General features: G+C 44.1%; 3 protein-coding genes across 4 annotated transcripts; all 3 read right to left on the reverse strand.

Moving 5' to 3' along the window:
* Positions 1 to 28794: 28794 nt before the first annotated feature.
* On the reverse strand, positions 28795 to 31868 carry LOC112903092 (carotenoid cleavage dioxygenase 8 homolog A, chloroplastic-like). The gene is made up of 5 exons (XM_025972307.1): positions 31611 to 31868; positions 30530 to 31279; positions 30204 to 30403; positions 29760 to 30052; positions 28795 to 29638 (listed from the first exon to the last, which is right to left on the reverse strand). Exons 1-5 carry the CDS (start codon positions 31845 to 31847, stop codon positions 29490 to 29492), a joined length of 1629 nt encoding a protein of 542 aa, XP_025828092.1. The 5' UTR covers positions 31848 to 31868; the 3' UTR covers positions 28795 to 29489.
* A 13794-nt stretch (positions 31869 to 45662) lies between these two features.
* On the reverse strand, positions 45663 to 53809 carry LOC112902737 (ER membrane protein complex subunit 10). Of its 2 annotated transcripts, none has more exons than XM_025971900.1 (9): positions 53376 to 53809; positions 50187 to 50249; positions 49998 to 50093; positions 49647 to 49694; positions 49087 to 49158; positions 48051 to 48109; positions 47681 to 47771; positions 47409 to 47577; positions 45663 to 45806 (listed from the first exon to the last, which is right to left on the reverse strand). In XM_025971900.1, exons 1-8 carry the CDS (start codon positions 53706 to 53708, stop codon positions 47440 to 47442), a joined length of 900 nt encoding a protein of 299 aa, XP_025827685.1. In that variant the 5' UTR covers positions 53709 to 53809; the 3' UTR covers positions 45663 to 45806; positions 47409 to 47439. The 2 variants fall into 2 exon arrangements, with proteins under 2 accessions (XP_025827685.1, XP_025827684.1); XM_025971899.1 differs by lacking the exon at positions 45663 to 45806 and adding an exon at positions 46569 to 46953 and having other exon boundaries at positions 53376 to 53807.
* Positions 53810 to 57480: 3671 nt separating this feature from the next.
* On the reverse strand, positions 57481 to 62275 carry LOC112902001. Its single transcript, XM_025970893.1, has 9 exons — positions 61469 to 62275; positions 60309 to 60435; positions 59933 to 60066; positions 59449 to 59648; positions 59060 to 59341; positions 58893 to 58951; positions 58758 to 58794; positions 58279 to 58648; positions 57481 to 58193 (listed from the first exon to the last, which is right to left on the reverse strand). Exons 2-9 carry the CDS (start codon positions 60424 to 60426, stop codon positions 57756 to 57758), a joined length of 1638 nt encoding a protein of 545 aa, XP_025826678.1. The 5' UTR covers positions 60427 to 60435; positions 61469 to 62275; the 3' UTR covers positions 57481 to 57755.
* Positions 62276 to 71659: the final 9384 nt, after the last annotated feature.

The raw sequence follows: 71659 nt of genomic DNA on the forward strand, positions 1-71659 counted from the left end.
GAAGATACTAACATGCCCCTCTTTAACGTGCTAGTAGGAATGCCATGATGCTCAACAAAAGACTGGGTGATGAAAGAATGCGTAGCACCAGTATCAAAAAGCACTATAGCAGGATGGGTGTTGACCATGAACGTACCAATAACCACGTTAGGAGCCTCGGCCGCTGACTCGGCCGTCACGTGGTTCACCCTGCCCTGAGCTGGGGCCTTGGGCTGAGCTGCACGCCCCTGCTGTCCTGCCTGCGCCTTCCGGGGACAGACGTTGGCGTAGTGCCCCGGCTCGCCGCAATGGAAACACACTCGAGGAAGTGCAGCGGCCTGCTGCCCAGGAGGAGGAGTGGGCGCTCCCTGCCTCTGAGCTGGTGGAGTCGGAGGCGCTGGAAGCCTCTGACCCTGTCCCGCCTGTTGCTGCTGCTGAGGACGAGGCGGAAACTGCTGCCGCTGCTGGTACTGCTGGGGCGGCCTCTGCTGCTGCTGCTGCTGCGGTGGATGCTGATATCGGGGACGAGTGTTGCTGCTCGAAGAGGATGGAGCCATCTTCCTCTTCTTATCCTCAATCTTCCGGCGCTTACGCTCGGTGTTGAGGGCAGCATCAACCAGCTGGTTGAAGTTGTCGAAGCGGTGGTTCAGCAGCGCATACTGGATGTGATCATCCAGTCCCTCCTTGAAGTACTCCTGCTTGTCGCTATCACGGGCGACGTCAGCAGGGGCGTAGCGGGCAAGCTGAAGGAAACGGTCACGGTACTCCGTCACCGTCATCGGTCCCTGAAATGACAAACACAGATAACAAGGATAGAAATCGCTCAATATGTCAGGCTCACGAAAGAGATCAAGGATGGATCGAAGCTCAAAGAAATTGCAGAGAATTCCCTTCAAATTTACCTGCTTCAGGGCACGGAACTCCTTCTGCTTCATCTTCATGATGCCCTCAGGAATATGATGGTTCCGGAAGCGCTCACGGAACTGAACCCAGGTGAGAGCATCACGGTCCTGAGCCGGGTAGGACTCCCACCAGTCGAGAGCGGAGCCTCGCAGCTGCCCTGCTGCGTACAGAACCCTCTCCCGGTCGTCGAACTGCGCAACAACCAACTAGCGCTCCACCGAACGAAGCCAGTCGTCTGCCTGGAGTGGGTCCATGGCGTGAGAGAAGGTCGGAGGGTGACCTCTCAGGAAATCCGCACGCCGATCACGAGGCTGAGGTGGCGGTGGAGGTGGGGGCTGGGCGTGGATATGCTGCAGAGCCTGAACAGTATTGTTCAGGGTAGCCATCATCTGCATCTGGAGCTGGAAGAACTGCTCCGGGGTCAGTGGTGGCGGCATCGGCAGCGGCTGACCAGTACTCTGGTTGTTCTGCTCCTGCTGGTCAGAACCGGAACCGGTGCGCCTGGTGTTCACCATCTGATTGCAACAAACGAAATTTATGAGAAAGAAATATTGTGCAGCTGCGGAAATGAAACTTCGGTAGGATATAACAGAGAGAAAGGAATATAGGTTTTACCCCCAACATTCTAACACAATTTTTTTTTATTTAGTTCAAGTTGGGTTAGGGTCGTTTTGCATGAACAAGTTTAACTACTAGACTATGCAATCAACCAAAAAATCCAAATCAAACATTTGCACAATAACAAACATTCAATATTCACAACTTAGTCGAGTTTATCACACTACTCGACCAACACCCTCGTTCTAGCGTACTTTCATCGGGACAACCTAAACTTTTAGCTTATAAGATTAGGCGACTCAGGCCAACGTCTATGGAAAGCTCAAGCTATCTCTCAGAAAAGGCAGGGAAGATAGCAAATCAAGGACTTAAGACTCAATGAATAGAGACAGGAAATGATGTTTGAAGATTTGCGGAAGCAAGGCAAAGGAGGAGAAGTCCTAAACTCGACCAATTCTACCTAGGCTTCGTCCTACAGTCGATATGGCTCTGATACCAATTCTGTCACACCCGATTTATAAAGAACATAAATCGAGCAATCATATATGCGCCAGGATCAAGTCACGCATATATACAACAGAATCATCAAGATATCACAACACATATCACGAGTAACATTAATATAAATCGTAAATGAATCGTAAATGAATTATTTTATTACAACCGAATCAAGAATCGGTTTAAGAGTTGCGGAAGCGTAAAAGGAATACATGACGAGCTGGGTGCCACAGGGACGTCGACTGGGAGACAAACACTTAGAAGTCGTCGAAGCCGCTGACGTAATCCTCCACGTTGCCGGGCACTGAGCAGCAGTCGAAGATATCCGAAATAGAACAGAAGAGTAGAGAGGCAAGTGTGAGTACAAACTCGTACTCAACAAGTATAACACAAACTATGAGGCTCTAGGGTTGGCTGACTCAACTGCATTAGCTTTTAATCTTGGCAAAGTTTTATTAAAGCTAATTACTACAAGTGGATGAATTTCCATAAACCCAAATTGCATAAGAATTAATCAATATTAATTAAGAACTACTGAGAACCATCCAAACCAAACCCACCCGGGGAATCTCCCTAACCAAAGGTTGATAACCCCACTAATCAAAAGGAGGATCTGGGCCGCTCATGACTATGAGCACAGCTGATATATCAGTTTTACACTCTCGAGAGATTGCACAACTTTACCCACAAGTCGTGAGCTACGCTAGTTGTTCATCACACTTTCTTAGGTGAGATAGCTAGCAAGCACACTACGAGACCGTTACAAAGGATCACGTTGGTAAGGTGTAACCGCTAAGAATTCTGGATCAGCAACGATGGGGCCCACCTCCGGGGGTACAAGACACACAGCACAGACCAAGCCGGAGGAGCAGGGACCATTGAAGCTTACCACCCCTCTTGCCCACGCAGGTAACTTACTCCCGAACTAACACGACCTAATTAATAAGTCAAGACCGTCCCATTCCAGTCTTGTGGTTGCGCGATTGTCCCAGGTTGTCGCTCTATGAACCGGTCCTTATGGAGAGTGGCCAACCAAGCACTAAGCACCGTGCTGGCCCCCTAAACCATGTTTCTATCAAAAACATCTTTTAAGGACGCACAAACCACTCAAGCACACAGCACAGAGGGTCGGCTCCAGAATTAGGTTGCATAAGACCATTAATCAAATTAATTAAAAAGGACCAAGATATGTTATAGCGCAGCAACCTAGCACAACTAACCAAAATGCAACCCAAAGGATATATATAGGATATAAAGTGGCTAGGAAAGTCCTTATAGGCATACAGTATTAAAATGCAGTATGAAATTGTATTTAAAAGTGATAGGAGGTTCATGTTATACTTGCCTTCCTCATACTCTCCCAGCTGCTGCTCGAACTGCTCGGAAGATGGCGGCTCCTGGTACTGGTCCAAAGGCTCCGCGTCTACTCACGATCGTCAAACACATGCACAAACAATAGCAAATTATAAGAAAATAGTACACCAATACAATAGAACAGCACATGAAACCGGCCTAGAACTATTCTACGCGTTACAACGATCGCGTGGATATAAAGAACACCTAAAACGGAGCTAGGACGCGAAAACTACGCTTGAAACAAGATCCAGGGACCTATTTGCGAGAAAAACAGAACTTCCAGGAGGTTCTGGGCAAAAACCGAGGGTCTAAACGTAAATAAAGGGTAGACACAGGGGCTAGCACGTGGAACACGCGGCATGGACTGCGGGTATGAAACCTGGAAAGCTCAGGGGTCTAAAAGCATAAAATAGGACCTAACCGTAATTATTTTTGAACTACGGGTGGACCGCGGGTTGATTTCCCGAAAGGGCAGGGACTCTTTAGCAAAACGTCAAGGCCGAACCGGTACCTTCTATTCTCGACGCTCGGATCTGGATCGGGCGGCTCAGGGAAAAGGGGAAGGAGGGGGCGGCGCTGTGACGCCGGCGGCCAAAACCCGCGGCGGCGCGGCTCGGGACTTGCCGGAGCTCGGCGTTCCCGCCGCTCCGGGGGCCAAAACAACTCGAGCTTGAGTCGGGCGTGATCAGTGCGACATGCGTGATCCACCTGGGGCTAAAGCGGGGCTCATGGGGCGCTCTAGCTGCGGGTACGATGGCGGGGTGGGCCTGCACGGCGGCGCATCGCCGGCGTGCGGCGTTCTGGTCTCTGCTAAGGCCTAAATGCTACAGGATCTAGCGCAACACGACCAGGGGAATGATGTGGTGCTCACCGAGGGGTTGAACGGACCGGAGAAGTGGCGCAAGATGGCCGGCGACGGGGGCCGAGCGGCGGGGACGGGCGGCGCTCGCGGAGGAAGCTGCTGCAGGGGCTCTCCGGACTCCTAGGCTCCACGGGTCAACGCGTGGGGCTCCTGCGAAGGTGTTACGGGGGTCAGGGAGGTCCGAGGATCACCGGCGGCGAGGAATCGTGAGGGCGGAACGTCTCACCGGCGGCGGCTTCGGGTTCAATTCCGGCATGGGCAGGGCTCGGGGTCGAGGGAAGAAGCTTCGGGAAGCTTCCTGGCGGCGAGGCGGAGCTACTGCGGGTGATGTGGTGGTCCGGGGCGTAGCGGAACGGCCGGTCGACGGTGAGGCCGAGGCGTCTGTGCGGCGGAGGGAAGAAGGAGGCGGCGGCGCTGCGGGTCTCCAGAGGTGCTGCTGCTGCTAGGTTTAGGGTTCTAGGGCGCAGAGGTTCCCTTCTTGTAGGGCAGCGGCCCTCATTGGTGTGCGGGCCCGAAGCGAGGGAGCTCGCCGGCAGTTTCGGGGGCCGTTGCGCCGGAGGAGAAAGGGGAAGAGAGAAGGGGTGCTGACGCGCGGGGCCGGCCTGGCAGAGGGAGAAAGGAAGAGGAGAGAGCGAGTGGGGTGGCCGGGCTGAGGGGGAAAGTGGGCCGAGGCGTGGCCCATGCGGAAGGAAGAGGGGAGAGGGGGAGGGAAAGCTGGGCCGGGCCAAGGAGAAGGTTTGGGCTGCCTTCTTTTATTCCTTCTCCTTTCCTTTTCTTTTTCTATACTCTAACCATTCAAACAAATCTAGTTGAATTCAAATAAATTTGAATTCAAACTCTATACACTCCACCCAAATAAAACCAATGCTCCAGCATGAATGCACAAACAAGTTGATCCTATCATAAATTTTAATTACTTGCGTTATAAAATTACTTTAAATGCGAGACAAATTAGGGAAAACCCTGGAAATTTTATTTAAGCCCAAATAAATTCCTCAAAATTTGGGAAAATACATTAGGGTGTTACACATGGTCTGCAACCAACATCTTAGAGCAAGTACAGCTTCATATTAGCAGTTTCGTAATTTTTGTTTCGTATGGTTCCACGTAGAATTTTTGATAATATGGAGAAGAGAGGGGGAAGAGAGAGAATAAAGCGGTTGCTTCGCGAATAACCGTCCCATAGGTTAAATTTGAGGACTATGTGACTGCTTGCTCACCATTGTATGAATTGTTGTTGTTGTTGTCATACTACTTATAATATTCTTTTTTTTAATTTCACCAATTAAGGGATATGTTACTATGAGACAATAAAATGGACAATCTATTATAGATGTTGCCTGTTAAGTCGTCCCAAAATAATATGTCATTACCATTCTTACGAGTTGAGTGGCATAAAATATGCCACTGTATGATATGGATGAATGTGAGAGGGTTTAATTAAACCCCCTCAAATAGTGATAAGAAATTAAATATCCATAGGGCTTTAATGTACTTATCCTAAGGTGCAAAAGCAACTCCCTTTCTTCCTCTAAATATTAGTTACATTTTCTCGCAACTTCATGCTAATTTAATACCAAATATTCTTTTCAGTGGATTACAATTTATTCACATATGCCTTGGTGTACCTGTCCAATGAAGGATCAACTTTAATTCTATTGTACATAAACATACATGCTTCTCAATCCACTATAATTAAGATAAAAGTTACTATGATGCTGTTGCGACTTCTATTCCTGGTAGGTTCGTGAATACTTAGCATATTTAAATTCTGATATGTACCAGATATATATGTCTCAAAATTTATATTAACTCCTGTTATTCTAATGACAACAGAGTTTCAACATGTGCACATATTTAGTTGATACTGCAAAGGTTTTCTATACCAATGCTCTCGTAATATGCTCTACGGCCATAGATAAAATATTTCTAAAGCACCTAACTTTCCAACTTAATTTTTAGTTTGTTCCGACTTCTATCATTGACAAGTGGGTCTGGGTCCATCCCATATGCGAATCAGAGAGTTCAGCTGATGTAGCATTAGCCCGATCTTCTGACACGTATGGTAATTTTGATTGGTGGAGACTCGACATTGGCAATCCGGGCTTCTAATCAAATATGATTCAAACCCATACAACCGTTATACCACTGTTCCGTTGGTTATCAACCAAGCACAACTCGATTGACCTTACCAAGAAGGCTTTCCCCTGCAAGCGAATCGAATCATCATCTTTCATCCTTGTTCCTTGCTTTCTGCCACAATTATTCTAATACATTTTTAGGCCAGCAACTAGGTCAAGTTCTTTGGACACTTATTTAGCATTGCTATCTGTTACTAACCTGTATACCACATACATATACTGCATTTGAGCCTTCACAAGCTCCACCTTCTCCCGAGCAGAACAGGTAACCTTTGCAATCACACCCACTCTCTTCATGTTGTCATACCGGTCACTGTTTGCCACCTGCAGTGCTGGTAAGATACTTGTAAGAGCAAGGTAAGACGCATCTTACTGCTTGTTTTCCATTTCCACTTCAGAGAGTGTAGTCGTAGGGTTCACAACCTTTTGCCTTCGTTTCTGTTTTATTCTACCCATGACAGGAAAGGCACCAATGGACGAGACCTCTCCTTCTACACCTTCGGACGATAATGAGTGTGTCCCATATGGAACTACAAGACATGATGCGGGCGATGACTAACGCTTTCAACAAGTACCAGACCACTACAGCAGCCACCTTTCAGAGGATTCATACAAGTGTTGATGGTCTTGCCGCATGGCTGGACGCGGTGGAGGCTCGTTTTCCCCACCATGCTCCACCCCCCATAGTCCCTGCTGTCGGCGGCCTTGCTCACAATGACATAGAGGAAGAGTTCGATGACGACGAGGTTGATGCACAACAGCGCCATCGCCTTCTACGTCATCATCAAGGTATGGGAGGTAATGGTAGACGTCGTCCTCATGCTCCCTAGTAAGATAATGATCCTTATGCTAAGATTAAGTTTTCCATTCCACCATTTTATGGATCTTATGATGCTGAGACTTACTTGGATTGGGAGATGATGGTAAAATAGAAATTTAGCTCCCATCTTGTTCCTAAGCATCATAGAGTTAGACAAGCCACTAGTGAGTTTAAAGATTTTGCTATCATTTGGTGGAATGAACTTGTCAATGCACGTAATGCCCCATAGACTTGGACTGCATTAAAAGAAGAGATGCGCGCTAGCTTTGTCCCTCCATCATATAGACGTGATCTTCGTAAGAAATTACAACGCTTTGATCATGGTGACATGTCTGTCCAAGAGTACTACCAAGAGTTGCAGAAAGGTATGCTTCGTTGTGGGGTAGTTGAGGATCAGGAAGACCAAATTGTTAGGTTTTGTGGGGCTTCGTTGTGGGGTAGTGAAGCGTCCCCTCATCAGAGGTGACTAAATATGATACAAATATCAGTTCCAGGAGGCTGATAACATATTTATTACATCAGATAGTTCATTACCGTACAAACCGTCGAGATAGCGGGCACTGAAGCACCACTATCATGAGGGACAACATAAGGACTAAAAGCCAAACTAAAGTGCCAATGAAATCTAAGATAACATCAGAGTCTTGCGCCATGGTAAGCTTACTGTGGAGACCCTGAACCACAGGCAAGGTTGGGTGCAGGACGGCGACCTGCTCGACGTCTTCAGGAACAAAGTTCGGATCCTCCTCTGTAAAAACTAAGCAAGAGTGAGTACATACGTACTCAACAAGTCCAACCACACCCACAGAGGGGATAATAAAGATCATGCACAGGATATATCAAGGATAAGGCTAGGGTTCGTTTGCGATAAAGCGAGGTTTTACATATGCAAGGGCTCATTTAATAAAAGAGTTTTCTCAAAATATTTCTGTAGTAATCGAATAATAAGTGGGGTTGATCCTACACAAAGAATCCAAGTTTTAATGCTATCGGACTCCACATCCACAGTAGCTCACGGCACAACTACCAGACACTTTCAAAATGACTCACGCCATAAGACCAACCGTCCCAAAATGTCTATTAAAGTGACCAAGCCGTAACTCGTCCAGTACCGTGGACATGGCTATTCGAATAGATTTTACACTCTGCAGAGGTTGTACACTTTACCCACAAGTAGGGTACCGCACTACGAACACCTTAGTGTCGTTGCGGATCCTAACAAAGCCATGACCCACCTTAGCTAAATCTAACTAGCCAACACGGAAGCAACCATGGGGTTAATGACCTATCAATAAAGTCATAACCGGGACATAACTCACACAGATCGTATTCCTTCTCCATGATCTCCCGTTGCTCACCAGCTCTCCTTTTAGCTAGCAGAACAACTAGTGGGGTTTATGCTAAGCCGTTGCCCACACAACGGTCGAGTGGTTCTACGATAAGTAGGTTAGGCAAGATGACACCTCAGTTCATCCTTACATTGACAAGATGGACATCTCCCAACCATGCTCAACCACAAAGATACAAGCTCACCAGTGGCATTTCACACAGGAAACACCGTCCATCTCATCAAGTTATATCTTTCTTTTATTTTCCCAAAATCCCGTTTTATCTTTTAAAACACTCACACCTTTATTTCCGATAAAGCGCGTTGTGGTCATGGTTAAAATATAATAAAGGGAATAAAAGGTCCTAAGCATCTCTAGCAGTAGTTAACATCCAACAGAGCAAATCCTATATAGATATTAACCTAGGTCATCATGGAATAGTCATAGCAATCAAGGGGTGGCTATCCAACCATGTCTTGCAATAAAACAATGCATTTTATAAAACAGGCCAATAGGTTGTGTTTATAAAACTGGGATAAATATGCATCAAAGGATGGGATTGGACTTGCCGTCTGCAAAGCCATCCGGAAGCTCCTCCTCGAGGTACGGGTCTTCAGGCTCCGGCTCGCGGTACTGCTCCTCCTCGGTCACACCCTCGGCTACAACACACAAACAATCACACAATAAAAACAGAGTACGCCGACGAGCTAAAAAAAGAGAGGGAAATAGGGAGCTTTGATTAAAAAAATAGAGAAGACTATTATATTTGTCGGATGTGGATCCTGACACTTGGAGAAAATATTTGAAGATGATGCGTGGTGGAGTTTGGAATCGATTCGGGACAAAATGTCGCATGAACTGATGAGTTAAAGGTCATTTAGGGAGTAGTTTAAAAGGACGAGCACCTATTTGTAATGAAATAAAGAGATAGAAGGAGCTCTAATTAAATATTTGAGAGAGGGAGGTGGAGGGTTGTGGACTGCATAAGACGAAAAAGTGGAGGGGTTATGCACAAGTCTGCCTTTCTTCTTCCTCGAGACAGAATAGGAGGGGGAGGGGAATGGTAGGATGGGGGGGGCAGGCCTTGGGCGCCGGCCTCCTGGTGCATGGCGATGCCCGGGGAGGAGGGGAAAACGGAGAGGAGGCCGAGGGGGTCTGATTCCGGCCCTCACCTCGTGCGGAGACGGCCTACGGAGGGCTGTCCACGGAGATGGGTGGTGGCCGGCAATGGTGAGCGGCGGCGGCGAGCTGCAGCGCGAGGTAGAGGAGGGGAGGTGCTGGGGCGGCGTGAGCGGAGTGAGGGCCGGCTCGCAGGCCGATTTATAGGCCGAGAGGGAGAGGGGAGATGGCCGGCATGGGAGGGTCACAGGCAGCACAGGAGCCTCGCCATTAATGGCGGCCGGGATGCTCGGGGACAAGGCGCAAGCTGCGAGGGCGAGGGGATGGGACGGAGACGGACCAGCGCAGTAGCAGGTCGCACGCCGGCTTGGCGTGCACGGGCAGCAAGCACACAGTGGCACAGCGAGCAGCAGTGGCCGTGGCGTGACGCGGGCGGCGCGATGCGAGTGCGCGTGCATGCGTGCTTATTTAAATAAATAAATAAATAAATTTACTTATTTATTTATTTATTTTAAGTTTTTGCTCAGTAGCTCAACAATTTAAATAAGCAAGCAGGAGAATTAGAAGAGAGAAATAAAATGGATTTGAACAAAATATGAGAAAAGAAAAGAGGGGACACGCGCGCGGCACCGACGATCGTTGCCACACAGGCGCACGCGGCCGACCGTGACATGATGGGGATGCAACGGGATGGCGGGGCCGGTGGAAAAGGAAAAGGGACGGGCGGCTCCGCGGAAAAAGAGGAAGAGACTGCGCGATGTCAGGACGGCGGAAAATCGGGAGGTGGGCTTTGGGAGCTCGAGCGGCGGAAAAAGTTTAAAAGATTTTTAATCCAGTGATTGGTAATGAAATTTAAATAAGATAAAAAATGCGGGCGTTACAAACGTACCCCACTTAAAATGAATCTCGTCCTCGAGATTCGGCTGGCTCCTAAATAGATGGGGGAACTCTTTCTTTAGAGCATCTTCACGTTCCCATGTAGCTTCTTCCACTCCATGTTTGCTCCACTGAACTCTGCCAATCCGTACTTCGGAGTTTCTTGTCCTTTTTGTGACAGTGTGCAAAATCTTGATAGGTACTTCCTGGTACCACAGATCTGTCTGTAAAGCTATTTCTTCTTCCGGCACATGCTCTTTCTCGGGTTCACTCAGACATCTTCTCAGTTGGGATACATGGAATACTGGGTGTATGTCAACCATTCCTTCTGGTAGCTCTAGACGGTATGCTACGGCTCCAATTTTCTTCTGTACTCAGTACGGTCCAATGTACCGAGGGGCTACTTTCCCATGTACCTGAAATCTTCGAGTCCCTCGAATAGGTGAAACCTTGAGATAGACGAAGTCTCCTGGATTGAAGCTTACTTCTCGTCTCTTCTTGTCTAAGTAACTCTTCTATCGAGATTGGGCAGCCTTCAGTTTTTCTCTAATTTTGGCCACTCTTTCTTCTGCTTCCTTTATGAGTGCGGGTCCAACTAGGGCACGCTCTCCAACTTCTGACCACATCAGGGGGGTTCTACACTTTCTCCCATAGAGAGCTTCAAATGGTGACATGCCCAAGCTTGCTTGATAACCGTTGTTGTACGAAAACTCAGCATAGGGTAAACTTTGTTCCCAATCCTTGCCATAAGTAAGGACACATGCTCTTAGCATATCTTCCATAATTTGGTTCACCCTTTCTGTTTAACCATCGGTCTGCGGGTGATAAGCCGAATTGAAATCCAACTTGGTGCCTATGGCCTTATGCAAAATTTTCCAAAACCTAGAGGTGAATTGGGTTCCTCTATCCGAAACAATTCTGCTAGGCACACCATGCAGCTTCACTATGTTGTCCACATAGAGCTAGGCTAGCTTTTCTCCACCATAATTGGTCCGTATGGGTAGGAAGTGAGCAACTTTTGTGAGCCGGTCCACTATGACCCATATGGAGTCATGTCCTTTCTGTGTCTTGGGTAAACCCACTATAAAATCCATCCCTACCTCATCCCATTTCCAAATCGGGATGGGTAAAGGTTGCAACAATCCTGCTGGCTTCTGATGTTCAGCCTTGATTCTTTGACAAGTATCACAATGGGCGACGAACCGTGCAATGTCCGCTTTCATTCCCCTCCACCAATACTTTTGTCTTATATCCACATACATCTTGGTGGATCCTGGGTGGATGGAATATGCCGAGTTGTGGGCCTTATCCATAATAGTCTGCCGGAAGTCTCCTTCCTTGGGTACGCAAATTCTATCTTTGTACCATAAGGTTCCTTTATCATCCACTCTAAAATCCAATGCCTTATTTTCTCCAGTATGCATGCGGATTTTCATCAAGTCCTTGTCTGAACCTTGGGCCTTTCTGATCTTATCCTCCAGAGTGGGTTGAACACTCAACTTGCGACTGGAACCATGGGGGGCGAGGTGCACATTTAATCGTGCCATTTCTTCTTGTAGGTGGGCATCCTTAGGTCCATAAGATTTCCAGCTTAAGGCATCTGCTACCACGTTTGCTTTACCAAGGTGGTAATGAATTTCCACATTATAATCCTTAACTAGTTCTAACCACCTTCTTTGCCTTAAGTTTAAATCTGGTTGGGTGAAGATGTATTTCAAGCTCTTATGGTCTGTGTAGATCTCACACTTATTCCCAATCAGATAGTGTCTCTAAATCTTGAGGGCATGCACTACGGCTGCAATAATCCTTCAATAAATCTCCGGTAATTTCCGGCTAAACCGAGAAAGCTCCTGATTTCACTAACATTAGTTGGTTGTTGCCAATTGGAAACTGCTTTGACTTTTTCTAGGTCCACTGCTACTCCTTCTGCGGTCAAGATATGACCAAGGAATGCTATTTTCTCAAGCCAAAATTCACACTTGCTGAACTTGGCATAGAGCTTGTGCGCTCTCAACTTTTCCAAAACCACTCGTAGGTGCTGCTCATGTTCTTCGACACTCTTAGAGTAAATAAGTATGTCGTCAATGCAAACTACGACAAACTTATCTAACTCTTCTATAAACACCTTATTCATGAGATTCATGAAATAGGCAGGTGCATTGGTGAGTCCAAAGGACATCACCGTAAACTCATATTGCCCATAGCGGGTGACGAAGGCCGTCTTTGGAATGTCACTTTCCTTAATCTTGAGCTGATGATATCCTGACCTTAAGTCTATCTTGGAGAAGTACTTGGCTCCCTTCAGCTGATCAAAGAGGTCATCAATTCTGGGAAGAGGGTATTTGTTCTTGATGGTGACTTCATTTAGTGCACGCTAATCCACGCACATCCTCATGCATCCGTCCTTCTTCTTGACGAACAAGACTGGAGCTCCCCATGGTGACGAGCTTGGTCTAATGAAATCACTTTGTTGTAACTCTTCCAGTTGTTTCTTTAGTTCTGCCAATTCAGAGGCTGCCATCCTATAGGGTCTCTTAGCTATAGGGGAGATTCTAGGGATAAGGTCAATGACAAACTCTATATCCCTATCTGGTGGCATTCCCGGGAGTTATTCAGGGAAAACATCTAGGTATTCATTTACTACCGGAACTTCTTCCAAGGATTTAGCTTCCATACTAAAAACCATTGGGCCGGTCCACTTCCCCGAGTATGGCAAGTTACTTATACTCTTTCTGGGTTGGTTAGGTGTACCACCTTATCAGCACAACTTATAAGACCATTGTGCAGGCTTAGCCAATCCATTCTGAGGATCACGTCTATACCTTTAGACTTAAGTACTACTAGGTCTACTAGGAACTCTACCCCACTTAAAATGATCCTTACCCGAGAACAACCCAGTTGACACTTAATGTCACCTCCAAGCGTTCGGGTTAATAGGGGTGTTTTTAGTAGTACTGTAGATATATTGTGCTTTTCCACAATACTTGAGGATACGAATGAATGTGATGCTCCAGAATCAAATAATATTGTTGCCAAAACTGAGCTGACTAGAAACTCACCGAGCACTACGCCCTGAGCATCCTGAGCCTCTTGCGCGTTGATGTGGTTGACGCGGGCTCACCCAAAGGACTGCTGGGGCGGCCCCATCTGCTGGTTGTTGTTGCTGCGGATGGGTACATGATTGGCTCCTGACAGAGCTGGCCTTGGTCCATTCACTGAGTTGGAGAAGGCTGATGCTGCCGGCTTGTTGTTGGCATATGGACAGTTGGCAATGAAGTGCCCTGTCTCATGACAGTTGAAACATACTCTAGCATTGTTGCTGGCAGTAACTTGGCTTACATTGCTCTGTGGGGCCTTCATGGTGTTCTGGCTCTTGAACTGTCTGAACTGGGTGTTAGGGGCCTGAGAGCCAGTAGCTTGTGACTGGGTCTTGTACTGCATAGGGGCTTGGGACCTAGGCTCTGGAGGGCCGAAGTGCCTCGGCTTCTGGAAACGGTCCTGCTGGCGAGCCTTGGTTTCCAGGAACTTACGCTTATTGTCTCTCCTTTCCTTTGCCATGGCTCTCTCGGTGATGATAGCCATGTTCATCAGTGTGTTGAAGTTTGGGTAGATGCATGGGGAAAGCAGCTTCTTAAGTTCTGCATTCAAACCCTTTCTAAACATATCCTGCTTCTTTTCGTCCTTGTCCACTTCCTCCGGTGCATAGCGAGCTAGTTCTATGAACTGATATGTGTACTCTCCAACGGACTTGTTGCCTTATTGCAGCTCACGAAACTCATGTGCCTTGCGCTTCATGGTGGCTGCTGGGATGTGATAGCGACGGAACTCATCCACAAATTCCTTCCAAGTGATAGTGAAGGCATCCTGAGCAGCTGCACAGTAGTTCTCCCACCAAGCCAAAGCAGTTCCGGTGAGCTGGTGAGCAGCCAAACAGACCTTGTCGTGGTCTCCATGCTCAAATGGCTCGAGTTTTCTCTTGATAACACGCAGCCAGTCATCTGCATCCAAGGGGTTGTTGGATCCTGCAAAGGTGGGTGGCTTGGTCCTCAGAAAAGCTGTCAGTTTGTCATTTGTACTCTACTCACGGGGCCTTGGGTTGGTAATGACATTGGTCAAAACTTCCAGTAGGAGGTTCTGGTTGTTCAACACTTGCACTAGGTCAATGGCCGGTGGGGGTGGGGCCTGACGTGCTCCCACTTGGCTTTCTCCTCCCTGCTGGCTTACTTCCTGATCTTCCTGATCTTCATGGCCGGGGGCTTGTCCTTGAACACCCTGCTGCCTCTCCGCACTTGGAGTGGTATGTGCCTGACTTTGGGAGGTCCTGGTGTTACACTTGGGGGCCATCTGTGGATTGGGTAAAACTTTTATGAAACTTAGATTTGAAATTAAGTGATGTTTAAGTTATTTATTTTCATATTTTCGAAAAGGCAGAATCCACCTCCTGCCGACAAGCACATAGACTAACAAGCATCAAGCACAAACAGTTTTATTTATTAAGCTGGGGGTACAACACTTGGGATGGTACAGCCAAAACACGCACTACACGGTCGGGTACAAAGGGTACAACAGATGGGGGGGGGCACAACCCTAAGCTTGGGGTTGGGACGGCTTCATTCCTGGGGGCATCTCGGAGGCATTCTACTCGCGGGGCGAGCCGTCTTCCGGGGCGGAGTGCACTTCCAGTGGGATGAGTAGCTCTTCCTCGTTGTCCTCGAGGATCCCATTTTCTCAGGGCTGTTCAACAGCTCCTTCTTCTGTGGCTGCAGCTGACCTTTCGGCACCTTTGGGTGGAGCTTGCGGGGTCCCAAAAAGTCCTCCCCATCCTATGATGGGTGTTCCAATTAGGACTTGGGCTCCCTGATTGCCGGGACGGGCGTTCCACTGCTGGTCCACTCTTGCATACGCCGATCCTGGATCTGCCTGAGGTTCTTCTGAGCGACGGCTTCACTACTTATAGTGGCCATGGTTCTTGCTTCGGCTTAAGCCACCCGGATTTGGTGCATCCTCACTGCAAGCTCTGCTTGCTCAGCCCAGTGGGTTTGCTCCCTTAGGAGTCAGGCTTGCTCATCGAAGAGCTTGTCCAATGAGACAAGGTAGGCGACCACATGGTACAAAAGGTCTCCTTGATGGCGGCGTCATTCCAAGTTCCTCATGTAGGCCTGCCAGACTTGCATCCTGATAGCCAGGGGAAAAGCCGCATTGGTGTGGGAATGAGGTGTTCCTCGAAGATCCGGCACAGGTAGCGGAGAGCCTTTCTGATGGCCAAGGGATAGGCATCCCGATGTTGAAATCCTATGGCAGTCACTCGCCACGGCTCGATGTCGGGGTAGCGGGTGCTTCTGGCGATGGAAAGAAGCACCCTACAGCGAAGAGTGCCGAGGTGTTCGTACTCTCTACTGTAGTACCTTGGGCGCTTAGTAACACCGAGGCACTCCAGGGAGTTGATCAAAAGGCGGGGGAAACCAGGCTCTTCTTGGCAAACGCCCTGGGTCCAACCATTCTTAGCCATCTGAAAACAAAGGTAGAGTGAACAAGCCTTGCACACATGGTAGGGTACAGAAAGGATAGACGGTCTGTATTTTTCAACAGGGTCGGGTACATCTCCTAAGGATACATTATTACTAGGATGATTGCTCTAGCTTAGGTACTCTACTCTTCCTAAGGGGATTCTTCCTCGATCCGGTTAGGGCGCTTCTTTGGTCGAAGACATTGCTCCAATACCTCATTTTCGGTCTGAGTGCCCTTATCCCAATGGGTTTCTTCGGGTTCTCCTTCCAGTAATCCAGCTTCTCTTCTGCGTGCCTCGATACGTTCCCTTTCTCGTGCGTTTCTTCGCCATATGTCTTGGAGAGAGGCTAGGGAACTCTCAACTTGTGCCTCAGCTTCTATTGTTCTCCTCCATTGTATTTCCAACTCTTGTTCTGCCTTTTCTGCCCTGCGGATTTGGTGCTTCAGTTGTCTTGCCTGTTCGCGGTAAACTCGGTCTAGGCTGGTGAGGTAAATGGATAGGTGGAAAACCGTATCTTCTAGTTCTTCTTCCCTTCCCAATCCTCTCATCCGGGCAATCCATGAGCGTCCTCTTCCTCCAGCAGGTGGGAAAAATCCCATAGGTGTTCGCTAAAGATGATGCTTATAGACCATGCGTAGGCGTCGCAGGGCTTTCCGGGCAGCCTTTTGGTAGGTGTCTGGGAACCCAAAGCCGGTGGTGGAGATGAACCAGGGATCCACGTCGGGGTAGAGTGTGCTTTTTCCCATGAAGATCATCAGGTCACACCGAAGGGTGCCTCTGAAGTTGTACTCCCGGTAGGTATACTCTGGTGGATCCACAACTCCGACGCATTTCAGGCTGAGTAGCATTAACTTAGGAAGGCCAGGCTCTACGGGGCAGATTCTGTCACTCCATCCATTGTCAGCCATCTGGAACTAGACAAGGGCCAAAGGTAAGTGCCGTGTGGAAAGGTGAGTTAAGTGGGGAAAGATCTAGTGGGAAACGGTTTAGAAAATATTCTCGGTCCTAAGGGTCACGTCCTACGGCCAACCTACGGCTCTGATACCACCTGAAGCGTCCCCTCATCAGAGGTGACTAAATATGATACAAATATCAGTCCCAGGAGGCTGATAACATATTTATTACATCAGATGGTTCATTACCGTACAAACCGTCGAGGTAGCAGGCACTGAAGCACCACTATCATGAGGGACAACATAAGCCAAACTAAAGTACCAACAAAATCTAAGATAACATCAAAGTCTTGCGCCATGGTAAATTTCCTGTGGAAACCCTCAACCACAGGCAAGGTTGGGTGTAGGATAGCGACCTACTCGACGTCTTCAGGAACAAAGTTCGGATCCTCCTCTGTAAAAATTAAGCAAGAGTGAGTACATACGAACTCAACAAGTCCAACCACACCCATGGAGGGGATAATAAAGACCATGCACAGGATATATCAAGGATAAGGCTAGGGTTCATTTGCGATAAAGCGAGGTTTTACACATGCAAGGGCTCATTTAATAAAAGAGTTTTCTCAAAATATTTCTGTAGTAATTGAATAATAAGTGGGGTTGATCCTACACAAAGGATCCAAGTTTTAATGCTACCCAACTCCACATCCATAGTAGCTCACGGCACAACTACCGGACACTTTCAAAATCACTCACGCCACAAGACCAACCGTCCCAAAATGTCTATTGAAGTGACCAAGCCGTAACTCGTCCAATACCGTGGACACGGCTATTCGAATAGATTTTACACTCTGCAGAGATTGTACACTTTACCCACAATTAGGGTACCGCACTACGAACACCTTAGTGTCGCTGCGGATCCTAACAAAGCCATTACCCACCTTAGCTGAATGTAACTAGCCAACACAGAAGCAATCATGGGGTTAATGACCTATCAACAAAGTCATAACCGGGACATAACTCACACAAATCGTATTCCTTCTCCATGATCTCCTGTTGCTCATCAGCTCTCCTTTTGGCTAGCAGAACAACTAGTGGGGTTTATGCTAAGCCGTTGCCCACACAACGGTCGAGTGGTTGTATGATAAGTGGGTTAGACCAGATGACACCTCAGTTCATCCCTACATTGACAAGACGGACATCTCCCAACCATGCTCAACCACAAAGGTACAAGCTCACTAGTGGCATTTCACACAGGAAACACCGTCCATCTCGTCAAGTTATATCTTTCTTTTATTTTCCCGAAATCCTGTTTTATCTTTTAAAACACTCACACCTTTATTTCCGATAAAGCACATTGTGGTCGTGGTTAAAATATAATAAAGGGAATAAAAGGTCCTAAGCATCTCTAGTAGTAGTTAACGTCCAACAGAGCAAATCCTATATAGACATTAACCTAGGTCATCATGGAATAGTCATAGCAATCAGGGCGTGGCTATCCAACCATGTCTTGCAATAAAACAATGCATTTTATAAAACAGGCCAATAGGTTGTGTTTATAAAACTGGGATAAATATGCATCAAAGGATGGGATTGGACTTGCCGTCCGCAAAGCCTTCCGGAAGCTCCTCCTCGAGGTACGGGTCTTTGGGCTCCGGCTCGCAGTACTCCTCCTCCTCGGTCACACCCTCGGCTACGACACACAAACAATCACACAATAAAAACAGAGTACGCCGACGAGCTAAAAAAAGAGAGGAAAATAGGGAGCTTTGATTAAAAAAATAGAGAAGACTATTATATTTGTCGTATGTGGATCCTGACACTTGGAGAAAATATTTGGAGATGATGCGTGGTGGAGTTTGGAATCGATTCGGGACAAAATGTCGCATGAACTGATGAGTCAAAGGTCATTTAGGGAGCAGTTTAAAAGGATGAGTACCAATTTGTAATGAAATAAAGAGATAGAAGGAGCTCTGATTAAATATTTGAGAGAGGGAGGTGGAGGGCTGTGGACTGCATAAGAAGAAAAAGTGGAGGGGTTATGCACAAGTCTGCCTTTCTTCTTCCTCGAGACAGAACAGGAGGGGGAGGGGAACAGTAGGATGGGGAGGGGGCGGCCAGGCCATGGGCGCCGGCCTCCTGGTGCATGGTGACACCCGGGGTGGAGGGGAAAACGGAGAGGAGGCCGAGGGGGTCCGATTCCGGCCCTCACCTCATGCGGAGACGGCCTACGGAGGGCTGTCCACGGAGATGGGTGGTGGCCGGCAATGGTGAGCAGCGGCGGCGAGCTGTAGCGCGAGGTAGAGAAGGGGAGGTGCTGGGGCAGCGTGGGCGGAGTGAGGGCCGGCTCGGAGGCTGATTTATAGGCCGAGTGGGAGAGGGGAGATGGCCGGCATGGGAGGGTCACGGGCAGCACAGGAGCCTCGCCGTTAATGGCGGCCGGGATGCTCGGGGACAAGGCGCAAGCTGCAAGGGCGAGGGGACGGGACGGAGACGGACCGGCGCTGCAGCGGGTCACACGCCGGCTTGGCGTGCACGGGCAGCAAGCACATAGTGGCACAGCGAGCAGCAGCGGCCGTGGTGTGACGCGGGTGGCGCGATGCGAGCACGCGTGCACGTGTGCTTATTTATTTATTTATTTATTTATTTATTTATTTATTTATTTATTTATTTTAAATTTTCACTCAGTAGCTCAACAATTTAAATAAGCAAAGATATGAAATTTAAATTGTTGTGTTACTCAACAATTTAAATAAGCAAGCGGGAGAATTAGAAGAGAGAAATAAAATGGATTTGAACAAAATATGAAAAAAGAAAAGAGGGGACACGCGCGCGGCACCAACGATCGCGGCCGGGCAGGTGCACGCGGCCGACCGTGACAAGATGGGGATGCAACGGGATGGCGGGGCTGGTGGAAAAGGAAAAGGGACGAGCGGCTCCACGGAAAAAGAGGAAGAGACTGCGCGATGTCAGGACGGTGTAAAATCGGGAGGTGGGCTTCGGGAGCTCGTGCGGCGGAAAAGGTTTAAAAGATTTTTAATCGAGTGATTGGTAATGCAATTTAAATAAGATAAAAAATGCGGGCGTTACAGGTAGTTGAGGATCAGGAAGACCAGATTGTTAGGTTTTATGGGGGCTTGCAGCGTGATATCCAGGACATAGTTGATTATAAGGAATATTATTCTATACAACGTTTGTTTCAACTTGCTCTGCTGGCAGAAAAAGAACTGCAGGGTCACCAACAGCAGTGGCGGAACAACACCTTCACGCCACGGCAGCTTCCGGTGCCAGCTAAAGCAACGCCTCCTTGAGCGTACGTGCGGCCACACCTTCCTCCACCGGTGTTATACGCAGCACCGCACCTTCGACATCAAAGGGACAAGACAGCAGCAAGTCCCAGACGCCTCCTGGTGTTGCAGCAAAGGCTATGATGCCCAACACTTCCACTGGTCGCACCTCCGACATCAAGTGCCACCGCTGCCAGGGATTGGGCCATATGCAGCGAGATTGCCCTAGCAAACGGGCGATCATTGCTACTAATGACGGTGGGTATGTTAGTGCTTCTGATATTGAAGATGAAAATATTATTGCAGCTAACATTTCAGGTTCCGATGATGGTGCTGAGGAGATTCTTGGTACATCTGCGACCAACAACTACAGGACCTTAATTGTGCACCAAGCTTTGAGCGCCATAGTGGGAGAGGACAACAAACGCCAATGTCACAACCTTTTCAACATGTTTCTTGTCGTCATGGACAGCCATGTGCATACAATCATTGACGGAGGTAGCTGCAATAATTTGGTGAATGTTGAGGTGGTCAAGCAGCTTGGCTTGACCATGTGTGAGCATCCACATCCTTATCACATTCAATGGTTTAATAACAACGGTAAGGTAAAGCTAACAAAAACATCAAGGATATATTTTTCAACTGGGTCATACCATGACTTTGCTGATTTTGATGTGGTGCCTATGGATGCTTGCTCTCTTTTGTTGGGACGTCCTTGGGAGTTTGATACTGATGCTATTCACTATGGTAGGTCTAATAAGTATACTCTCATGCATAAGGGTAAGAAAATTATGTTGCTGCCAATGACTCCCACTGAAATTATGCAATTTAAGAATGAGAAAAAGAATAATGCTAAACAAAAGGGTGTTTTCAATTATGAAAATTAGCAACCTATTAAGTTTAAAAATCCTATTTTGTTCGCAACTAAATCTAATCTTGATGAGTTATCTGCCTCTACTGGATCTTGTTATGCTTTAGTATGCAAACATACTTTGTATTCCATTGAGGTCGCGTCCATTGCTTTGCCACCTACTGTTGCTAACCTTTTGCAGGAGTATATGGATGTCTTTCCGTCGGAGCTACCCCCGGATTACCACCTGTGCGAGGCATTGAGCACAAGATTGATTTGATTCCGGGGGCGAGCTTGCCAAACCGTGCCGCCTATAGGATCAACCCCGACGAGACTAAGAAAATTCAGCGACAAGTCCAAGACCTTCTGGACTGCAGGTACATTCGTGAGAGCCATAGTCCTTGTTCTGTTCCTGTTCTTTTGGTTGCTAAGAAAGATGGCACGTGATGCATGTGTGTTGATTGTAGAGCCATCAATAACATTACCATTCGATATCGCTATCTTATTCCTCGTCTGGATGACATGCATGATGAGTTGAGTGGTTCTGTTATTTTCTCCAAGATTGATTTACGTAGTGGATATCATCAGATTCGTATGACTTTAGGGCACGAATGGAAAACTGCCTTTAAATCAAGTTCGGTCTTTATGAATGGTTAGTCATGCCTTTTAGTTTAACTAATGCGCCCAGCACTTTCATGAGATTGATGGACGAGATTTTACGTGCTTTCATTGGCAAATTTGTGGTGGTTTATTTTGATGATATCCTTATTTATAGCAAGTCATATGATGCACATCTTGAACATTTGTGTGCTATTTTTAATATCTTGCGCGATGCATATTTATTTGGTAACCTTAAGAAGTGCACCTTTTACACCGATCGTGTGTCTTTTCTTAGTTATGTTGTTACATCACAGGGCATTGAGGTGGACGAGGCAAAGATTGTTGCCATCACAAGCTGGCCACTTCCGACTACAGTCACGCAGGTTCGGAGTTTTCTTGGTCTTAGCAGATTTTTACCGGCGTTTCGTGCGGGATTTCAGCACCATTGGAGCATCTCTCCACGGATTGACAAAGAACAGAGTGCTGTTTCAATGGGGACCAGCACAACAACAAGCTTTTGATGCTCTCAAATTGAAGCTCACACAAGCACCATTGCTACAACTTCCTGATTTTGAGAAGACCTTCGAGCTTGAGTGTGATGCAAGCGGGATTGGCATTGGAGGAGTGCTCATACAAGGAGGTAAACCCGTTGCTTTCTTTAGTAAAAAATTATATGGTCCTTCGCTGAATTATTCTACATATGACAAAGAACTTTATGCGAGTGTTACAAACTTGGCAACATTACCTATGATCTAAAGAATTTTTCATACATTCGGATCATGAATCTTTGAAGTACCTTAAAGGGCAAGCTAATCTGAACAAACGTCATGCTAAATGGATTGAGTTCATAGAGTCATTTCCTTACATCACTAAACATAAGAAAGGGAAAGACAATGTGATTGCCGATGCTTTATCTAGATGTTATATCATACTATCCCAACTTTCTCATAAAATCTTTGGTTTAGAAACTATAAAGGGATTATATGCTACTGATTTGGACTTTAAAGATGCTTTTGAAAATTGTAGAGAGGGAAGAACGTGGCAAAAATTTCTGCTGCGTGAAGGCCTTCTCTACCGTGCTAACAAGCTGTGTGTGCTAGCTAGTTCCGTTCGTCTTTTGCTATTGCAGGAGGCGCATGGCGGTGGTTTGATGGGATATTTTGGTGTTAAAAAGACGGAGGATGTGCTGGCCGCTCACTTCTTTTGACCACGGATGCGGCGTGATGTGGAGCGCTACGTCTCGTGTTGCACCACATGCAACAAAGCTAAGTCTCGACTTAATCCGCATGGTCTTTATATGCCTCTTTCTATTCCTCGCGCAACTTGGGAGGATATTTCTATGGACTTTATTTTAAGATTGCCTAGAACAAAGAGGGGGAGGGATAGTGTCTTTGTGGTTGTTGATCGTTTCTCTAAAATAGCTCATTTTATACCCTGTCACAAGACCGACAATGCTTCATATGTTGCTGATTTGTTCTTTAATGAGGTTGTGCGTTTGCATGGTGTACCAAATCCTATTATTTCTGATACAGATGCTAAGTTTTTGAGTCATTTTTGGAGAATTTTATGGTATAAATTGGGAACAAAGTTGTTATTTTCTACTACTTGTCATCCACAAACTGATGGGCAAAAGGAGGTAGTTAATCGTACCTTGTCTACTATGTTGCGGGCTATTTTGAAAGAAAATTTGAGGTTGTGGGAGGAGTGTTTGCCACATATTGAGTTTGCTTATAACAAATCTATTCACTCCACAACCAAGTTAAGTCCGTTTATCGTACTATATAGTTTCAATCCTCGTGCTCCAATTGATTTGCTACCTTTACCATCTTCTGAAATTGTGAACTTAGATGTTACATAATATTCTAAATTTATTCTTAACTTGCATGAAACTACTAAGTTGCAAATTCAAAAAATGAATGAAAGGTATCGAATTGCTTCTAGTAAAGGTAGGAAGGAGGTAAAATTGGAACCCGGTGATTTGGTGTGGGTTCATTTGAGAAAAGATTGGTTTCTGAATTTGCGAAAGTCCAAGCTTATGCCACGTGCCGCTGGACCTTTTAAGGTTCTTGAGAACATAAATGACAATACATATAAACTTGAGTTGCCTCCCGAGTTTGGGGTTAGTCCCACATTTAACATTTCAGATTTGAAGCCATACTTGGATTGGGTGAGGAAGATGAGCTTGAGTCGAGGACGACGCCAATTCAAGAGGGGGAGGATGATGAGGACATCTCTCCTTTCCATACAATACAAGGACTGATCACTAGAGCACGTGCACAACGGTTGTATCTCCAGGTACGTTCTAACCTTGTCAATTATTTTTTAGAACTTACGCTTGGTTCCATGCATGGTTTATTGATTAGGAACAATGGAGAGGACCAGCAAGGACTTGGAGAAGGCCAAGGAGTTAAGAAGGAGGAGCTAGGATGTCCACACCAAGGAGGAGTCCATGTCCAACTCGACTTCGACTACACCTCGGATTCAGAACCTAACTTCACCAAAATTGACGCCATGGCCACATATGGAGTCGGATTTGGATGTTATATATATGGTTGGAACCATAATTTCATAGAGCCTCCAATAGCACTGGCCCCACCTCAAAATTCCTTCTGAGTCGACGGGAACGTCGACACAAGTGGGTGTCCAGAATTTATCAGGGTGCTGTGTCACCGTCTGTTGGGCCGTTGGCCCGTGTACCGTATTGGAACCCATTAGGGTTGCGTCCAGGGGACTTGCACGCCCCTAACTCCTTTTTATTTAGTAGCCGTCACCATATTAGGGTTTAGGTTTTGCTTAGATTCAATATGTCATCAAACAGTGTCGCCGTTCATCGGTTTGTGAGACCCCATCTCGTAACCGAGTTGGTTTGATTGCATCTCCTGTTCTTGCTTGTGTTCTTGATTTTGCTTGCAGGGATAAGCTTTCGTGGCGAGGTCATTCGTATTACACGGGTGATAACCAATAGAGCAGTGGTGTAGTGATTGCGAGGTTCTGTTCGTTTGGAGCCTTGGTTCATCAACATCGAGTTCTCCACCAATCAAGTTTACCGCACCTCTTGGAAGATTGGAACTTATCCTCCTATCAAGTGGTGCTGCTAGAGAGGCTGGACAATGGAAGTAGCCCAGAATGAAGCTCATATAGATGAGTTCATGATGACTGGGCCAATCTAGTTTAATCTTAGACTCCTCAGTTACCTTAGTGTTGCTTTTTTTTCTTTGAATCTGATCCTTATGACCTTCCATGGACCTCAAAACATGTGACATGGAGTGTATTTTTCTGATTTTTGAACATGTAGAACATGTGGACATGGTGTAGTTGTTCTGGATGTTTAATTCGACCATGGCATATTTGCCTAAATGGAGTATAAATCTGTGTGCTGATGTTATTTGTTTCCCATTTAGAATCACTGCTAAATGCATTTGTCGACACAATCGCTTAAGGAGTCCTGTTAGCTAAAACATTCGGGAGACCTTCTCAAAGCTCCCGAGTGCCCAACACATCGGAACAACTGAAAATCCAATTTTACAATCGGCCGCTAGTTTTGAATGTAGCGTTTGATCTGACACGGTCCTAATTCCCTCCCCAGCCTACCCATGTGGCAGGCCCCGCCCCATCCTAATTAACCGTACCACCTCTTCCGTTCTGTTCTTCCTTTCATCTTTTCCGTTCGGTCACACACTCTCTCATTCCGATTTTCCCTTTTCTCCTTCCTAGCAGCGGTGACGGGTTAGGCACGGCGTGGCATGGCGTGGCGGAGCACGCGGAATCGCAGGTAGGGGCCGTACACACCAGCGAGCGGCGGGCAAAGCATCTCACACGGTGGCTCATCACTCGCGCGTGGCGACCTGCATGCATGACTGGCGCTGGTGGCCGTGCGAGCGGCGTCGACCATCTCTGCATGGCAGCCCATGGGGTGCGGTTGCCTGGCGAGCGGCATAGTTGATTGGGTGCACAACATCCTAGTAGAGATAGCGGCGTGGCTCCCCGGCGTGGGCTGCGGCATGGCTCAACGGGCGAGCGCGGGAGCGCGATTCGCTTTCCCCTTCCTCATTCACCGAGCGGTGTGGCGGAGCTCCGGCGAGGATTTAATAAGTTTCTTTTATCATAATTTTATTTCAAAACTTTGGTCACCCATTTCACTTTATAATTTTTGGTTCATATTTTGTGTCCACTAATTTTTCACCTTCTCTTTTTCTCTATCTCATATCCAGATTATGTGCACAACTTTTGTATGCACAATTTATTGTTCATGAATCATGTAAATAAAAAGTAGTTCACGAATTATGTTTATGACCGTATTCACAAATTTTACATATATATTTATGTGTTTACAACTTTTATCTACATGATTTATTTTTTATGACCCATGAAGTATGTGAACAAAATTTGTGCACAAGTTATGTGCATGTTTTTTGTTCACTAGTATGTAAAAAATTTGTGGGCACCATTTTGTGTTCACAAGTTATCCAAGTTTATATAAAAAAAATTTGCCTCTAAATTTCTTGAGTGCGAATTTGTGTGTATAAAATTTAGAGAAGCTTTGCGTACAAAATTGCGTGCGGAAGAGAAAAATGAACGGCAGCCGGAAAGGAAATGGAGCGTACGCACGTAAGAGAGGCTGGGGAAGGGTTAAGAAGTTGGAAAGGGAAAATTAAGACATCTGCGCGCGTGTACTTCCAGAAAAGGAAATTATAGAGATGTTGGAAATCGATTGCTGGAATCCATCCCAGCGAGCGCGCGCTGATTAGCAAGAACAACTCCGTTAGTCTGGCACGGAACCGTTACAATGATTATTTTCCCGTGTGCTCCTTGTTTACCGAGTGCATACATATACTCTCGGGAAACGTGTATTTTACCGAGTGTTTTGTCTTGGACAGTCGGGGAAGCGAAACTTTCCCGACCTCATGCCGCCGAGTGCCGTTCACCGAGTATCTACATTTGGGAAAGTTTCTCCCAAGTGTCATTCACCGTATTGGAGCTTCACAGATTCTGGTAGCGATATTAAGCAACTTAAAAGAAATTAACCTATAGCTAAATTATTTTGCACCAAAATATAAACTAGATCAAGCTATCTAGATGTGCAAATAAGGTTCATCTAGTGTGAAACTCTCATCCTAAAGATTTTTGCAATCTATAACCAATCCTAGCAACATACTATACTATGCTAAGAAAGTAAAGGCACACAAGTTGCAAAAGGAATACAGAAACGTAATGGAGGGATAAGAGGAAGTAAACTCTTGACGCAAGGATTTATCCCGTAGTGTCAGCATGCACTAAGCCATCCCTAGTCCATGTTATTGAAGCACTCACAAAAAGTACTGCTTCCTAATCACTAAGTCTCTTCCAGGACTACCCTTGACTTGCCACAAAAACTCGGCCACTAAGGCTCACCCCAAGACCTCGATCACCTTGATGCCGCCTTTGGTACGGAGCTTACCATGAAGGAGAGGTCTCCTCGACCCCTGCGCAAAGCCGTCGTTGCCGCTCCACACTAAGCCGGAGGGTCGATGACTTGCCGGCGAGCCACCAAGACTCCAAGGGGCAGGCACACCGAGGTACAAGCTTGAGGTTCACTCAAGAACCATCACAAGGTCACGACACCTTGCTCTCACCCTCTCTCTAGAGCTAGCCTAGCACTACACCTCATAAAGCTTGTGCTAAACCTAAGTTTTTTATCAATGAGCTCTTTGGTTGGCTTGGAGAACTTCAACAGTATTTCTGTAACTTCTCACGAGCTCCAGCAGCCTCAAATGACCCTGGGTGAGGCCTTATATAGGCTAGACTAGAGCCACTCCTAGCTGTTGCTTGCTTTTTTGCCAAAAGGTCTAAAGCATCAGTAAAACAAGTCATAACCGTCGGTTTAACCGGTTACTCTAAATCTGCGTACTAGCCATTGAACGTCTCTCTGCCACGTCTTCTTTTGCTTATGTCATTGCATCGACGCCTTCAACCGATGCACCGTCAGTTCAATCGGTGCTGATGACTTTTACTTGAGCAGCCATCTCTAACTCCAAAAATCGTTCTGCTAACATTGAAGTACCAATGCACCGACGCTATCATTTTGACCGTCGGTTCAACCAGTGCCTCTTTGTTTCTTCACTTGATCGTCTTTACAGCTGACATTTGCACCGATACATAGCGTCGGTTAAACCGGTGCTACTGACTTGATCACAGTAGCAATTCTCCAATGCACCAATCAGTTCGTTTTCATACCGTCGATTCCGGCCGCACCTTGTCCAAATCGTTGTTGCGGTCATTTGGACACCCTAAATATATTAACTTCAACTTCAACTTGAACACCTTGACAGCAATTTGGACACCTTGACTGTAGATTATACTTCATCCATAGGATCATATTTCTTGAGCTCACAAACTTGTTAGTCCCATTGACTATGTTGTCACATGATCACCAAAATTACAATTATAGCCAATAGGACCATATATCTTACACCTCCCTAAATTCTAAATCCTAAAGTAAATGATATATATAAAAGACCCCATCGTATTATATTTCTAAATATTTTTTACTTAAATATTTGTGAGACATAAGTCGCCCTTCACTATCCCCAGAAACCCTTATCAGAGACGCGGCTCAACACACATCAGTTATGCGAAAAAATTCGTGTCACCAAATTTTTGTCACTGATGTGAATATAATTGGTGACGCGTTTTTCCGCGTCACCAATGACTCCTCATCGGTGACACATTTTAGTACGAACCGCGTCTCTTTTGAGACTCATGGTGACATGTTTTGCCAAAAGGCATCTCCAATGACCCTCATTAGTGATGTGTTTTGCCAAAACGCGTCTCCAACGACCCATCACCTATATTGGTATATATCGGTGACGCGGATGGACAGAACACGTCACGTATGACTGGCATGGACATTAGTGACACTTATTATGAACCATGTCTCCAATGTATGCACATCGGTGACACATTTTGTTCCATACCAAGGGGAGCAGACATATAGGTGACGCGTCTGGTTATGACGTGTCACCAATGTCATGTAGGTGACGCTGTTCAATTATGTATAACTAAATGGGGTGTCTTCTTTGTTATATTCTGGCATAGTGCTTTTATCCAGCAAACCTTTTTTTTTTTGGATGAAACAGGAGGAGGTGAGCCCCCTACTGATTATATAATATACATGAAAAAGAGCAACAAACGGTCTTTACAGCAAAGTCTCAAGAGACAAAAAAATAACGAAAAAAATCTAGGAAATTACACAAGGGCTTCTTGCCATTCCAACATTGTTGTTTTGTGTCTTACTTTTGCTTTTAGGATAGCCAGGACAAATTCATTCTTGAAGTGTTGAAAGCAGGCAGCCGGAGTGGGCTGGATTCCTTTGAAGATAAGATCATTCCTCTGCATCCAAATGCTCCAGCAAAAAAGGATGATGATGTCCATGAAGAAGGGTAGGCTAAGCTGAGCTTTAATTTCTTCCAAAGCTAAGAAAGGATCAGTCTCAACGAACGTGATATTGATCTTGAGCCAACATGCTTGTGCAAAAGGGCAGGATAGGAACATATGAGATAGGGACTCATCAACTCCCAGAGTACCGCAAGCACAGTTATAGGAGGGCAATTGAATGTACCTTCTCCTAGAAGTTCTCTAGTGCTGAGTCTGTCCCGAAGCAAGAGCTAGAAGAAAACTTTGTGCTTATTCTGACAAGAAGATTTCTAGAGTCATCTAGAACTGGATGTGTCGGCATATGAGCCAGCAAACCTTTTTCACTTACGAAATTGCCCCGATCTCCAACATGCTTACAACCTTTACGACTATGTAATGGGAAGGAGGAACGATATCTACAACGTAAATTTGTTTGTGAATAAATCGATGGACTGAAGCTAACTGCTATCTTGTGATATCAGTTCCAGTTTATTAAACTGATGAGAAACACGGTGCGCTCAAATTTTCTTGGGTATCCAGCAGCCGTGGAAGCCATAGGGAAGGCCATAGGGGAACCTTACGCGCGCAATCTCTTCGAAGCTCGCCGCGTCCAGTAGCAACGCATAGCCTTCATCTTGTGTGGTGCTTACAATAGATATCACAACTCCTACACAGATCATTCCCATGGCAACATTCAGGTATATATGTATGTCAATGCATCTCATCATAGCAGGTTCAAATTGATGACAAAACATCGTAGAAACACGTTTCAGGCATTTCAAACTCACCGTCATCTTCATCAGTTCCTCCTGGTCTCGCCACAAAGAAGGGCTCCGATGGCACCGACCCCGCCTCATACCAGTTCTTGGCCTCTTTTTTGACCAGGTCGATCTTAGTGAGGGAGTTGAAGAAATTGCATGGCCGCTGCGCGCCACAGGCGTAAACATAACGGTACTCCTTGCCCTGGTAGGCCGGGTTGATGGAACACAATTCCACTCCCCGGCCATGCACGTCAGGGTCCACCACCGTCTCCAGCTCGCCCACGGGGGTTCCGTCCAGCGGTATCCTGAATCGGGCCACCCTTCACATGCATATGGTACACAAAACTTGTCAAAATAATTCCTTGTAGCTATCCAGTGGCACCGATAACCACAAACTGCATATATACATATATATGTATATATATATATGTATATATATATATGTACATATATATATGTATATGTATCTACCTAGCATCTGGAAATGTATCCTTGTTAATCCCAGGTGATCTTAGTCTATGGAGTGCTAGCGCCTTGATGATAGAAGGATCGGCATAGTACTCGCAGCAGTCAGCGATGAGCACGCCTGTCCTGTCGCCGTCATCCTCTCTCTGCTCGTATGCGTTGATGAAGTGTAATGCCATGAAAAGAGGTACCTCCACGCTCGCCACCTAAAAATTATAGCATTGAGAACATACATGGAAAAGATGTTGATCAGGATCATTTGGTATGAAAACATAATGAAATGTATTGTTGAGTACAGGAACACGTCTTATGGAAAATGTGTTGATCCTTACGGTCTTCCCGGTGAGCCTGCATATGACATGCATATAGCTCCCGGACTCCGGTACCCAGTCAAAGATGTACCACGGTGTGAGCTCAGACTTGAGCACGCCGGTGACCGAGTACCGCAGCGGCATCTCCGGCACGATGATGTACTTCTCCGTGACGGCAAATGAGTGCACCCACCCCGGTGTCATCCCTCCTCGGCAATGCACTCTCCCTAGAACTTTCCTCTCGTTGCTCCCGGCTGCCATCCTGACGACACGGTGGCCACGCCGGAAGAGGTCCGGGAGCAGCGTCAGAAACTCGGTCCGTGTCACAACGGGGTGAGTGGACTGTAACGGGCCCCACAGCCTATCGGCGTAACGAAACTTGCCGATCGTGTCGAGGGTCTCCGGGTCTACCAGAACGGAGCTCTTGGTGGTCTCGGTGAGGCAGATCACCCGTCCATCGCCGAGGGGGAACACGGAGATGTTGGCGTTGTCGGACAGCATTGTGCCGCTGCTGAGCCCGATGACATTGCGCAGGCGGTCGAGCAGGCTTCCAGGCCTGCGGGGGCACAGCTGGGAGAATTCACGGTGGTGAGGCCGGCCGTTCACCATGGCAGCCTTGTATGCCTCCGACTCAATATGACGATGTGCGCCGGTGGCACGTCCTCGACGGAAGGAGATGCGTACGAGTGTGGCGTACCCGTCGAATATGTGGTGGAACGAGTGCTCACCGACATCCCAGAGACCAGGCCCGTTCCGTAGGTATGTGCCGTTCTGTAGAAGCACAGATATAGGTCACATACTCACATGTGATAATTGTAATGCATTTGCCTCAGAACAGTTGTTTCTACAGTACCATCTCTCAAATATAGTCGCTTTAGTTTTAACTTATCTCAAACTTCTATAACTTTGACCAAGTTGGTAGAAAAAACACTAATAATATCAACAACATCAGAATAATTTATTAATTCTGTCATAAAATATTTCTTGATAAAGCAAGTATCTATTTGATGTTATAATTGCCAAGAGCAAAACTAGCGAGGTTTGATATAAGCCAAAACTAGAATGACTCAAATTTTGTGATTGAGGGAGTATGTATATGTACCAGCCAAGCAGGGAGGTGTCCTTCCACGGCCAAATCGCCTTCCCAATGTTCTCGCCGGACATTGGTCCATGCAGAAAGCTTTGTGCCACAATCTATGGCGGCCTTCACGCTCTGTTTTCGACTTACCCTAGCCGTGATGACATTGTGGACGGTCTGTCCTAGTGAGCTAGAGCCGGAGAAGCATGGTGTCCTAGGAGCAGTGTAGAGCGTGGGGTGATAAGGGTGGTAGGCAGCCATTCTTGTTTTGCTCGTATTGCACAATCTCCTTGTGTTGGACGCTCCGGCAACGGAAACCGCACTGATTTATACTTTTAGACTGAATGGTCGTGGTTCGATACCTAGACAGCAACATCGTGTTTGGGACCTGCTATGAATACGTAATTCCAATTCAAATTCTACAAAGGTGTCGCGTTGTCTACCCTACCTAATTTCGCCATGTGTCCCTGTCCGAGCGGCTTCCGTACAACGATCCCGTTGCTAGGTCACCTTCATATATGTGGATAAAAAATAGCTACTCAAATCTCTGCACATGGACTAATGGTCTGAACCACATGAGAATTCGACAGAGTAGTCGCCTGCATGGATGTGGATAAACACCAACCACTCAGGAAAGGTTGCCTGAATGACACGGCGGCCCTATTAATTTGGGCACACTTGGCCACTTGCAGTATGGTCTCTGTGGTGTTCAATTTGTATGCTGATATCACAGAACCAAGGAATGCAGGTGTACATCACGATGCTAGAACCGTTGGGAGTTCTTTTCAAACAGGTCGTTGACACAAGGACCAAGCAGGACCATTACAAGGGCATAAAATGACAAGTTGGTAGCATGAGCCATCGTCAACGGGACCAGAAGCTGACTGCGCAGTTGGAGCAATGAGTACAAGAAATTAAGTGACAACATAGACGGAGGAATTAAGGGACTGCAAACGCAGGGGCCGGACGCCTTTGTGGAGTACCAATAAGAGGATATTGTGCATGATGAACGATCTAAATTACGAGGTCTGCAGCGACTTCTTCCAACTGTACTTTGGATTAATGTTTACGTCAGCAGTTGAACTACTTTCTGTTACACAAACCAACTTGTAACAAATATCTAGGATATGTTCGGCTGAGAAAGATTAGTTGTAGTTCGGTTCTTGTTATTGAAAAAGTTATGCAATACATCACCGAGAACAAATAAGAAAAATTTGAGCTGATCAAACTCCTTGTCTCATAAACAATACCCCTAGCTAGTAGGAACAAGGCCAAATGTGTTTGCATCCATTGCCAGCTTGAACGTAGCTGACCACTCTGGGCTCCGTCGCTACGCTTAGAAACTGGACAATGCATGAGACACACAATCGTCCAAATCTATGTTGCTTTCTGCCTTTTTTTATGGGAATGAAAACAAACCGCACAGATTGCCCTGCATCACACGGCAACCCATTTCTGGCACTTTGCCTGGAATGGAATGGCAGAAAATTTAAATTTTATGGCGTATGTGCCCTAATGATCCAAATAAACGATTGGTGCTGCAGGGAGCCTTCCGTGAATCCACGGACAGTGTCTTCGCCACTCGAGCGGCACATGTGAACAGCCATGCACTTTTGCAACGCACGAGGGAAACCATTTCGTTGGTGATTTTTTGTTCTGACGGGAATCGATCGCTGCCTATCAATTTCCCCCATTCTTTTCGTGGGAACGGCTTTTCTTTTTACTCTCAGCTCATTTCTACCGTGAACAATGGTTTTTGTTCAAAACATCGGGATAACGGGAGCGTGAGAACAGATAATAGTCTTGACCAAGATGAAGTGAAGCAAATGTTTAAACAATTGGTTGGTTGAACAGTCAAGCACGTGGCAGACTCATATTATATAAAAACATGCAAGCGGAGTTTAACTTAGGGTGCGTTCGTTTCCAGGGGTCTAAAGTTTAGAGAGATCACATCAAAGAGAATCTTATCATTTAGAAGTATTAAATAAAGTCTAATTACAAAACTAATTGCAGAACCCCAGGGCTAATTCGCGAGACGAATCTAATGAGGTATATTAATCCATGATTAGCGGATGATTACTGTAGCATCACTGTGGCAAATTATGGATTAATTAGGCTCATTAAATTTGTCTCGCGAATTAGCACCCATCTGTGCAAAAAGTTTTGTAATTAGATTTTATTTAATATTTCTAAATAATAAGATTCTCTTTGATGTGATTGGTCTAAAATTTAGAGGCAGGGAAACAAACGCACCCTTAGTTGGCTAGCTTATTGTAGAGTGAAGCTAGCAACCACGGTTCGAATCGGGGTCTAGAATCCTAATTTTTAAAAAATATATAATATATAAAAAGAAGGAAAAAAGAATGTATAAAGGATGCTGGTTTAGAAATCATAATTTTCCTGAGATTATGAAAGTAATATAGTTCCGGTGCACTACTAGCTAAAAATACCAGATTCATACCGGTATATTTGTGGTGGATGGAAGGCTCGGAGCTCTTTGGACAAGCTATTGACCTGTTAAAAACCCTGGAACTAGTCATTGTACTAATATGCTGGAGTATCTCGGAGAGCTAGAAACAATATGATTGTCATCCAACAACCACTGTCGATTACTGTGGTTATAAGAAAGTTTATCGATGAATTTACCTTGATTATTATAATTTATACCCAGAAGCTAGCAAAGAAAAGTTACCAATTATTTGGAACAGCTCAGTATGTAAGGCAACCTTGTACGAGACGCGGGTTACCTCGTATAGGAGACGCGATTTTTTCATATCTTCAAATTTACGTCTCAGGTGGGGAGTCATAGGAGACACGGAAATCCGCGTCTCCCATGAGAGGTGTCATTGGAGACGTATTTTTACAAACTTGCGTCTCCAATGACTCTCACATAGAAGATACGGGTTGCCAACCCGTATCTCCTATGATGAATTAAAAAAATAAAAAAAGAGAACAGAATATACCCTTTTATATTTCACATATACACATGTTTTATCCATTTTTTACATCATAAATTCACATGCTTTATCCACTATATACATTACAAATGCAGTCCTAATCTATTGATCTCATACAAATCCACCCAATACAGCAAGTGATTTGGAGAGACTCCTGATCTCCCATACTCTGCATGTCTTCATTTAGGTTTCCAGTGGCGAATGTTCGGCCATCTAGGTTCCATGCTGATGCGAAGGAGCAGTCCAAATGGCCACGGAGATCATGAAGCATCTAGGACAAACATACATAAGCTTGTGTGTATTATGGATTTTATATTTGAAGTCACTGACTTCAGATGGCATTCTTCTTACTTTTCCTAAATTAGCATCAACCAGAAGTCCATCAGGATTGTACCCCACAATCACAGCAAGTTTGCCATCAGTGATCAGTGATGTATGCTGCAGAAATTAAACAAGGGGCAAGCTTCCAGATGGGATTGGGAATCTAACTTCCCTTCAAGAGCTATCGGTGCTCGATGTGAATAAATCACCAAACAGTCTGACTGAGTTAGGTAAGCTTACAGAACTACGGACGCTCACAATAAATAGGTTATGTGGGAATAAGAGTTACATGAAGACTTTTCTGCAAAGTCTATCTAATCTAGGAAACCTTCGCGCACTTAATTTTTTTGATTTCGGTGGACCCATTTCCCTAGACAGCATGTCCGATCAGTGGAGAGGTCCTGCACATCTGCAAACCTTAGATGGGGGCGCATTAACCTTCTCTGAGTTGCCACGGTGGTTTTCCTCCCTCACTGAGCTGTCCTGCTTGTCCATCTGGTCAATGTGCTAAGACAGGTTGATCTCCAGCTGCTTGGAGCTTTACGCGTGCTACGTTTTCTTATATTACAAGTAGATCGTGATGGCACCACTGAAGAACGGCTGGCCATTGGTGGTGACCAATCCTTCCGCTCTCTAGCAGAGTTTAAGTTTTGGCACTGTTCAAGATGCTGGCTGGTGTTTGGACAAGGAGCGATGCCAAAGCTTCAAAGGCTTGAGTTAGACTTTGAAGCACAGAACCTCACGTCCCTTAAACATATCTACATCAAAGTTAACTGTGCCGGAGCGAGGACCAGGGAGGTGGAGGATGTAGGGACCCAAATCAGGGATGTAGTTTTTTTTTGCGATAAAGAGAGAGCTTTATTAATTACTCAGGAACAAAGTTACATTCATGAGCAACTATTTGCTCAACACAGGTCGGAGCGCGGTTGCGCCATACTGCACTATGAAACAACCGTTTAGAGAGCTGTGCAAGCTCATGTGCTACTACATTCTGCTCTCTTTACAGGACGGAAGCGGAGTGAAGGCATACGCCTTGCTGAATCACAGATCTCCTTTACTAGAAACATCGATGAAGATCGTTGTTCCCCTTGCTTGCTCAGAAGCTGTATTGCAGATAAACAGTCCTACTCCAAGATGGCATGCATAGGGGTCCATTCCGCCGCCAATGCGACCCCTTCCCGGCAAGCCATTAACTCTACCTCTTCAGCATTCGCAGCATGGGAGAGTACTCGCTAGGCCGAAAGCAAGGCAGTTCCTTCCGAATTCCTAATCACTACCCCAATGCTGGCATCATCATGAAGGCACCATCTACATTTATTTTGATCAGACCATCTTCAGTGGTATCCACCGAAGGCTCTTTCTCTCTTTTGTAGGCTTCTTCTTGCTGTGCTGGTTTCCCATCACCTGCTTCCCCTTTCTGTCAGGCACTTCCTCTTTTCGGATGTTGCACAGTGTTTCCCAGTAATTCAACAGGAAACCTATTGAGCAATCTGTTGTCGGAACTCTAGTGGAGTGTGTTAGTTCATTACGAACAAACCAGCTTCTCCAGAGGATTAGGATAAGGTGCCCTATTATCTCAGCCTCATTATTATCATTCAGCCATAACAGCCACCCAAATCATGCATTAGACAGCTTGTCCTCCGATGGAAGCTTCCAGAACTTCCTCATTGCTGAACGCAGAGTTCGTGCATGCGGGCACATAAGCCATGGGCGGAGCCACTAATGTGGCAGGGTATGGCGGTTGCCATACCTACCACCGAAAAATTCCAAATACAATTCGTCAGGCAAAATTTTTTCCCCCGCCCGCCCGTGCCCAGCTCCCCCCGCGCGCCGCCACAGCGCCCCGCCGCCGCGCCCCCTGCTCCCCCTGCGGCCTGCGCCGCCGCCCCCGGCTCTCCCCCCGCGCCGCCGCCGCCCCCGCTCCTCCCCGGCTCCCCCCGCGCCGCCGCCGCCCCCGGCTCTCCCCCAGCGCCGCCGCCGCCCCGCTCCTCCCCGGCTCCCCCCGCGCCGCCGCCGCCCCCGGCTCCCCCCGCCCCGCCGCCGCGCCCCCTGCTCCCCCGCGCCGCCGCCGCGCGCCCGCCCCCCCGCCGCCGCCGCCGCTGCCCCGCCCGCGGCCCGCCCCTGCTCCCCCCCGGCCCCCGCCCCCACCCCCCCCCCCACGGCCGCACCACCGCGGCACCTCCCCCTACTCTCCCCGCGCCGCCGCCCCCGGCTCCCCCCGCGCCGCCGCGCGCCCGGCTTCCCCCGCGCCGCCGCCGCGCGCCCGCCCCCCCGCCGCGGCCCCGCTCGCGGCCCGCCCCTGCTCCCCCCCCCCGCCCCGGCTTCCCCCGCGCCGCCGCCGCGCGCCCGCCCCCCGCCGCCGCCGCCGCGGCCCCGCCCGCGGCCCGCCCCTGCTCCCCCCCCCCCCGCCCCCGGCTTCCCCCGCGCCGCCGCCGCGCGCCCGCCCCCCGCCGCCGCCGCCGCGGCCCCGCCCGCGGCCCGCCCCTGCTCCCCCCCCCGCCCCGCCCCCGCCCCGCCCCCCGCAGGCCCGCACGGCCGCACCACTGCGGGTCTGCGGCACTGCCCCGGCGCCCCATGCTCCTCTGAGCCTCTGAGGCTCTGACCTCTGGATCTCCGGCCTCCCCACTTAGACTTTTAAGTTTTAACTTTTAAGTATGTTTCTAACTTTCTAAGTTTCTTTAGCCCTGTGTGATGTCTGAAACTTTGGCCTGATCCTTGTGCTCTGCTTGTAGCCTTGTAGTAGATATTTTCACCTATCCCAGAACCTAAATTCACCTTTGTCCTGTTTCATCTAGTATCTGTTTCAGAAACCAACACTAATGCTTGTTCTAAATTCTAATGATCTAATCCCCAATCATCTGCCAATCCAAGTCAGGCTTTTGACCCTGCCATGCATTTCTTTTGAAATTTGAATTATAGGCTAAAGAAGGCCTGCGTGCATTCTAAATTTTTATTGAATAGTGGGCAGGTCTTGCAAAGCATGTGCATTAATGCATTATGTTCTTTGATTTTGTTCCGTTAAAAACATTATGTTCCTTGTATACTTAATGAACTTAAATTGCTGTTGATATATTTGGTTTAACAGAATTATAGAAGAAAGAACTCCAGTAAGAGATGGCTGGTAATGGAAAGGGAAAAGGAAAGATATCTCAAAAAGGTATTCTTGTGATTTGCAAAAATTGATTGATTCAATTTACTTTTACATTGACTGATAATTGATTTTATTTTTACAGGTTTAAAAAGCTATTTTGGCACTGATTCCAGTGGTTCAAGTAGACAACCAAGTACTCGTGGTAGTGGAATTGCTCAACAAGAGGTTGAAGATGGGCAAGATCATTTTGCGCTTGTAACAACCGGTGTAGAAGATGAATTTGCTCAAGCAACAACTGGTGTAGAAGATGAAGTTGCTCAAGCAGAGCTTCAAGAAGGTATAACCGAGTTCAACCCGGACTATATCATATCGGATCCAGGACTTCGTATTTCAATTGATCGTTTTGCCCCTAATATTAGAGATGAAGTTAGAAGGGCTTTTATAGCTAAAGGTCCTTTTCAACCAATGGATCATAAGTTTCCTACCTCGAATGATAGTAGGAGTTTTCAAAAGAAATGGTTTAAGCAATACAATTGGTTGGAATATAGTGTGGAGAAGAATAAAGCTTATTGCTTCTATTGCTATCTTTTTAGACATGATCGAATAGAAGAGAGATTTGGTCATGATGCTTTTACAAAAGCCGGTTTCTCGCAATGGAAGAATGGTTATTTAGCACTTCCAAAACATGTTGGTGGACCTAGTAGCATTCATAACTTTGCAGCAACATCATATCATGATTTTGATAACCAAAGATCAAGTTTAAGAAATAAGGTGTCAACTCATACGAAAGATGCACTGGTCAAATATGAAACCCGAGTGGAAGCTTCCTTGAGTATTGTTGCTTATCTTGCATTGCAAGGTGAGCCGTTTCGGGGGCATGATGAAACTTGTACTTCATTGAATAAGGGCAACTTTTTGGAAATGCTTGATTGGTACAAGGAAAGGAATGAGGAAGTGAAACATGCCTTTGATGAGTTGTGTCCACAAAATGCAAAAATGACTTCCGGCACGATTCAAAAAGACCTTGCAAACTCTTGTGCACAAGCAATCACAAAGGCAATAAAGGAAGAAATGGGGGGTTGTCTATTCTCTATTCTTATTGATGAATCACGTGATATATCTATCAAAGAGCAAATGGCCATAGTTGTTAGATTTGTGAACAAAAAAGGGGAAGTCATAGAAAGATTTTTGGGTATCAAGCATGTCAAGGATACAACATCGGAATCATTGAAGAAAGCATTACTTGAAGTGTTAAATGATCATGGTTTAGTTGTTGCAAATATACGAGGGCAAGGGTATGATGGTGCTTCCAATATGAGAGGAGAATTTAATGGTCTTCAGAAATTGATTAGAGATGAGAACCCTTTTGCTTTCTATATCCATTGTTTTGCTCATCAATTGCAATTGGTAGTTGTTGCTGTCTCAAAATGCGCCTCATCTATTGAAGATTTCTTTGAGTATGTGACACTAATTGTGAGCAGCACTTCCACTTCATGTAAAAGGAAGGATTTATTGCTTGATAGACATCGATTGAATCTCTTATCTAAATTAGAGAGTGGAGAAATATCATCTGGGAGAGGTAAACAACAAGAAACATCATTGGCAAGACCTGGAGATACAAGATGGGGATCTCATTATAAGACTTTACTTCGTATTGAGTCAATGTGGGATTCAGTAATAGAAGTGCTAGAAATTGTGAATCAAGATGAGCGCAATCCATCTAGGGCAGGAGGATTGGTACAAATAATGGAGTCTTTCAGCTTTGTATTTATCATGAAGATGATGTTGCAAATCCTTCGTATTACAAATGAGCTCTCACTCATCTTGCAAAGGAAGGATCAAAATGTTGTTCAAGCTATGTCTTTGATTATTGATGTCACGACACGTTTGAATAATTTGAGAAGTGAAGGTTGGGAACCATTGTTTGAAGAAACAAAAGCCTTCTGCCTTGCAAAATGTATCCCAATACCAAATATGAGTGATCAAGTACCACGATTTGGTCGATCAAGAAAAGGTGGGAGAAACAATATCACTCAAGATCATTATTTTCGTGTTGATATCTTCTATGCTGCAATTGATGCTCTTACCACGGAGTTTGATCACCGCTTTAATGAGCGGTCCTCAGAATTGCTTGTTGGCTTTTCTTGTCTTGACCCTAGAGATTCATTCTCTAAGTTTGATGTTGAGAAACTTGCTCGTATTGCGGATATCTATTATGATGACTTCTCTTTTGATGACCGCAAGACCATAAAAGATCAACTTCAAACTTTCATCATTCATGTGCGGCGACTTGAAGAATTCAAAGTTTGTTATGATCTTGCAAGCCTTTCAAAAACAATGGTTAGACTTGAGAGACACATTGTTTTTCCATTGGTTTATCGTCTCATTGAGTTGGCATTGATATTACCGGTGGCGACAGCAACAGTTGAAAGGGCATTCTCAGCTATGAAGATTATTAAAACTGAATTGCGCAACAAGATGACCGATGGGTGGTTAAATGATTTGATGCTGTGTTACATCGAAAGAGAAATATTCAAAGGTCTTGATCTTCAACAAATTAAAAAGGCATTTCAAAAAAAGAAAGATAGGAAAATGCAATTTCCTAGATCTTAATTGGTATGCATATTCTAGTTTTGTTATGAATTTTTTCTATACACGTTAAATTAGTTTTGATCACTAACTATGTCTTAAATTTGCAGGTTCATCGTTTATTGATATGTTTATATGGATTGTACTGCTCGCAAGTAATTTTAATGCATCATATAAGAGGTAACATCTATCTTAATGGTGCTTTTGATTTGTGTCTTGCATTTTAGTTTGTGTCATGCACTCGCGGACTCGCCAAATCGCCATACCATAAATTTTTTGCTGGCTCCGCCACTGACATAAGCACTGCATAGTGTCCCTCCTCTTCTCCCCCACGTATCAGGCATGTGCTTTGATTCACCATTCTGCGAGCTACTTTATTTATTGTGTAGCTAAACCGTTATGTGCAAGCTTCCAGGCAAAGACCTTCACCTTTGGAGGTAGTTGCAGAGCCCACAGCTTCTTCCAAACCATTCGTTCGCCATTGGTATTAGAGCTCGAACTTGCTGTCTTTCCAATCCATACCCAGCCTGTAAGCACTTCTGACCAGAAACAACCTGTCTTCTCATAGTGCCATGCAATTGTGTCTTCATTATGTCCTCTCGGCAGTTTAATTTTAAGGATTTCATCAGTATCATTCCTGTGGAAGAACCTCTCCAATATCTCCTCGTTCCATTCCTTGGAATCATCATGGATCAATTGTGAAACCACTTAAGCCGACATGGTCTCCTCCTGCCAATTGGACTCAACGACCAAGTTCTTGGTAGCCAATGGTGTCTCCAAGTCTTGATTTTTGTTCCATCTGCTACTCTCCATATCATACCTTTTTTGAGCAGTTCCATGTTGGGGAAGTTTGCAAGGGAAACGCTGTATCCAGTAGATCATCATTCGGAAAATATTTGGCTTTCATCAGTTTTGCACAGAGGCTGTTAGGGAACTCGACAAGCCTCCATGCTTGTTTGGCCAACAATGCGTGATTAAACACCTGGAGATCACGAAAACCCAATCCTCCTCTTCCTTTGCACCGGGTAAACTTTTCCCATGCAATCCAATGAGTTCTTCAGCTGTCAACATCCTCTCCTCACCAATACCTCCGCATACCAATCAGGGATGCAGTTGACAACCACCCGAACCATCCAACCCTTATGCTGTCAAGATATTGCGAACATTTAATGGAAGATGTAGGCTTCGGAGCAGCAAAGGTACTTTCGTTTGCTGTCAAGATATTTGCTTGTCTCTTTCATTTGCTGACGTATATCCACCATCGGTTTCTCTGTTGTTGTACAGTGTCACTGGCTGTCAGTTCGGACTTGCTGACTGCCGATGACAAAAGGGAAGGTAAAGAAATTCGTTTCCCCTAAACTACCACGCATGTATAGTTGCTTCCTTCTTTCTTTTATAATTTTCTTACATGCGTATCCTTGCTTCTCCTATTGCAGTTAAAGCCTGGTGTCCGATTGGGACTGGAAGGCTCCGGAATCTGTTTCTTAGCCCTCCATAATCTAATATTTTACCTGAAACAAAAGCATCAGCTAATCATAATCCTTCCTTGGTTTCCTTCCCTGTTTCTATTATTGTACATCGCAATTCTGCTTTGCAGCCCAATCTACTATCTCCATTGTTCACGTCCTCATATGCTGCACGCAGGTTTCAGAGTCATTCCATCAGTTACTCCTATTCCAATTTGGACTACAGCATTTCACTTCTCCTACTAGAGTATCTCCGTAGTTTGTTTGTCTCGCACCAAATTATGCTTCTAGCTATAAACTAGAACACCCATCTCTGTTACGCCTCAAAATGTTTGCTCTTGCTTTTCTTTCAACAAAAAAATTTGCTCTATTATGAATGAAAACAACATCTTCCATTGTTATAAAAAATTTCCTCCTTTTTATGCTTTAAAAATAAATACCCCTGCTATCTAAAACCCAAAAAAAAGACTTTTATTATGCTTTTCTGTATCATTCAGCTTTTAAACAAACAAAAACCTTTCTCTCTCCCTCTCTCACCCATCATATTATCCATAAAAAAAAAACAAAAGCCCATCCTTTGTCATGATTCCAAAATCAATCCCCACCCGTAAACAACAAAAACCCTGTGTGTCGTTTCCTTTCTGTTTCTATTGCTCAAGCGCCAATCTGCTTTGCCAGCCCAACCCAGGCCAAAATCTGTCATGTTTCCACTATTCACGTCCTCCTAGTTCATTGCTGGATGCATGATTTTCTGTTAAATATTGATACTACCTGCTCAGCGTCAGCATGTTGTTTTGAGTCTTTGAATCAGTCACTGCCATTCTGTTACTAGACACATTTCATTCCTCCTATTTGGATTTCTCTGTACTCTATTTCTTGTTCTCACTTAGTTCTCCCCTTAATCTGTCCTTGCTATCTTCCATCCTTTAATAAAATAAAAAAACATCTTGTGTTCTTGAAAATTGACCAGCACCCCACACCCAACCCACTGTGAATATCCATGAAAAAAACAAAAAAGAATGCCATTCACATGCTTGATAATTTGGTTCCATCCTTTCTGTCCTTTGAATGTATTGAAAAAGTCTTTGTCATGCTGCTCCAACATATTCAGCTAATTGCTCTTCAGACCAGGCCTTCATGTTGGATGCATTTTCTACCGATTTGACTCCTGTTGGTAAGTTCCCCCAATATTTGCCTATCATATTTGTTTCTCAATATCTCGGTGATCACATTTCCTTTGGTTGTACTATGTGTAAAGACTGAAACGTTTGATACGGTATGCAAAAATTACCAGTAGTATATGGATTTACTGTGCTCAAGTTTTAAATATGCTACATGTGAATTTGTCTTCTTACTTATGGTACATCTGGTGTTTATTTGTGTTATCTAATTACTTCAGGCTTGAGTTAAACTATTGTATTTGTATCACCTTCAGTACTGGTTTACATTTCTTATCCCCAGAAAACTGGATTAACCAACTGCACAAGAAGTTAAATTGAACAATGATTTGATATAAAATATTCACCGGTGTAATGCCTAACTCAACGTGCTTTGGACTAAAGGCTCTGTTGTAGCTGTGTATCGTAATTCCATAATTATGTACCAGGGCACAAGCAAACTGCTTTCAAATTTATCATTGTAAAATATACCTATATACTTTATTCATGTGGAGTGTTATTACATTGAAATATATACTACCTCCATTCTTAAGTATATGACGACACCATTGTCTTTTTACATTGGTTTAACTTTTCAGCTTCTCTATAAATATTTAAATAAATAGATAAATCTGTAAGTCAAACCAAAAAGTAGTTTTGATGATAGATCTAGTTGTACTTATTTTACATTACTTAACTAATTGAATAAGTAGATATTGTTGGTCAAAATTTAAAGAAAAAAGTCAATTTTGTCACTTAATTAGGAATGAGGTGGTATATCTGAGGTATTATTTGAAATTCAAACCATGAGCATTTATATGTATTGCATAGAATATGAAAACTTTATGCAACCCAACTCATCATTGTTGTTGTTACTATGTGGTTCGAATTCCATGGTTTATTGTTTTACATATTTTCAAAGACTAACTGTTTGAATCCGGTGAATTGGAGAAATGGTGACCCTACTTGGACATTTAAGGATATTGACTCTTTAAATGAGATTTGAAGGTCAATATTGTGTTTACATAAAGAAAAAAGACTCATCTTGTTTCAGAAAAGAAGTTTTATCTTGTCCTTTCTTACAATCTTTTATCAAGTATTTATCTCATACTCATGTAAACTCTATTCTCATAGCTTATTTCTTTTGCAGGAGAGAAACAATTATCCTGCACAATGGGCAACATTTGTAGCAGCTTTCATGAATTTATTACTTTGTTTGGGACTTGGGAGTGTTCAATATGGCTTTGCCTTTTAAATAAATGTGGACACGGACTTGTTTACTTATGGAATTCTGTAATGAGGGCTTATCTTGTTGGTCAACTTTCGTTAACTTTGAGTTACTTATGTCTATGGAAGGCATTTAACATATTTCCGTTGTTCAAAAAACACATTGTTGTTTAATTACTGGCTGGCATATTGTTGTGGCCACGCAAGCGGTTTGATGGTATGCCCCTTTGATGGCCAATGTTTACTGATCTGCCAGGGTCCCTGTCACTAGGCATTTTCAGAGTCATTCCAATTGAACATTAATGATACTTTTGTTCTTTCTAAAGGCATTTATTTTCTTCTTGTCTTTTCTGTGCTTGTTATTATGTTAATTTTTATTTGCTAAAAAATATTCTGGTAAAATCAAGTAAAGAATCCATATGTATTAACATGAGCGCAAACGCTTGGATTGACTTGCAGTGTTGGAAGGAAAGAAACTCCGTATAGAGGCTCAAGACATCCAACCCCTTTGCTGGTTAATTTTTCTTACCGTTCATTTAAACAATCCTGATAGCCTTTGCGTACTTGGTTATCGGAAACAAGATCTTACAACACTTAGGTTCGCCTCGCGAGACATTCTGGAATCATGCGGTTCAAAAATCAAAAGCTAACCTCACCATTTGGTTTGCAGCACAGGGTCGGCCATTGTATCATTATTGGGACATCATTTTCAAACTTAATACCGTCACCCTGGAAATCAACTCCTCTTCCGACCCCTTTCTCCTAAATGTGGAGCGAGCAACCATGGCGGCTAACCTCGACAAGGTGCAGTCGTGCTCTACTGCTCCTCACTAATAGCTTCAACCTTTGGCTGTGGTGCCTCTTACCATCACCTTCTGCCTTTCTTAGCTGCATCCACATTCATCAACTGGTAAGCTATTGCTTCTCTATGGTCTTTGAAAAAAGATTTGAGAGGTTCCCTTCTTGCAGACTTGTGTAATTTCTGTAGCAATTCTTCCTCATTTTCTTTCATATGTTTGGGGGCAGAATTTTGGTGATTGTTGTTCGAAGCACTTCACTATAAGCCCTTCAAAGTTCAGAGAGATTCGAGAACAGTCTGTGTGCAAGGTGCCTCACTGTCGAACTCCCACGGGAGTTGAACCCAGGATCTCAAGTGCTACTGAGGTTCTGGAACCACTGGGCTACGGGCCCTTTCGCGTGCAATAAGCTGTTTTGATGCCATGGATCACTTAAAACTTATTGCAACTTCGATGATTTCTGGACAGCTTGTTTATTTTGCACCTATCAAATATGTGTAGGAAAATTGTAGACAATACTTTATTACACATTCCTCAAACCAAACAATGTGTAATGTTACTCAATTCCTCGACCAAAGTCTCAAATGACAAGTTGGGTGCTCCCTTGCTCCCAACCTGCAAAAGCACACCGAACATGCATAAAAAATTCATCCAAAAATATAGATGAATATATCTTGTCATCTTCTAGCATCATGCAAAAATTGAGGGTGAACTAAAGCTTGTGCAAGAAGAAACAAAATGAGCAACCAGTGCCTAAACAGTAACTGTTTGGGTTCTGAGATAAACAGTTCCAACCAAAACTATTCACAGGTTTATTTCTCTTTTTTTTTCTTTGCACAAGTTTTAGCTGCAACTCAAATTTTGCATGACAATAGATGATTACATACTCTATCTTCCATATTTTTGTTAAATTTTTCATGCATATTTTTGTGATTTTTTAGCCTGTGGAGTACAGGAGCACCTGAAGTGTATCTTATCATATCATTAAGGACCAACTGATCTTGGATGGGATCACTGAAACCACACTGCTATTTGACTCCCAAGTTTAAGGATATTACGCTTACCAATGGGTAGATGGGTCAATCACTCTAGTTCAATTGGCCCTCAAATCAGAGGTAAGAATTAAGAAATAAAGGCAACGATGTAGAAGAGGAATTCTAGCTGAATTGTGTGGAATTTAATTAGAACCCAGAAGATCAAAACCTGCACAAGCATGCGTTCATGCAGAACAGTATGTCCCAAGCACAACTAAATGATGTCTACATGCAAATATAGAAGCTTAGCATGCCAGAACTAAACTGCCTGTACCTGTTTTGAAGAGGTCTATTTTCTTTGATCCATATGAAATTGCTAACCTTGTCACAATAGTCATGTCTAAATGTCTAATACGTGTAAATATATTCGATAGCTATAAAACATCAAATATTGGCTAATCAAGTGAAAACTTCCATTACTACAAAATAAGGATGACCTATAAACAACACGTACAGGATTCAAAATGGACAAATAAAGGCCACTTGACATCAGCACATACAGCTTGTACTGGTTAAAGTTCGGTTTGCAGATTATATCCATGAACAAATGAGTGTTCAACCGCACAATCAAAGGCCACTATGCTAATGGTGAACTTCTCGATACTAGCTAGAAGTGTGGGAGCCTTTCCCCATGCCATCGTATGACTCGTGTAGGTGCAGCTCCAGTTCTCCTTTTGGCAACGTCAATGCAAACAAAATGTTGGTCTTAATGTCCATTCACCATTAATCTGGAAGTCACAAGGCACTGCTTAGAAGCTTGAAACAAGTTCATTCTTCAAAAAATAATAATTTATTGCCACAAGAAAAGATTAATTATGAGCATAAATATGGAATGGGAGCATGAATTCTCGAACAGATAAATTTGACAGAGTAAGGTGTGTTTTGCTATGCATTGCAGTAGGATAGTATTCAACTACAGATGATGGTGTGGAGAGCAGGCTCTAGCCTCTAGGTCCTACAGTATATGGTATCCAGTGGCAAACTACAAATGATACTCAATTATGTAAGATTCCTCTTGGAAATGCATTAAAAGAAACTTGCCCAGTGTTTCAATCGCAAGACAAAAGACAACAGCATCACACACTAGCAGTACCACAGACTAGCTGTCATGATATGATGATAATATTCACACAATACCAAAAAAACAGAAAACTGTCTGAAGATAACAAACAAATGATAATACCTATGACACGGAAAAAACATAACGACAGCAATCATCTTCTCCTTGCAGCAGCAGCTGGTGCTCGTTGCGCACCAGGTTGGCCCTGCCCTGCTGCTTGTTCCTCTGGTATGTTTGCTGCTGCCGTAACAGCATTCATGACAATGAGACCAAGTGGAATGATGTACATCCACTGCAAAACAACAAGTCAGGTTGAAGGGGGAGGTAGAAACATATAAATATGCAGACACAGAAGGAAAAGTCGAAGTGAACAGATATTTAGAGCAGTATCTCACATATTTAGCCCAGAAAGATTTCTCAGGTGGTTTGATCACTTCACCAAGTCCATTGTCAGCTTCTAATAACTGGTCCACAAATGATGGGGTTCTGCGGGTGCAAAATTTTATAAGAATTTGAATTCAGCTGTCATTTAACCTCTAAATGATAACTCTCCAGTGGGAATAGATCGGTTAGGTCATGTACAACACAGGGACATGGCAGACACTTGTCGGCAGTTCCCCTTTTGCCACTGGGGAACTCAGTGCAAGAGTTTGCAGCAGAATAGTCTAGATACATTGTTTTTCCTATGTATTTAGAAAAGCTAAAATGACCTATAATTTGGAAGAGAGGGAGTATCAACATAACCTCAATAAAGTAGTAATTTACCTTGGTGCCTGTTCAGCAGTCTTCAGAATAGTATAAGAGCTGAATGTCCATTTTGATGGCTGCAACAAAATCAAAGCATCCCAATAAGTCACCATAAATTTGAAAACTGTTACTCACCAATAAACACAGCATACAAGAAAAAAGATGTTCGAGGGCACCCATTCACATGTTTGAAATATAGCATAATTTGGTGAAACTTTGAACAACACATCTCTCGACAGTTCAATTCAAGAATGTTGTAATCTTGCTAATACAGTTGAACATATACCAAGTATTTTAGTGAGCAAGATGTTCAACCGTAAGTATTTTAATGAGCTAGCAAACACACTTGCAGTGCGGTGCTTTGGGCTCCCAGTGGTGAGCCGACCGACCAGGGCTCGATCCATAGTCTTGCACCCAAAAAAAGGCCGCTCCTTGTGGCCTGTATGGGTATAAGAGCTAACCAGTGGGTTTCGGGTCCCTGTACAGACAAGCCTTCGGGGTGTTTTCTTGACCCTGCAGTTGAGTTCTCTCAATCTTTAAGCTAAACACAGGGGAGGTCTTTCCCAAGGAGTCAAATTTTTTGAAGCATTTTAATGAGCTTCAGTCGAAATTAACTAATTTTGATTAATCTCAGATTATATATCTAACCAATTTTGTTAACAATCCATCAAGCCATGCGGAGGCAACCTGATCTTAGTCAACATCCATCCAAAATTTGATTTATTTAAGTTTTAAGGGAAGGAAATCTTATCAAAGCAATTTTGAAATGACCTTTTTACTATCCGTAACTCATAAACAAAGCAAATACCTCTATTAAAAAAGTAACTGGTGTAGGTAGCAATTTTAAAAAAATAAAACAACTACATCATAATTGTATGCTTGCCATGAGGATACAAGAATTATACTGTAAGGGCAGTCAATAATGTGAACATGTACCTTAACTGCAGTTTTTCTGGAAATTTTACATATCAGAAATTACAAATTATCAGACTACTGCTATCAATCATTAATTACATTGAATGCTAATAAATATAAATCCTGAAAGGTAACTTACAAATTTCATTGGTCGTGGGTATTGGCATCCGCCAACAGAACCATAGTTGACTGCCAAAATATTTACACCATCCTGCAAATAAGGAAGCAGAAGAGTATATCTGAGTCACAACACCAAGGGAACTACCAGTGCTCCATTTCTACAAAGCTAATGGACTACTATTCTACGAAATGGCTGCAGTATGAGAAACTAAAATTTGTTTCTGTGTAGCAACTTGCAAACAATATATCAACCCTAACTAGCAGCTTGTGAAAAAGATTAAAGAAAGGGGCATTTTAGAAACTTCAAGTAACCAACATGATAAGTAATCAGTACATGTCCAGGTTTGATGCAAAAAAGAGAGCAAAAAGAAAGTGCACCTTATGTTCTCTATCAATATCAGAGATTTGGATGAGGATATTTCACAAATAGAAGTAAATATAGAAATTTAGTTCAATGCAATAATATATGTTATTCCACAAACATATAGTTTTTAGGCTTTTCCAAGCATCATGATATAATTTACAATATAGTCTATGCGAGTATGTATGAATATAAAAGAATGAAGTGGAGAAAATTACCATGTGGATAACAATGTGTTCATCCAAACTGTCACGTGGAATGCATCTCTAAGAAACATAGACAAGGGCAAGACAGTTAAGGAACTGAAAAACACAATCCTAGAATCACAAAATAAGTCAGTAATTCACTTATAACTAATTTTAATCGCTTTATTCAATGATTCTGTTCTGAAAAAATGTACATGCTAAGCTCTAGGCAGGAGGATTCTGTTCTGAAAACAATATACCGTTTAGAACAGATTGTAATTTAAAAACATCAGTTGGTAACCATTGATTTGAATAACTCATAATTGGAGTTGTCTTATAATCATAGGAAGGAGAAACACTCTGATGAGTTATTAGTCAACTTACAACTTTGATTGAGGAAACAACATTATCTTTTCTTGTTGGGTCCAACACATTAGATGGAAGCCTAATTGTATAAAAGCCATCTTCCTGAAGCAATTTCTTCAATGATGAACAAATGCAGAAGCACCAAGTTAGTTGACAAATCACAAGTTAAGGACAGCAGGGGAAAAGGAATGGTGGACAAGAAGTTACTTTGAATGCATCTTTTTCATCATCAGTCAACTCATTCCTTGTGAAGCGAAGCTTTGTGAGAGTCTGATCATTATGAAGAGTCAAGTTAGGAAAATAGCTTTACTCATCAGATTTACAATCGAAGAGAGACACTAGAAATCTAACAGATCATTAAACTGAGTCAAATAAGATATTTAGCTCTCAACTCATATTTACAATAGAGAGCTACACTTAGGGCTGGGCAAAAATTAGCTGAAACCGATTAACTGAAACGCGTTTTAACCGAAAGGTTAAATCGGTTTTCAGTGATTGGTTAGGTTAAAAATCCTGTGCAATTTGGTGATCGGTGACGCGGTAGGTTTTTGTGAGCAGTTAACCAGTACGACAAGTTCTCAGCTCTCTCCTCACGATGTAGGCCCAGAGTGGCGTTCTTCCTGTCCGGCCCATCAAGCCGCAGGCCCACACAAACCAAATAAAATCCCCACCCTTGCTCAGAAATCCTAGCAGACAGCCAGTCCCAGCCCCATCAGGTGTCTGTCACTCACCTGCTGACCCACAGTTCACACTCCCTCACTCACCATAACAGCAGCAGCAGAAGACACACGTTGCCTGGTGGCCTGCACCTCCACCGCCTGCTACTTGCTTGTCGCTCCGTAGGGTTCAACCATCGCCTTGGTCACCGCTCCACTCCACTACTAGTCTGCACGGGTCACATGCAGGGGCAAACAATCGGCATCTGGTGACTCCGATTGGTACAACGGCAGCACCGAGTACTCGTGAACTCATCCAACATATTTATGCACCGATAATGTGGTATTAAGTTCCTGTGGTACCGTGGTGCTCTACTGCTCTTGGTGGTATGAAATAAGCTATAGCCATTTGCTTCTTAACGCATCTATATGAGATTAGAAACTATTCATTTGTTGCTTGCTGAATTGAATCATTTGTTGGTTTACTTCCTGTGAGATGTGAGATGGTATGTAACTATATATTGTGGTTAACCGATTAACCGAACCGAGTTCACCGAAACCAAAGTTCGTCGGTTAATTGTATTCTGGGAGCAAGTTAGGTGACCATTCTACAATAACCGAACTTCTTCATGACTGATTTAACTATATTAACCGAATGCCCAGGCTTACCTATACTGAAATTGTTGATTAGTCATCAACAAAACTAATCAAATTAGAACACTAGCAAACATAGCCAGAACTAATAAAAAATCAAATGTTCCTCATTTCGATGAAAGATCAAGGATGCATTAAGAGAAGTATCAACCATTACTAAGTGAAAGTAATTACTAATCAAAAGCACATAATTCCCATTAAATCATATCGCGTCTGGAGAAGAATGTATGCCAAAAACAAACAACAGTAAAATAATGTACGGAACATAGGACAACCAAGCCTATAGTCTTTGGAAAACTGGGGCAAGAAATGGCATCCAATAACTAAGCACTATCCAACCATATAAAACATTGTTGTAATTCACAAGGAGCTAGCACACAATTTGCTCCAAATCGCTCACGAAGACATAGGTGACATCATATTTGAATAGAAAACCAACCACTTCATCTTGCTCTCTACAGTTTGTGACATCATGTCATAAACTCCCAGTTAGGGGGGTATATCAGGAGCCACCTTAATTACTTTTGCAAGACACAGTTCAGTTGAAATAAGCTGTAGCTCAAAGCTTCTAGATAAGCATCTACAATTTCAGGCCATTTGAAAATTGGAGTATAGACACCACAGTCCAATGTAATGAAACATGAAGGTATAACATTAAGCTTTGTACATAGCTTAAATAAGATGAAATTCTTCACTGGAGATTTTGGAGAGATCAAATTTAGACCGCAATCACATGAACTATCCAACTATAAAGTAAAGGCAAACAATTATGCATTATTGCAATGAATTGCAAAAGAGAAGATTGGAGATATTTCACATCAGATATCATGTGCTTAGTAGAACAATCATGGCGAGCAACATAGCATACAAGAGATCTTCATAAATGCAAAATGTTGTGATGTGCTATAGCATGGTGAAATACAAGGTATCATCATCCTAATTCTGTTATTATCAATTGAATTAACAAAACTAATTATCTATGTAGATGTAGCTGCTGTTGTACTTAATAATTGTTGCTACCTGTATGGAACCATATGTCAAGTTGGTATTCATGTACTATTCATATCAGGATTGGGTCGTCATATAATTAGTTACAGGATAAAATGCAGTCTTCGTTACTGTTCTCAATTTAGCACCCAAAAATTTCAGTAAGATAAAAAAATATATTGCAAAAAAGTTACAGTCTATCATCTTTTGGTAATAGAAAAGAAAACAAGTCAGGTTGGTTTATGTCATTTATTCTTTATTTACAAGTTCATCGGTAAGGAAATGCCATGTCTAGATGAGACAGTAGCAAGTAACATCCAAGGTAACAACCTCAGCCCCATGCTACTAGCCGTATGAAGCAGAAGTTTTGCATGTCATGCTTGTGATTGAGCTACACAGGCCCTAATTGTGATTGAGAATTTGGAGCTAGCTGGACATATGATGTTAGTGCTGTTTAATTTCCATCTTCTTTTTTTTCTAATTTAAATAAAAAACTGATCTTGGTTGCTTTTGTGAAAATTATTCATGTATAGTTTGATCAGCAGACAATGTTTGATTTTTGTAAATGCTAGAGAAAGCAGCCTGAACCCTGAATGGCCACATAAGCAGTATGCTACCATTTAAAAAGCAAAACAATAGGAGAATGCTCCCTGCTTGCAGGAACCAAATTCATAATTTGAGGCCATGACCATGAGTGAGCAAAGAAGTACGAAACAAATAGTGCACTAGCCACTAACGATAAATAACCGATCTTATGGTACAGGCATGGGATTGATCTGGCAAAACCGAGAACGGTGGTAGGAAGCAGCGTCTAGTCATAATTTAGTAGGAAACATCCACTATCATCAGATCCAATCACCGATTCACACCTTCCATACCAATTCGAAGCAAACTATTCGCCACCTCTTCATAATAAACAAACAAGTTGACGAAGCTAACTGGAGTACGACATCTACAAACCCAATGCTAAGGCCGCCTAAATCACGATCCAAAACCAGATAAGAACTGGTCATCCATTGATTACGGATCAGAGAGTAGGCAGCCCAAGCAGATCAGCGAAACAACCACTGATAGCAACCAAATCGAGGCAGAGCCGTACCTGCGTGCCGTGGGCGGAGGTCTTGAGGCGGGCGGAGAAGGTTCCGGCGGGGACGAACCCCTTGCCGTCGCCGAGGTCGTGCTCGAGCGCGAACTGCACGGCGTTGGACTCTCCTGCCCCGGCCGTCGCCGCGTCCGCGGATCGGCGGCGGGAGGAGGAGGAGACCGCCGGGGCCGCCGGCGGGGAGGGGGAGGCGGGGCGGGCGCCGAGGCCCTCGAACTCCTCGTCGTCGTTGAGGAGGAGCTCGTCAGACTGGAAGGCGGCGGCGGCGAGTGACAGGGAGAGCAGGAGGAGGGCTGCGAGGGCGAGGAGAGCGCGGCGCGGCGGCGCCATGGCGGGCGAGGAGAGCGCGGCGGAGGACGGGGAGGCTTGGAGTGGACTTGGGCTAGGGATCGGAGAGATCGGGGAGATTTTCACGGACACATGGACATCGGCAGTCTATGTCCGGGCAGGGCTTGGGCCGACGACTGGATAAACACTGGGTTAGGCCGAACGGGCTAATTGGCTTGAGACGTTGAGCCTGATTGGTTGGATGCAAAGTTAAAATCATGGCAAGCTAAATTATAAGATATCAAATTGTGGATATTGCTAAATTATGGGCAAGAAATTTTGGTACTCATTTGGTTTAAAGCTAAAATTTTTCCCTTCTATAAGGTTTAAGAAGTTTTTAGTAAGTTACTATGGTTTTGGTCATAAATATTGAAGTGGCCAATTCTTAGACATGAATTAATTGTAGTTAAATTTTATTGGCATGCTTTGATTTTGGTTCTGTAAACAATCATACTCTTATTTCAATAGCCCGAATCTAATTTTCACAAAGTTCTACTGTAGGTGAAAATCCCCAACCTTTTTTGCCCGTGAGTTTGAACTTTCAGCACATTCAACTAGCATTTCAAACTTCAAAATTTTTGAAGTAGCTCTCAGTTTGCATCTCAACTCTCAAGGAGGGCTCTATAAATTTCTCTTTCTTTTTTCCTATTGGCACTTACCTAAAAAGGTGCTCTTTCTTTTTTCCTATTGGCACTTACCTATAAAGGTGCTTATTGTGGTGTGAGCTCATGAGCCTGCCTTAGGGTGTGTTCGTTTCTTACCCTCTAAATTTTAGACCCATCACATCAAAGAGAATCTTGTCATTTAGAAATATTAAATAAAGTCTAATTACAAAAATTTTTGCACAGATGGGTGCTAATTCGCGAGACAAATTTAAGGAGTCTAATTAATCCATAATTTGCCACAGTGATGCTACAGTATTCATCCGCTAATCATGGAAAAATATACCTCATTAGATTCGTCTCGTGAATTAGCCCTGGGGTTCTGCAATTAGTTTTGTAATTAGACTTTATTTAATACTTCTAAATGATAAGATTATCTTTGATGTGACCCCTCTAAACTTTAGACCCCAGGAAACGAACACACCCTTAGTTGATTCCCCACGAAGGAATCGGAATATCCCTACTTCCCTTTAATGTCTTAAGCGGGGCTCTTGTTAATTCCTAAAATAATAATTGAACCTACTTAATCTCTATCTCTATCTCTACCTATTTTTAAAGACCCGATCATTCCTTGGTCCATCATTAACTTTGATTCAGTGTACTTCTCATCGGATGCGGAATTGGAACCGAAGAAAGCTCTCATTAGGATTGAAGTCTCCTCCCGCACAGAATCGAAGTCACCTTATCTTCCTCTTGTAAATAGCAAGTAAGATAGAGGCTCAGCAACAGGAAAGGGGAAATGCACAAGCAAACATGGATTACCTTGACAAGGAAGTACCCATAGCAATGTATAGGTATATTTACTAGTCACAATAAAAATAAGATGTGAGACTAAATAGGGGTGGTAAGCACGTGGCCGTTTTCCCATGAGGTGCTAGTAGGAATGTAAATAGATCAGATATGGACAGATACCTACGGATACGAATATAGATAGTTAATTTTCTTATCCGATTTGAATCAGGTACGGATAATGTTAAATGTGTCGGATAAGATATGGATGCATATCGATATATGATTTTTAGTATCCGGATTCGGGCACAGTGTGCACACTGAATATCTGGACTCAAATAAGGACGCCAGTAACGCGTCTTAACCCATCCGAATTCAAATATGGACGAAAATTATCTATGCTATTTACACCCTAGACGCTAGAGTTATTCAAAATAGTAGTAGAGAATGGGAACATCTACATGGTATACATGCCAATCCAAATCATATTGGGAAACTACATACTCAAAGAAAATACCAAGGGAAGACATGGCCTCGGAAAAGGGAAGAGGAACGAGAGGCCATCTATTGTCTATGGGATATCGAGACTACGAAGGTTGTATTGCAAGAGAAAAATGAGGGGTTTTATAATAGGACAATGAAAGGTGGTATGGCGGCCAAAGCAAGGTGGTATGATAATAGCTGGAGTAGAGCATGTCATTAACAAGTAGAGGATCATGTGTTGCAGGGTGAAGAGGATACAAGTATCGTCTTTATTTTTAATTTTTTTTCTAAATGTGTTGTCCCTGCTCCTTCAGATCCACATGTCAGTGTCCCAACTACACGTAGAATTCCAACCCTCCTACTACCCCTCCCCCCCCCCCCCCGCCCCGCCCCGCCCTCACCCCGCACGCTTGCTGCCAGCTGCTCCTGGGGATGAAGATGATGATGGTGAAAGAGTGAAATTGCTGTGTGGATGTGTTGTTACTTCTTTCTCCATTTTTTGCTGGTGGTAGAAGTCTGCAACTTGATGAATTTCCTTTTCTTTTTTGCTCTTTTACCCTAGGAACCATGGGGTATGCCACTAGTGGCCAAGTAGATGCAGATGGTTTATTTGATCGGCTGAACATTCCCTTCCCTTCCTTAGCTCTTTCTGTAATACTAGTACATTGGTATTTCTGTTCATGAATGGAAATGAGGATGAGCCTTGTATCTAGGGATGAAAGTAGGAACAGAAAAATGTGATATCGTAATATATCTTGTTTCTTTTCTTTTCTGCTGGTATTTCCGCTGGCTACTTGTTTCTTTCCTTTTTCATTATTTCTTCTTTTTTCACTTTCAGCCGTGAGATCGTAATATATCTTGTTTAAGAGTCAATATATGTCATGGAACATAGTGTGGTTGCATATTTTGACTTAATTATCTCATGCAATGTATATAATTTTTTGAATTGTAATGCTATGTGTCAAGTTATAATATTATTTGCTACATACTATGCACGGTTGTATCCAACACATTGACTTGAATGTTTGGAGTGATTATATGCATTGGTGTTCCCATTTTTAACTATCAATTTCCGGTTGTCGTCGGCATATTTTCAACCGAATTGCTTCGTTCCCAATATACCATATATTCGATCTCACTTTTCCGAACGGACTTTCTCGATTTTATTTCCGTTCCCGAATAAAAATATAAAAATGAAAAGTCTTTTTTCCAACCGTTTGACCGCTTTCATCCCTACTCGTATAAAAAAACTACACACGACATTACAAGAGTCTAGGGAGCCAGCTGCCAACATGCTGGAGCATCATCCAGCCACCCTGCAATCCATCATCCAATCGATCCATTTGCTGTTCATGTAAAGAATAAATTGTATATCAACTATTCTTCAATGCTTTTGCATATGGTAAAATAGGCATTTTGATCCTTAACTTTATCCTGAGGGTCAAGTTCGTCCATCAACTTTCAAATTGATCAATATAGTCTCTCAACTTTTATTTTGAGGTCAAATTCATCCTTATGTTGATATTATATTCCATAATAATATGAGATAAATGCAAAAAGTTCTTTTTATCCTCCTCAATTTCCACTGTTTGTGTTACTGTTCGCTCAACCTTCCGCAACATTTTATATGATGGTATATAGTTATGTAATAAGTAATTTTAATTTTACTCTCCATACATTCGCAATACAACATGATGCATGAGTAAATAAAATTCCTATTCCAAATTAAATACTTGTGATGTTCAGCTCCTAAATGAATTTAGAAGGGAAAGGAGCTAAGGGCGATCTCATGTTATTATGGAGTATAATATTAGCATAAGGATTAGTTTGATCAAAAAATGAAAATTAAGGGACTATATTGGCTGATCCGAATTAAAAGATGAATTTAAATAAACCTCGAATTAAAGTTGAGGGACTAGAATGTCTATTTTGCCTTTTGCAGATCAATATTCCAATGCAATCAATTTCCCTATACCACCAACACAATGGCTGGATTCTCCAGACCATCCAACAAAACAGAAACCGAACATTTTTTTCACAGTAATGGCGTGCCGGCGGTGGACGATCTCTCCTGGAACAGTCTCGACCGCCAGCAGTATACATCCTCAACACCTTTCCTATCCAAATGCAAAGAACACAGCAAAAAAAAGAATTCCATGTCAGCTTTTGGCGAGGCTTACGGCCCGACCCTGATCCGCACTTTCTTGGCGTGCATCTCGGCGAACTCCGCCTCCGAGATCTCCGAGTTGGTCGACGACGTGAGGTGCCGCACCGACAGGCGGTCGTCGCCGGGGTGGCGGCGCGCGCCGCTGGCCCCGGCGAGCACGAGCACGAGCAGCAGGAGCACCATGGCCGCGGACAGCGCGGCGAGCGCAGCCCACGCCGTGCGCGCGCCGCGCCGCAGCGGGGCGCATTGGTTGCCCACGATGTCCGCGAAGCCGGCCTTCACCAGCTCGCAGCTCACCAGCCGCTCCGTGCCCGGGAAGATGTCCAGCACGTTCTGGATGGAGCTCGTGTACGACTGCACCTTGTCGTAGTCGATCGCCGACGAGAGGTCGGCTGGCCGGCAGTTGGCGCCGCCGCCGAAGTCCGAGCACGTCAGTCTCTTCAGGATCTGCAGGACAGGAGGCCATCCGCCATGTCAAGATCACCGTGCGAATTGTTCTGGAATCTGGAACTGTAAAGAAGTTTGTGTTTACCTGAGGGATGTCACCGATGGTGACGGCGCCGGACGGGCAGTTCTGCGGCCGGTACTGGTACTCCGGCGGCCCGGTGAACGGGTTGCAGATGTAGTCCAACTGCTTAACCGGATACTCCGATTTAATCGTGTAAATGTTCGAATTCACCTGATCTATGATGTCATGGATCCCTGCTCCGACGTCGTGCAGAATTATGGTACCGGAGAGCTTCTCGCTGCAGGGAATGATGGTGCCCAGCGTGCTGTTTTGAGGGTTCAGCTGGTACTCGTCCAGGGCCATACACGTGTCGGAGGCGAACTTGTCGAAGAAGTAGTACAGGCCGAAGTACATCCAGAAGAGGGCTATCAGTATCCAGCAGAAGGCCATGCACCTGTTGCAGAAAGATCCATGTAATCAGAATGCCTTACGGGCTGAAAGGCCACAGGATTCAGGTTTGTATCTTCAGATGGGTTTCTAAAGTTTGAAGGTAAGGTACTCACAAGTAACACAGATTTTGCAGTCTTAGAGGGCTCCCTACTGCAATATTCAGAGAAGCAATGTGTTAGATTCAGCAACAGTAGCCTATAATGATTCAAAGATTTATATTGCACATTCTGGATAACTGAGTCGCTTACCCAACAAAACTAGAACTGCGACAAGATTCAGCACCACGGTTAAAATGGTTACAAGTTCCCTGAAATTCATCACACGTCTCAGTTCCAATGATGATCAGAAGTGTATACCAAACGTAATAATATGTGGATCTTTGATCTTTCTTTCCCATTCTGAAAAATGTTCTTACAGTGTGTTGATCCCTCTGCTGACCAGGCGCATGTTCTTCTCCGCCTTCGCCTGAATCTCCATTGCTTCGGAGTTGAGCGTGTCTACTGTGGTGTTCAGATGATCCCATGCTTGGCTCGTGTAGTTGTACAGCTTTGATGTGTTCTGCATCATCTCAATAGCTCCTGTTATATTGTAAATGGTTGCTGTCGCCTCAAGTGCAGTTGTCCCAATGATCTCTTTCACAGATTCTGCTCTTGAGTGGAATTGTACCGTGCCGCGAAGCGTGACTGCTGATGCAACTCTGCAAATAAAATGCTAGAGGAATTACTAACTGCAGTGCTGCATATGTTTTTAGATTCACAACAGTTACTGTTGATAATTGGTTTATTCTCGGTGTGAGCAACTTACATGACAAAAACTGCAAGGATGATACAGAGTATCACAGTCAAAATTTGATATCTCTCTAGGAAATAGTCGAAGTCAGTGTATCTTTCTTTCCTTTTTGTGCAGAAAATCTTGGAGACTAATATAGTTCCCAGAAAAATGATACCACCAATAACCCACAATGCTGCAATCACGTATCCAGATCTACCTGTAAATATGGTCGACTGAAAAAAGTAAAAACAACGGCAATCAGTTTTAATCCTTATATCAATATCTATTGTTTCCTATTTATCACTGTACATTTAGCACGGCTGAATGATAAGAACAGAATTTGGGTGTATTCGGTAGTGGCGTAGTGCTATGTTGTCTGCCAGAAAACCATGCTCTGACATCATGGTGTATTCTCTAAAAGCATTTCTTTGTGGCCTGGATATCATTTTTTCAGCCCAAAAAAGGAAATTACTACCTAAAACTCTGGGAAGCACGTTCAGAGAAGCAGAGAGCTTACACTCCAGTAATGCTTGTCAGTGATATTGTACCCTCCCTCATACTTCCTCAGTCCATCAAGAGGATCAATTCTTCTTGTTCTTACCGATAGAGCGCTCTCCGATCTGTTCCCAGTCTCCGACGAAATCCTACCCACTGATCAGCACAAGCAACAAAGATCAGGTACCACTCACAGCCAACAATATACTGCAGGCAAGAACATTGTCAAGCAGAACAGTACAAAACATGCTAAAGGAACAATGCACTATAGACAGGAGGAATGTTAACCAGAACAGTTAACAAGGAATGTCTATTGTAAGTAAACCCGATTCGCATGTTACCAGAAAGGCGAAATAATTTCCGAGGTTTATCTATGATACACATCAGGGGTTACTCACCTGCTCCAGTGGGGTGTTGCAGAGTGGTTTGGGCCTGAGCCTGTGCGCGTAACCTGCATGTGATTGCCGCAAAGCAGCAGAGCAGGAACACTAACTGCTCCAACCTCCTCGGTTCCATGCTAGCAAGCTGCCATCAGAAAAGCTCCAAGAATTACACTCCGATCACGATTCAGACATATAAAGACTGTAAGCAAAAACCAAAGGATGTAGATCTGCAAGGAAGTAACTTTTTTTCCGCATGTGCAAAGGCCTAAACTGTATGGCAGTTACTGACATACTGATACATAAAGAGTGTTTAAATCAACCAGGATATGTAAAATTTCCAGTGTGTTTTATCAATTCTAATGTGAAACGCATGTAAATTTTCCTGGCACTTTCTCCAGCCTAAGTGCCTAACTTGTCAGGAATTCCAATGTGCTGTCTATCTATTCAGAGTTCAGAGTTCAGACTGACTTCTTGGAAGATGACTTTATTTCCTTATCGCATCTTGGACTACTGAATTTGCTTCCGTACCTAACTTTAACAGGTATGAGTCAACCTACAGAGTTATGGGCTTATGGCGGAACGTAGCTCCGTTGAACACGGTGAGATGGGCACTACAGGAGTTTGACACCAAGAGGGCTACAGGAGTTTCTCAATAACACGGAGTTTCAGCGATATGGCTTCTGGCTTGTAAATACTGTAAATTCAGAAACGACAGCGTACATGTTTAGATATCAGCAAAATAACTGTTAATGTCTAGCTGTTATCTGAAAAATAGAGAAACTAGGAACATAGCGCAGTGTCATCTATCAACATGCACTGAATCTATCGAATTTCTATCGCGGTCCATCGTGAATTCCTTCTTCAGAGAAGCAGGAATCCATGGAAACAGAGCGAGAGACGATACAGGACTCCAAAATGATCACACGCAATTCAGTTCTTATCATCACTTCGGAAACTTGTAGGACGTAAACGAGATCATCCAAACTCCTCCTGAATTTCTAGCAGGGAAGATGAGCAAGGAAAACCATTATTCTCCAAATCCGTGCTCCTATCGTACGCGGAAATTTCACGTGCTCGAATCCGAGAACAGGGCGACATGAACTCCGAGTGCAAAGCCTGAACAAGAACGCAAAACAAAAGGAGAAACTGAAGAACCGCAAGCTCCGGAGACTCACCTGAACCTGACGCCACCTCCTCCCCTGCTCCCACCATGCAAGCAGAAGCAGAGCTCCTCTGCTCCACCTCCTGCTGCCGCTCTCGTAGCAAAGACTGGAACTACAACCTTCCTCCCTGCGTCCCTCTCACCATTTACTCCGAGCTCCCGGACGTGGCCTCCCTTTCCCAGTCATTCATCATACAATTCAGCCACCTCTCTCTCTTCTATCTCTCTCTAGAAGTCCAACCAGGCCGCCTCTCTCTCTTTCCCTCCAAGACCACCGTGTCAAACGAGGCGACCTGCGATGGCCTCCCTTTCCAATGCACCACCAACACGCGCGCTTATATACTAGTAGATGATCAAAGGAAGGAGGCGATCGTCGACAGGGGATGACATGGACATGGACGGGAGCAAGCAAGGGGGCCCTAAAGCGCCATGCTTTCCTTGGCCGTGGAGGAACTGGTAGGATGCGATGCGATGGGACCCTCCTGCGCCGCTGCGCCCGGCACGCTCGCTTGCTCGCTGGCCGGCACCAAATCCCCCCGGCCAAGGAAGGAACGAATGCTAAAGGCGATCGACCGGCGACGGGAGTAGTAGAAAAGGGTTTGAATCGGGATGGAGTCCGCGTAACAACTTTGGCTCGGGATCCCATGGATTGGTTTGTTTGGGTTTCCCGTTTCTGTTTGGATTTTTTCTTTCAGTTGCCATCTTTCTCTCCTCCCTTTCTGCAGCTTCCTTCGAAGCCGGGAGTGTGTGTGGAAGTCGGCAGGAGCCGGGGGCAGCGGAGCAGGGACGAAGCTGTAACCGGGGCAGTTTTGCAGGATAGACCTCGTGATCTGTGGTATTCTCATGTGCCACGAACAATAGGATCCAGTGATATGGGATATATATGGTTAAGTGTTAATTTCAGCAAGTATGTGCAAGGAGAATCACTTAATACTTTCTCTTTTTGTCAATAAATTTCTGTTGTGTGATGTGATGATAGATAAAATTGTGCATGCACCTTGGAGTATAATGCAAAACTGAAATCAAGTACTTGAAAGTGGTCCAATATAATGACGATCCAAGGAAAAACGGTACGGTCTATGGGCATATTGTAGGAGGAAACTAAAGAACTCCCTAAAGTAACATGTGGTTTTGCAGGTACCTTTCATGAATCCGCCATCACTTTGCACGGATCAAGATATAGTTGAATTCAACTCAGCCAGCCAGGGCCAGACCTTCAATCTAAAAAATGGGGGTCGACAATGGGTTAGAGCTCACAAAGTTGGTACAAGAGTATTTAGCGAAGATGGGTATTCAAATGATGAGAAGGCTAGTGGTGCAAGGATGATTTGTTCACTTGGTTCGGGAGGTGGAAATAGTAATTGATGGGCGGCACAAGTTTGTCAGATCTTATTTGAACCACTTGTACAGAGGAAACAAGCAGTGCCAAGAAAGATAGAAACTTTTGCAACCATTAAATAGTGCATTTAATAGTATCTATACTAAAAAGATAAGTATCCACACTTTTTTCGGTGTTGCCTAAATCTCACTGGCAAAACTTATAAACATGGGCAGAGATAAATTCAGTAGTATGAAAGATCCTCCATATATTTCCTTTAACATGAGAAACCCACAAATTCATAGAAGCTGCATACCTTATCCACGCAATTTTTAAGAAGTCAGAGGGGCTTCCCTTGAACGAGAGCCGCAGGCATAAAGGTCGCAAAAACGATTCTGCCGTGTTTCTTTCGGCTTCACCTTTTGCCCCTTTCGTCCCTTGCGTTCACAGTGGCGTAGGAAGCTGAAAAATCTTTGACCTAAAAATGTGGCGCCTTGGAACTAGCTAGCCCAGTATTAATAAATATCTACCGCTACCTGAATTAGTCTGAGCATTAGTGGGAATGCTGATTAGGTTAACTGGACAGCAGAGGTCAAAAGCCTCCTGTTTGGAGAAGAGCTGAATAGGATGACCAAAGAAAGTACCTCCCTGGGGCCCACGCAGGAGGTCAGTTGGATTCTATGCGGATCAGGCACAACTGCACCAACTATATCTGGGAGTAAAGGAGTATTCTAGCTTATACACTTGATCAAACAAAATGTTTTAGTAGCATTTGATGGTATCCTAATATAGACCTAGAGCAAATAAGTAGCCGACTTTCTATAATATGACAACTTTTGATATACCCAACTGAAATAGCGTCTAGATATGTAAAAGCTTACAACTTCAAGTATATATTAAAGAGCTTGCTTACCTTATGCTTGGAAGTTACCAAACCTTACACTAGCACCTAATTCAACCATCGGCACTTATTGTTCGTGCAAGAGTGTAATAAAATCAATATTAGCTACTAGTAAGGATCAGCAAGAAAACCTCCTATCTTTTGGCCTGAGAATATACATATCGGTTTAAAAAAGTTCAAAAAAAATCAGTGATTTCATACTGAATATCATTGGTCAAAATGATTATACTCCATCTACCTCAAAATATAGTTACATTTAGATTTATCCTTAGTCAAATATTTTTATGTTTGAGCACATCAATAGGAAGAAAAATATACGAATTGACAATATAAAATGATGTTAACTTCTGCATCGTGGAACCATCATAATATTTAACTTTTTGTTTAAAAATAAATTATTTAAGAGATATTGTTGGTGAAAGATGAAAATGGTTGACTTAGGATAAATCTAAACGTAGCTATATTCTAGGACGAAGGGAGTAGCTAATATGATTGTTCTCATTTATTTCATTAAAAGATAGAGAACTGAAATAAAATATTCAACACTATTTGGCCAGCCATAGTGTTTTTTTGTCATATGTCGTATTCAAAATGGCATCATGTGCTTTTTATTGAGCTATATAACCACATAAAAGTTACATTGGAAAAAATTAAAATCATACTACAGATATTTTTTTCGACTCTGAAGGATCAGGCTATGAATATTGTATATGCCTATAATTTTAAAATATTAAAAATTCACCCCTAATTTAGAATTTTATTTCCATTTAACAAATATAAATGAACCCTTCATTGTTGTAATGTTCGGTATTCACAAGCAATTTATTCCTATGGTTTTTACTCTTTAGATACCAAATCAGATAAAAACTTTTTCAATGTTAGACTTGTAGCATTGAAAATTAGGAAACTAAAAAAACAACATCAAAATTAAAGTTATGAAAAGAATAAAAACAATGTCCATTTCCCCAAGATATACAGACAGCCTCACCGCCCACCAACATAAACTTTGCATTCACTGATGATTTTAGTTTTAAAATTTTTGTTTGACCTTTTGTCGCAGAAATCAAATTCAAATGTTTAATTGTTTCAATTAATTGTATCAAAATCTGAATGTAAGAAATTTAGAAATCAAACTAGAATGGAACCACAAATTTGGATATACAGACACCTCAACCGTCCGCCTTAGCCAACTTTCTCCATGTCATGATGAACCTCAAAATTAGAGGGATCAATTACGTTAACCTCCAACTAATGGAACAATACGAGATAATACCTCCGTCCCAAATTATTAGTTTTAATTTTTCTCTAGATATATAGATTTTGCTATACATAACGTATATCTAAATGCATAAAAAAAACTATGTATATATAAAGGTAAAATGATTAATAATTTAGGATAATAATTTGGGATGGAGAGAGTAGTAGCTATTTCCCCCTTGCCTTGCATACCAAACCTAGCGTACGTACGTGTTGTGTTCTGAATACAGGTCCGATGCTTAATCAGCTAAGTTCTCCTTGCGGTGAAGAATACTCGAAAGTCGAAAGAGTTTGTGATAAATGAAGCTGAAAAGGGCGATGTTTATCTGCATACCACGGTATGCGAAGACGCTCGCCACACAAGATCCCGGCGGTTCCGATCGAACTCCCTCGACGACGGCTCTTTTTGTCCCGGAGGTGACGGCGTACGGCTCTGGTCGGCAGCAGACGGAGTTGGACCGCTGCTGGCTGCTTTACCGGCGGCCCGGTAGTGGCATCCGTCGCCGTCGCCGCCGCACCGGCCCGTCGTCCCTTTCCGACTTATCGTTAGATTTTGCCGGTCAGCTTGCCGTCACATGAATTTCCACGAAAGCGACGTCGGGAAAGACTGCTCGGCCCGGTCGCCGTCGCCGGCTTCAGCTTTTGCAAGCTGGAACGAAGCGAGTCGACCTGTTGAGCTCTCTCTCACACGTCGGAGATCGACTTGACCGTTCCTGCGTCGGTCTTGGCCGGCGAAACCGCGGCGGTCTCCGGCTAGTCGTCGTTCGACCACAGCGTGCGTGACACTGCGCGTGGTTGAGACTGTCCAGGAGGTACAGCACGCAGCAGACCGCTCCTGAGCACACGTACTCGTACCGACAAAAGCCCGCTTGGAAGTTAATTCTGTGACGCTGGAAGTTAATGTGGAATTTTTTCCTCCGGCATCCTGCTGCTGGATCATGGTAAACACAAGTGTGCGTCGAAGTTTGAAGGAACGTCACAAACAGTAGGAAAAATCTGATGGGGAGAAGTTTCTTTTTGTGTCATATCTCGTACGTTTTTTCTATGAAATATGCAAACGATTCGCCCGCAAAAAAAAAGTCAGTAGGATCTAGGTGCCTATTTACAACCGCAAAAAAAAAAAGGAAAGAAAGATGGTATCTGAATCCTGCAGGGATTGATCAATTGAAATGTATAGACGTATAGTAGGCTATTCATCAACGAGAGAAATGAGGTTGACCAGCATACTGATACTGTACTGTCGAACTTTTGAAGAAACTGTAAGTGAGAAACAATAGTGGAGGTCTAATTCTGCATCTAACGGGTAAAATGTTTCTCAAAGACGTTTTCTTCTCAACAGATACTGCAGACGGCTTTTCTGAAGCGCGCTTTGAGCCTTTTATAGGCACAAAAGGTAAAAGAAAAAAGCTAGCTAAAATATTGCCTCCAGATAAACGGGGCGAAGTGGGAAAGTGAAATAACATTTGGCAACATGCATATAAAATTTACCAATATATAAAGCGACCTTCTCCTAGGTGGGTATGCTCATTGTGTTTCTTTCTTGCAGCCTCTCGAAAAGCAATTGGCATTAGCCTGCTTGGTAAAAGAAACTGGGTGTACTCTCGGAGGCCGAACAATAATTCAACATGAAAACAACTGTTTGTAGGATTCAAACCATAAATGCCAACTCGACTTCCTTCTTTGTTTCATGAGCTTTGGCTTGGTTTGTAAGTTTAACACCTTCGTTTGGTTTTTTTTCTTATATATATATATATACTCACTAGAGGAGCTCTCCCCTCCTATTTCATCAAAAAAAATGTCAAAACTCGACTCATGCACCTCACATATTCCATATGTCCTGCAGATAGAAATGCAAGTTATAAATACTTGGATTAATTAGGTGCGTGGATCTAAAAACTCAGTAAAATGAAGTAAAATTATGTTCTTCATAATTAATTTTGAAGGGGAAATAAACTAAAGTGGTAAGGCATTATAATTAACTGACTGAGAAAATACTATTGAGCACCCACTTACATCCGTACCTACATCGTGGTCTTGCCAGGCCATTGTCAATTTTGGGAGATGCTGTATTGGGGAGGTAATTGAAGGATAGTAATATGATAATATATACTATAAAAGTTAAAACAAGATCTTGCTAGGCCATTGTCAATTTTGGGAGATGATGTATCGGGAAGGTAATTGAAGGACAGTAATATGATAATTTATACTATAAAAGTTAAAATAATTAAAATCCTCTCCCACCGAGATTAGGTCCACCGTACTGGTCTCACTTGCCAGGCTGGAAGGTTTGACGAAAGGGGGTGGAGACCATTTTTTGATAGAAGGAAAATGTTTTCACCGAAATCCTAATTCTTTTCACACCAAGCACTTTTGTCTACCCACCCTTATACCCACTTATTACCTTCCATTGTTTATATAATAGACGACCATAATTTTTTGTAGGACTTGTTACCATGCGTTGGTTGACGTCTTAAAATATCTCCTTTTCTTTTTTTTTGGTTGTGAGTTTATTATCTTTCCTTTTGTGCGCTAATCAACATGTGCTGGTTAACTTTCTAAACTTTTGTTATGGACAGCATATAAAGAGAGATTAGGCTCTTCTAATCCGATCACCTTACCAAACAATCTTGAGGAACTCATTGTCATTGCTGAGGATTTGGAGATGCTAGAGACCCCTTTTACACATGAAGAGGATTGACGATGTGGTAAAAGTTTTAGCTAAATACAAGTCTCCAGGACCTGATGGTTTCAACAATGACTTCCTAAAGAAGTGCTGGTCCATCATAGCACCAGACTTTTATGCCCTCTGTGAAGATTTTAAGAAAGGATAAGTCTGCTTAAAAAGTATCAATAGCTCCTGTATTACACTCCTGCCTAAAGTGGACACCCCAAGCAAGGTTGGTGACTATAGGTCCATCTCCCTTCTAAATTGCTCCGTGAAGCTAATCACTAAGCTGCTAGCCAACGGACTGCAAAAAGTAATCATCGAGTTAGTTCAAAAAAACCAGTATGGTTTCATCAAATCCAGAACTATTCAAGAATGTTTGCTTACATCTCTGTCACCAATCAAAAAAGGAAATCATCGTTCTAAAGCTGGATTTTGAAAAGGCTTTTGATAGAATGGAACATGCAGCCATGCTTCAGTTAATGAGGGCTAAAGGCTTTGGTAACACTTGGCTCAGTTGGATGAATTCCATTTTTCAATCCGGTACATCCTTAGTTCTGATTAATGTAGTGCCTAGCAAATCTTTTCATTGTAAAAGAGGAGTAAGACAAGGAGATCCACTCTCTCCCATGCTGTTTGTCCTAGCAGCAGATTTTTTACAAACTCTAGTCAACAAGACACAACTCAGGGACTTTTAAGGTTACAAATACCTTAGAATTTTGACAATTTCTTCCCAATAGTTCAATATGCAGATGATACCTTAATCATCATGGAAGACTGCAGTGAACAACTAAGAGTCTTCAAGGATATCCTAAATATTTTCACTTTGGGAACTGGTCTGGCAGTTAATTTTAGCAAATCACAAATGGTGCCTGTCATTGTACCTCAAGATAAACTAAATCTGCTGGCAATAAGTTTTCACTGTGCAACAGGTAGTCTGCCCTTTACATATTTGGGGTTACCTTTAGGATCAACAAAGCCTAGGGTGAAAGATTTCCTACCCCTAGTTTCTAAGTGTGAAATGCATATGCAGGCTACTTCTGTTTTTCTCTCACAGGAAGGAAGGCTCCAAATGACAAATGCTGTCCTCACGGCTCTGCCAATGTACCACATGTGTACTTTTCTCCTGCCAAAAATGGTCATTGATCAAATAGATAAATATAGAAAACATTGCTTGTGGAGAGGCTTAGATATAAATGCAAGAAGCACTCCAAAAGCAGCCTGGTCCATGGTTTGTCTACCTAAAACAGAGGGTGGCTTAGGGTACTTAATCTCAAGACACAGAATAAAGCCCTCCTCATGAAGAATCTGCACAATTTTATAATAAAGTCGACACACCCTGGGTACATCTTGTCTGGGACAAGCACTATCAAAATGGTAAACTTCCAAACCACATAAAAAAGAATCCTTATGGTGGCGTGATAATTTGAAGCCCCTGGATAAATTTAAGGGTCTTGCCATGTGCAATATACAGAATGGTTCCACTTGTTTTATTTGGACTGATATTTGGGGAGGGCAAGTGCCGATTCAAGGATACCCAGAATTATTCTCATTTGCTAAGAACAAGATGCTCAGTCTTCAACAAGCTGCAACAGCCGAACCTTTTGATCACTTGTTCCATCTTCCACTGTCAGAGGAAGCCTTTTTCCAAATGGAGTAATTACAAGAACATCTTAACGACCAAGGGATAAACAATGATGCAGATTGGTGGAGTTACATTTGGGGAACCCCTTTTCCTCCTCAGGAAAGGCATATAAAAAGCTAATTAGACATGCACGAGTGCACTATAGCTTTCACTGGATTTGGAACTCAAGTTGCCAAAATAAATACATGGTTTTCTTTTGGCTCTTACTCAAAGACCGACTGAGTACAAGAAATATCCTTCAAAGAAAATCAATGACATTGCCTTGCTATGATTGTGTTCTTTGCACTGCTAATATTGAGGAAACCTTGGAACATCTCTTTCTACACTGTCCCTTTGCAACCGCTTGCTGGGGTCTATTGGGCTTGCATGTGCCCCCACAGGCAGACATCTTTGAAGCAATTGACAGTTTTAAAATACAGCTGCACACCCCAATCTTCATAAACATTGTGACTCTACTTTTTTGGGGCATCTGGATTTCAAGGAATGATCTCATCTTTCAAGGATTGCAGCCCTAATCTTTGTTAGAGGAATGGATAGCCATTTTTGTTAATAGCTCAGATTTTCTTCATCTCTTTCTTTTGTTTCCTGAACTCTCCCTTTGTAAAACTCTTTTATAGTTTTAGTATATTTTAAATCAGTAGGGGAGCAATCCCCTCCTGTTGTCTTAAAAAGCTTTCTGAATTTTCTCCGTGTACTTTCCTTCTGATCGCGCACGCGATTGCCCTAGCCTCCTTGCCTTTGAGGCATTTTTGCATGGCCGGGTTCCTCCCTGAGACGATCGGCTGACTTGCTTCCGTTGCTCCCGCTTCCGCTGCTCCAATTCCGCACCTCCCGGGCTTCATATCCCTGGTCCTCACCTGTGCAGTACTATGGCACCCGGTGGCTCTAGCGGTGGAGGTGGATGTCGGACGCGCGGAGGCAGCCACGGCCTGCGGGGGTGTTAGACATCTAGGCAATTTTCGGTATATTTTAATTCCAAATATTACTAGCAATTTCATGATATAGATGAGTGATAATGTGTGTACAAGATATGTGCATGTGTTCATGTTATTCTCACTAATAAGCATGAACAAAGAATTAAACCAGAGTAGGTTTAGTAGGTACCCCAAGGCGGGACCAGTGCCAGAGGCACCGGTTGCGCCGTTACCAGCTGGAATAGACATGCTATTCGACTGGCCTTGCTCGAAGTAGCCGAACTATGTCGATGCAGGAAGATGTTCGCAGTGCAGTCCCACGAACGGTCACTCCGGGAAGTAGTCGTCCCACGAACGGTCACGCCGGGATGTAGACGAAGTAGCCATTCGCACGAGCGGTTACGCCGGGAAGTAGACGAAGGAGTCGTTCAGGGAGCGAGCAGTCGCGTCAAGACGCTCCCCAAAAACCTGATTGCCCGCGCCCCGTGCAAGGCCTTCAGCGAGCAGAGGTTCCGGAGGTCCTGCTCTCGCTAGAGCTGTACGCGCAGTGCTAGCGATGGGAATGGCAGAAAGCAGTTGAGGGAGAAGGGAGAGGTCTCCTAAGAAGGAGTACCTGGATCAAGAGCTGAGTCAGTTAGGATGTGAGGAGAGGGTGCTGGTTTATATAGGCGCGAGATGCCTCAGGTTCAACGAACCTGGACGTCATGAATGACTTTGATGAGCGGCAGTTAATGTACCTCAGGTTCAACGAACCTGGATGTCGTAAAGAGCCTTCAATGTCCGGCCGCACGTCACGTCCGGCCGCGCACGCGCACGCGCACCGCACCGCCCGTCCGGCCGGCCGCGCCGCGCCTCACCTCGGCCTCGGCCACGGCCACGGCCACGGCCCGGCTCGGCGAGGCGAGCGAGCGCGCGCGTGTGGTTCACCGTCCTCCTCTTACCGGCTTCACAAGCGGTGTACACGAAGTTCACCTTTTAAGTCGGTTGAGATCCTCCTCAATTCCGGTACGGAATTAAGCATTGATTCCCTAGCATTAATAGTGGGCTTTAAATTCTTTTAATGCATTAGAATGAATGGGCCAAGCCCATTACTCCAACAATCCCCACCAAGAAATTCAAGCCACACTAGAAATGCCCTCATTCCCTCATTGATATACCAGTATTCGACAGAGACTGTTAAGTTGAACTTCCATCTAGGACAAAGGCTACACTTATTCACAACTGTGCAATGGACTATGCCTTGAATTGCCAGTTTTGTGCAAACAAGTTTGACCAGAGCCCTACACTGGTACTAGGCTGCAAGAGCATCCCCGCGGTTTGGAGCTTATAAGTCATACTTCAGGCCCTTCATGAGTTTCTAGAGAATACCCAGTTCTCATAGACCATGACCAGTGGTCAGACTCATATAGGTGTGTTCCTTTCAGATGTTCTATAGGACAACATCTTTGTTTCATGAAAACAACTCATTTGTTTAAAAGAAACCACCTGGCACACATTAAGGTAC

The sequence above is a fragment of the Panicum hallii genome, chromosome 8 (genome assembly GCF_002211085.1).
Source record: "Panicum hallii strain FIL2 chromosome 8, PHallii_v3.1, whole genome shotgun sequence".
In the NCBI taxonomy this organism is placed as follows: domain Eukaryota; kingdom Viridiplantae; phylum Streptophyta; class Magnoliopsida; order Poales; family Poaceae; genus Panicum; species Panicum hallii.

What these genes read in the sequence shown, in the direction of transcription:
- LOC112902001 (XM_025970893.1), bottom strand. Translation starts at nt 60,426, where the DNA reads ATGGAACCGAGGAGGTTGGAGCAGTTAGTGTTCCTGCTCTGCTGCTTT. An exon ending in ATCCTTGCAGTTTTTGTCAT is followed by an intron (nt 59,342 to 59,448) that starts GTAAGTTGCTCA and finishes TTTTATTTGCAG; the next exon opens with AGTTGCATCAGCAGTCACGC. An exon ending in CTGCAAAATCTGTGTTACTT is followed by an intron (nt 58,649 to 58,757) that starts GTGAGTACCTTA and finishes TTTCTGCAACAG; the next exon opens with GTGCATGGCCTTCTGCTGGA.
- LOC112902737 (XM_025971900.1), bottom strand. Translation starts at nt 53,708, where the DNA reads ATGGCGCCGCCGCGCCGCGCTCTCCTCGCCCTCGCAGCCCTCCTCCTG. An exon ending in ATGAAAAAGATGCATTCAAA is followed by an intron (nt 50,094 to 50,186) that starts GTAACTTCTTGT and finishes TCATCATTGAAG; the next exon opens with AAATTGCTTCAGGAAGATGG. An exon ending in ACCCACGACCAATGAAATTT is followed by an intron (nt 48,110 to 49,086) that starts GTAAGTTACCTT and finishes ATTTTGTTGCAG; the next exon opens with CCATCAAAATGGACATTCAG.
- LOC112903092 (XM_025972307.1), bottom strand. Translation starts at nt 31,847, where the DNA reads ATGGCTGCCTACCACCCTTATCACCCCACGCTCTACACTGCTCCTAGG. An exon ending in GCAGGCTCACCGGGAAGACC is followed by an intron (nt 30,404 to 30,529) that starts GTAAGGATCAAC and finishes TATAATTTTTAG; the next exon opens with GTGGCGAGCGTGGAGGTACC. An exon ending in AGGAACTGATGAAGATGACG is followed by an intron (nt 29,639 to 29,759) that starts GTGAGTTTGAAA and finishes TGATCTGTGTAG; the next exon opens with GAGTTGTGATATCTATTGTA.